The sequence below is a fragment of the Tenrec ecaudatus genome, chromosome 11 (genome assembly GCF_050624435.1).
Source record: "Tenrec ecaudatus isolate mTenEca1 chromosome 11, mTenEca1.hap1, whole genome shotgun sequence".
NCBI lineage: Eukaryota > Metazoa > Chordata > Mammalia > Afrosoricida > Tenrecidae > Tenrec > Tenrec ecaudatus.
Genome location: NC_134540.1, coordinates 110,916,242 through 110,988,330, shown reverse-complemented (window position 1 = coordinate 110,988,330; position 72,089 = coordinate 110,916,242).

Here is a 72,089-nt window from a genome sequence, read left to right as displayed (position 1 = left end):
TTTTTTTGTATTTATAGCCCTTGTTTTTGAATCAGTTATCTCTACAAGCACCCTTGATTCCTTTTATTGAAAAATGGTGTAAAAATTCAAGGTTTGGTTTCATTGCTAATAAGATCTGTTTCTAGACTGTGGTAGTTACATAATTTCATGTCAATTTGAAGACACTTAAAAGTGTAGGGGTGGACTTTAGCCCATCAATCATGTCACAGCCTGATGGTGACTCCTTGTGGGTGTGACCTTCTCAGAAGCAGGGTCCTGGGAACCTCCCCTTCTCTCTGCCTTCACCTTCCTGCTGGGGGGACCACTCTGAGAACTGATACTTCCACCACCATTGGATCCATATTACTTTGCACCCACCAACCTGTGTTCTTTCTGCATTCTGCACCATTGTTTGTGATGGCATGAGTCTGAAGAGGGACTTATGGACTAATGTTGGACTTATGAACTTGAGTTTGACTGTTCCGAGTTATTTCTTGCTGTAAAACTCTTTCTTATACATATGAGTGTCCCTGAATTTGTTTCTCTGGCCAACAAACAGGCTCTCTCAGGTAACAGGATGATACAATGTAAACGTGTATAGTAATTCAAAGATGCCCAGGTAGTGCAATTGCTAAGTGCTTGTTTGTGATCTGAAAGGTCAACAGTTTGGAACCACCAATTGCTCCATGTAAATATTGTAGCCTCAGAAAACCTGTGATATAATTCTATTTGGTCCTATAGGGGACTGTGAGTTGAAGCCACTCAAAGGCACGCTATAGCAACAGCAGAGTAACCCACGTATGTACACATATCTCGAAATACTTTTATTTTGGCTTTGATTAATTTTTTATTTATTTGATTTATTTTTATTTATTAAAAGATCATTTTATTAGGGGCTCGTAGAACTTATAACTATCCATGCATCAATTGTATCAACCATATTTATACATATGTTGCCATCATTCTTTACTAGATATTTACTTTCTATTGAGCCTTTGGTATCAGATCCTCTGTTTTCCCTCCCTTCCCCCCCTCACCCTTGTGATCCCTTGATAAATTATTATTACTATTTTCATATCTAACACCTACTCTTCTCTCCCTCCCCTATGGTTTCTGGTGTTTGTTCCCCTGGAAGGGGTGGTGGTTGTACGTCAATAATTTTTATCTGTTCTCCCTTCCTCCCCTCCCCTCTCCACTTTCCCCCTACCCTTATGGTATCACTATTCCCATTCTTGATCCTGGATTCCGTGTGCCATGAGCTCTTATCTCTTATCTGTACCTGTGCACATGCTCTGGCCTAACCCGCAGTGAAAGGCAGAACTGGGGTCATGATAGTGGGGGGGGGTGTGAGAAAGTCTCAAGGCATCAGAGGAGTAGTGTGTGTTTCATCGGTGCTATACTGCACCCTGGTTGACTTATCCCTTCCCTGTGACCCCTCTGTGAGGGGATGGCCTATTTTATACAGATGTCTATAGTATAAATACTTGAATATGTAATTATATCCTTAGTAAAACAAACATGAGTCCACACTAATGTCTCCAGCTATAATCCGTCACGAGCCTATTCTCGTTTATCTGTACCTCCCATTTTTAACAGTGATAATTTGGCTCTTATATTGCCAGAAGAATAGATACATTTGAATTATGTTATTGATGAAGATATTGAAAATACTGTGGACTGCCAGAACAAACGAATACTGTCTTGGAAGAAGTACAGCTAGAATGTGCCTTAGAAGTGAGGCTTGCTAGACTTTGTTTCATGTGCTTTTGACATGTTATCAGGAGAGACCAGTCCCTGGAAAAAGACATCATGTTTGATAGAGGGCCAGCGAAGACGAGGAAGGCCCTGAAACAATGGGCTGAAAGATAACAGCATTTGTTATGTTTCAAACAAATGGTACAAGATTGAGCAGCATTTTGTCACTATGAGTTGGAATTGGCTTCATAGCATCTAACACCAATCTGCTATTTGCTTAATTGTTCACCTCCGGTATGCATACATAATTCACTGCCATTGAGTCGATTCTGACCCATATCGACCCTCTAGGACAGAATAGAACTTCCCTTGTTGGTTTTTGAGACTGCCAATCTTTACAGCAGTTGAAAGCCCCATCATCTTCCTCTGAGCAGCTGATGGATTTGAACTGCTGACCTTATGGATAGCAGTCCGACTCACTAAGCTACCAAGGGTCCTCAGTATACGTGGATGGAAGTTTCAAAACGGCTAACCTTTACACTGTGAGAATATAGTTTATCAACTAGAGCACAGGTGTCTATCCAGATCCTTCTGCCTTTTGCCTTGTAGACTTCAGTCATTCCCCAAATTACTTAGGTCAGCACCTTTTCCACCCACTCACTATTCAGTGAGATTGTTTCTTACATTATAATTTACTTAGATTGTTTTGCCATGTTTTGTATTTCCTCCTAGGATCCCCTGAAATCCTAAATATTCTTGAAATTTGAATCCACTAAGGCCCACCCTATGGATTTTGACAAACGCACAATGTCACAAATCCATTATTACAGTGTCCTGGAGAGTAGTTTATATCTATAAAAAAAACCCCACCAGTGTTTCACCTATTTAGTGATCTTACCAGAACCTCAGCAACCATGGTCTATCATTACTGTATTTGTTTTCTTTTCCAAGTGTCATATAATTGAAGTCATACGGTAAGCAGCCTTTGTAGACTGGTTTTTATCATTCGGTGGCATACAAGTATATTTAACATTCATCCATGACTTGATCGTTTTATCTTGGTAGCTTCCAGTTTCGAGTGATTTTGAGAAAAGTTGCTAGAAACATTGGCATACAAATTTCCTCGTGGACATAGGTTTTCAAAGCATTTGAGTTGACATCTAAGATTGTAATTTCTAAGTTGTATATTAAGACTATGTTTAACTTTGTAAACAACTGCCAAACCATCGCCCAAGGTGTCTGTACCTTTATGTACTCTCACTAACACCGAATGGAAGTTCTTTTTATTCTGCATCATTGTCGGCAATTGGTATTGTCAGTGTTCTGAATTTCAGCTAGTGTAAAGGTATATAGTTATATTTTATTGTTTTAACTAAAATTTTCTTAATACAAATGACATTGAACACGTCTTCATTTGCTTTTTGGGCAAGGATCTGTTTTTAATTATCCCAAACTTGCTATCAGATGTACACTGATTTTTCTGCCTTGAAAGCCTATAGACAGTTTTAGAAGTTGGAGATGGGATTTTGTCAATAGAAGTTGGTCTTTCACGCAATTTTAAAGTGAAAGTACTTCTGACATTATTACAAAACCAGGAGGTAGCAAAGAAGCAAATTTGTGACCCAGAAAATGTTATCATTTTTAGAGTTTAGTGTGGTTTTTTCGTGGTTACCCACAATGTTTTATAAAACTCTGCTTCATCTCTGCCTACCCTTTCCCCCGATTCAAGAGGACTGCACCTTTGCAAGGAGCATCTCGTCCAATTCCTCATAGCTTCTGGCTTTAATATTCTGCGTTAGCTTCACTGAGCTCTTCTACAGATGCTCAGCATTCAATCCTGAAGGCTCCACTCCATCATCAGGTAATTAGTATTTTCATTAACTTGCTTATTGTCAAGGAAAATGAGCCTTGATCATCTAATTTTTCCTCAATGAGTTGAATATTGTAATATATCTATAATTAATGTGCTTTATGCCACAAACGTGTAATGGAGTGGAAATCTGAGGCTGCTCCCAGCAGTCACTGTCAGTAAATGTTTGATGAATAAACAGAGACTTTCTAATGGGAAATGGTGGCGACTTTTATAAGCAGACACAATAAAGACTTTATTAACATACTTAAGAAGCATTCTGGGAAATAGAATGAATGCATTATTACTGTAGGCTCCTTTTGTGAAAAGTAAATTTTACTGTCCCAATAACAAATGTTTACTTGTTTGATGTAAGTTGTAGTATCAGTGTTTTATGGTGCATTCTATAATTTAATACAATGAAGCTTAATTTAGCTACATATTCCTTACAGATTTGAGATCCAATGGGAAGAAATTCCTGTGTTTTTATCTCTTAATCAGTTACATATCCGTTTTTATGGAAGGGAAGAGCCCATTGACAAATATCAAGATATTTATGCTCCCAAACCAAACCTACAGGCATCCAGTCAATTCTGATTCATAGCAAGTAGAACTGCCTCAGAGATTTCAGGATTTTTGTAAATCTTTATAAAAACAGAAAGATGACAGCTCATCCTTTTCTTTTTCTTTCTTTCTTTCTTTCTTTCTTTCTTTCTTTCTTTCTTTCTTTCTTTCTTTCTTTCTTTCAAAAGCTAGTCTTCTTGTTCTCCTAGCAAGTGAGGGAAAAGGCTTCCGGTTAGAGTGGGGAAACTAGTCTGCTCCTACCAAGTGAGATAACAGGTTTCTGGTTAGTGTGGGGAAGCTAGTTTTCTCCCTGCTCTCCTAGCAAGGGAGGGAATAGGCTTTCTGGTTAGAATGGGCAAGCTAGCCTTCTCCGTGTTCTTGTTTTCGTAGCAAGTGAGGGAACAGGCTTCCAGTTACAGTTAGCTCATCTTTTTCTTGAGGAGCAACTGGTGGGTTTGATCTGCTAATCTTTCTGTTAGCAGCCCAATGCTTAACCTACTGAGAAGGACTCCGGTATTTTTGCCTCAGGGTAACAAGTACAAGAAGTAGACAGGGCTTTGCGTTTGCTTCCATATAAAGAATCAAGTTTATATGGTAGGTTTTAAAGAAAGGCAAAAAGATTAATTTTTCCTTCTTTTAAATTGTGGTGAGTATATCTCAGATGAAAACCAAAGTCCCTGCCATCAACTTGTGTCTAACACATAAAGACCCTGTATGTTTCCAAGAGCCTGTGAGTTTCCAAGAATGTTTATCTTTACCAGAGTAGAAAGCTGCACCTGTATCCCAAGGAGCAGCAGATGATTTCAAATGGCTGACCTAGTGATTAGTATCCTGATTAGTAGATCATGATGTCACAAGACAATAGAAAACATCAGTCATTTCTACCATCCTTACATGTTCAGTGCGGTGGCATTGTGTTCATCTTGTTCAACCACTGGCATTAACCGTTCTCTACTCTCCCCCCCCCCCACCCCCCGCATTTACCCTTAAGAAGCCCAGAGTCCTGTAAGCATGTGTTTTCCTTTCACTTCCTCTTCTATTCACTCCTGTTAACCAGTAATAAACTTCAATCTTTGCATATGTGACAAAACACACATGTCGGTAAGCTTTCATGCAGAATCTAGAGATCTAGATTTCGTTGTGTCTACATATTTCTTTTTTACCTATGGAAACGTACAGGGAAGTTCCTTTCTCTGTTTCTTGATAAATAGATGTAGAAAGAAACAAGGGTGTTTATAAGTTTGCCTCTCTGTTCTTAGTTCTCTCCACACCCACCACCTTGGGCAGAGCCCCAGGGGCAACTCCGAAAGCACAGCCAGTCTCTTCCTCCACAGGGCCTTTCCATGGTGCTTTCCCAGCATTCTTGTCATTCTCCAGGATCCAGTTCAAACGCCCACCTGGGGAAGTGTGCCCTTGAACAGCTGACTTTCTTATTTGTGTTAGATTTGTGAGTTGCTCTCCTTCCTAGGACATTCAATCTCAGTCTTGCGGCTAAGTTAGGTCTGTTTCCTCTCATTTACTTGTAAGTGTTGGAGATGGAATTAATTCTGGGTTGGTTTTCTTTTTTGCTACTAACAATAGTATTCCTCAAGGTTACTTGATAGCACAGTCAGTTAACTGTTGAGCTGCTATCTGAAGAATTGGTAGTTTGAACCAACCAGTCACTTCAAGGATAAAAAAAACGAGGCAGTCTATTTCTGTAAGTATTTACAGTCTTGGATACAGTTCTACTCTGTCCTTTAGGGTTCCTAAGTCAGAGATGATTTTAATTAATTTTATTCCCAGGTACTTATAGAATGTCTTACACATACTCAAAATAAAACTCACTGCTATTGAGTCAACTCACCAATAGGAATCCTGTGTTGGGCTGCTAAACACAAGGTCAGCAGTTTGAAGCCATAAGCTTCTCTGAGGAAGAAAGATAAGTCTTTCTACTCTTGCAAATAGCTACAGTCTCTGAAACCCACAGGAGAAGTCCTACCCTGTCCTATAGGATCTCTATGAATATGACACATATGAGGCACTCAGAAACACAACTTTCCAATTAATCTAGTCCTTCAGAGCAGTCTTACTTGTGGTTGAGCTGATTCTAATTCATGGCAATCCCACAGACATTAGAGTGGAACATGTTTCACTGGCTGCTTTTTGAAGTAGACTTCCAGGTCTTTTTTTCTGAGGCACTCGTGGGTAGATTTGAACTGCCAACCTTTCGATTAGTACTCCAGTACTTAACTGATTACACCACCCTGGGATTCTTTGAGGACTCAGAGATCTATTATTTACACACGTTGTTGTTGTTGTTCTCATTGTGAGGTGCTATCGAGTCAGTTCCTTCTTATAGCAAACCAAGTAGCCAAAGGAAACACTGTCTGGTCGCATGCCATTCCTTCAGTAGGAGGCATGTTGAGACCATTATTGCAGTCACTGCGTCAATCCATCTCACTGAAGGTTTTCCTCTTTTTTGATCTCTCTCTACCAATTATGATGTCATTATTCAGGAAATTTTTGAAGTATGTCTATTTCTCTTAGAGATAGTAAGTTAACTTGCAAAGATATTTATGGCATTTAGTCCATAGCAAATGTATAGAACTTATACGGAAATTCTAATTTCACCAGTAACATGGATATGGTACAGCGAATTACTTGTTTCCTACAAAATGACTGAGACTGTGCAAATAAAGTGTACAGAAATCTAAAATAGAGATGAATAAATTTGTCGATTTGTTAGGTTTAAAATGAGACAGCTCAGAAGTAGAAATAAGAGAACTCATTACAATCAGTAAAGAAGAAGTGGGGTATGTCCTTTGGATCCTGAGATTTGATTCTTGCACAATGAAACACCTTAATCCAGGGACAGGAAGACATGACACTAGATAATGGCAGAGGAGTGACAGGAGCAGCACTAAGATCCAGAGTATGAGACAGAGCGTATTAGGCTGGGTTGACTAGAGAAACAAATCCAGTGACACTCGTAGGTGTATAAGAATGGACTTTATAGCAAGAAGTAGTTATATATCAAGAAAGTGTCCCAGTCTAGTCTAACTCAAGTCCATAAGTCCTATACTAGTCCATAAATCCCTCTCCAGACTCATGCAGCCACATGCATTGATGAGAATGCAGGAAGATCACAGGCTGTGTGGATCTGAGGTCAGTGAAAACATGGAAGGGTTCCAGCAGCTCTCCAGGGTGGCCAGTAAGCAGTAAGGGGAAGGAAGAGAGAAAAGGAGGGTGGGCCTCAGGGCTCTGCTTATAAGAAGACAATACCTCCAAGGATTCAGCATCAGGCTGTGTAGTAGTTACATAATCTGTTGTCAACTTGCGATTTAAGAGTGAAGGGGTGGAGTTTAGCCTGTCAGTCAGGTTGCAGATTGTTGATCTCATTTGGAGGCATCAAGAAGATAAATAGTTTGCTAGAGGCAGGACACATGCTCACTCCCTGCTAGACATTTCCAATAACAAGATACATGGAGCTACTCTAGAGCTCTGGAGCTGGAGGAGCCACATGCCAGTGCTGAGATGTTCTACCACCACTGGATCTATAAGACTTTCACCCAGAGGCCTGTGATCTTCCAGCATTTGGCGTCATTGCATGTGTTTCATGAGTCTGAAGAGGACTTTATAGATTGGTATTGGACATATGGGTTCGTATTGGACTCATGGAGTTCATCTGGACTAGACTGGGATGTTTTCTCAATATACAATTGCTCTTGTATATAAAGCTCTTTCTTTTTCTTGGTGTGTTTATTTATTTATAAATTAAATACTTTTATTGGGAGCTCTTACATCTCTTATCACAATCCATACATTCATCCAATGTGTCGAGCGCATTTGCAGATATGCTGCCATCATCATTTTCAAGGCATTCTCTTCCCATTTGAGCCACTAATATCACCGCCCTATTTCATCCTCTTCCCTCCCCCATCTGCCCTTCCTCATGAACCTTTGATAAGTTATAGACTATTGTTTTCATATCTTACATCGTCCTCTGTCGCCCCTCACCCGCTTTTCTGTTGTTTGTCTCCCTAGGAGGAGGTTATATGCTGATGCTTGTGATGGATTCCCCTTTTCTCCCCCCACCCTCCATGAATCCTCCTGGTATCTCGACTCTCATTTTTGGCCCTGGGGGAGGGGGATTATCTAGCCTGGATTCGCTGTGCTGTGGGCTCTTATCTGTAGCAGTGTGCCTGCTCTGGTCTAATCCGTCGTGATAGTGGGGGGGAGGAAGCACCAAACAACTAGAGGAAAGTTGTGTGTTGCATCAGTGCTATAGTGCGCCCTGACTGGCTCATCTCTTCCCTGTGACCCCTCTGTGAGGGGATGGCCAATTGTCTACAGATGGGCATTGGGTCTCCACTCCATGCCCCTACCCCCACTCCATTCACATTGGGTATGATTTTGTTCTGGGTCTTAGATGCCTGAAACCTGATCCCATTGACACCTCATGATCACACAGACTGGCATGGTTTTTTCCATGTGGGCTTTGTTGCTTCTCAGCTAGATGGCTGCTTGTTTATCTTCAATCCTTTAAGACCCCAGATGGTATATCTTTTGCTATCTGGGCACCTTCAGCTTTCTTCACCACATTTACACAGGCACCCTTTTGTCTTCAGTGATCGTGTCGGGTTTCCCTGGGCCATGTCCGTATGTTGTATTCATGTTGTGGCACATCGGGTTGATGCCTTGAGATATTCCCCCCCTACCCATGTCTTTTTTGCCCCCTTTATTTCCCCCTCTTATTTAGTTGGTTTCTGTATGTATCCCGGATTGGGTTTGGCCCCTGCCATAGTTGCTGGACCTCACCCCAGGGATATATGTATATAGAAATTTTCCCCTATGCCTCCCTTTATTTTTTTTAGCTGACCTCAGTGGACTCATGTTGTACTTGTCCTTTTGCCCTTGACTTACTTCAGAAACACATGAAAAAATGCTCAACACCACTAGCCATCTGGGAAATTCAAATCCAAACAATGATGAGATATCAACTTATATTTACATTGATAGCCCGATTCAAAAGAATAGAGAGTAACAAATACTGGAGGGGCTAGAATCCTGCTGGTAGGCTTGTAAATAGGTAAAAACATCATGGAACGTGATGGGGTGCTACTCAAAACAACTTGGAATAGAAATACCCTAGGACCCAGTATGTTAGTCTGGGTAGACTAGAGAAACAAAGTCATGGACACACATATGTGTATAAGAAAGAGATTTATATACAAGAGCAATTGAACATTGAGAAAACATCTCAGCCCAGGCCAGATCAAATCCATAAGTTTGATATTAGTCCATATGTCTGATATCAATCTATTAAGTCCTCTTCAGACTCACGGAACACATGCAATGATGCCAAATATAGGATGATCACAGGCCAGTGGGTAGAAAGTCTTTGGATCAGTGGTGTTGTAAGCATCTCAGTGCTGGCAGGGGTCTCTGCATGGCTTCTCTGACTTCAGACGTCTGGTTGCATCAGGGTAGGTCCACCTGGCTTCTCCAACGTAGGGCACTAGAGTAGTTCCATGTGTCTTGTCAGCTGCAATGTCTCCCAGGGAGTAGCAGAGAGAGAGAGAGAGAGAGAGAGAGAGAGAGAGAGAGAGAGAGAGAGAGAGAAGTGTCTCCGCCTCCAAGGAGGAAGTACCCGATTTCTCAGAATTCTCAAGAGAAGGCCATGCCCACACAGAGGTCTCATTGGCTATGATCTGATTGACAAGCTAGACTCCACTCCTACACTCTTAATCTTCAAATTGACAAATGATTATACATCTATTACACCCAGCAATACCCTTGCTGAGCATTTACCTCACAGAAATAAGAGACAAAGTTGAACAGATGTATGCTCGCCCATGTTCATTGCAACACAGTTCACCATAGCAAGAAGATGACAACAGCCCACCAAGAGAAGAACAGATAAAGAAATGATGGTGAAGGGAAAGAAAAAAAACCAAAACCTAGTACATGTGCACAATGGAATTCTATACATCTGTGAAAAAGAGGGATGAAACACCTCATGACATGAATGGACTTGGAAACCATTGTACTGAGTGCAGCTAATCAATCAAAAAGGGCAAATATTATATGCGGCCACTATCAAAAGGATAAGCACCAAACCGAAGGCAGGCTTCTGCTCCCAGCGCATGTCATTTTAATATCCGGTCTTCCAAGCAGTGAGGTAGAGAGCATTCCTAGTGCTCATGAGCCACATATCACCTCCTTCATATGTACATATTAAAAACTACCTAGACAGAGGAAACTGGCCTTAGCTGGGGTCAGTTTTTCAAGATGCGGGGAAAGGGAGAAGGCCATTCAGTTGCTGTCATGCCACATTGGGCTAAGGTTACCCCAAATCAACTGATGAGAATGATAAGCAAACCTTACTGAAAAGTCAAGTCAAGATGGGGGCAGAGCGGCAGGAGGGCAGTAGAGCATGTGTGTCTGGGAAAAGGCAGTTACATTTCGCTTGGTTGGTAAACTGGGTGGAGCAACCTCCTTTCACACTCGCACAAAATGCTTGACAACACCTATTTTATTAGATTGAGGTCTCTATCTTGTTTAATGGCCATTGTTAATGGATCCTTGCTTGGTGTCTGCCCTAGCCTTGCAGAGTTTTCTGTATAGGGAAACTAGGATTGAAGAAATAGGAAGACAGTAATGATTACCAGGGTACAGAGGGAAAGGAATAGGGAAGTGGGAAATCAACAACAATGTGTAAGAATAAAAGAAAAATAGTCTGAAAGTTGATGTGACAATGATTGCCCAGCCCTTCTGGATATGATTGAGCCATTGAATTGCATGATATGCTAATTGTAACTCAAGAATAATAATCAAGCCTATCTTGAGGACTCAAGCAAATTCCTGTCCAGAGGGCTGAGAGATTTCCTGCAGAGGTTTGGCTTTACACCTTTCAGGGGTTACTTGTAACACAGTGTTGCTTCAACAGTTTTCCTATTGTTGGCCTAATTCTGACAGGGGCCTATGATCATCACGAAGCTTCAGGTTACGAGTTTGACCAGTAAACCCAGACAAGAAAGTCCCTGGAGGGAAAGAACAAGTGTAATGACTTCCGCTGATGACCTGCCTCCCGAGAGAGAGAAGCACCTGGCTCATGCCTCTCAGTGACAAAGAATGGGCATGGTATTTTGGAAAGCATCACCAAGACAATGTGTTTCTTTCAGAAGATGCTAAAAGAGATATTGTTGGGCTCTAGGGGACTGGTTCACCTCAAATCTGTTCCTGTTATTCACTGTTTACCTTCTTTAAATAATAATAAGGGCTATTGATTGTCAATACTTTGTAATAATCCTTTGTAAGTGACCAAATCAGATTGGACAGTAAAAACTTCCCAATGTCTCATATTTGCCTGGGATTTAGAGAACAATCTCTGTGTTCATGCACATAGTTTAGGAGAACATTATGAAGCCCTGAAAGGTTGTGGTGACAGTCATGAACATCCTCCCAGGTGAGGCCTTGTGGATTTGAACCAGACAGTGAATCATTTCATTCATGCTGCCACTTTTGCATACCAGGAAACTTTTCTGAATCATCACTTTCTTAAATGAAAAATGAGACTAGTGACAATTTCTTGGAGTATTAGAGATAATTTCTATAAAGTATCTACCACACACTTGCTTTTGAATAAATAAAATAGTATGCTACTGATGGAATTTTGTCCCCTCAAAAGGTATGTTGAGTGCCTAATCTCTCTACCTATAAAGATGACCTTGTTTGGGGACAATGTAACTGAGAGGAATTCCTGAAACCCAAATGAAGGCTGAACATGATAGTGGGACAAGAGGAAAGTACAAAGAAATAGAGGAAATAACTAGGAGGCAAAGGGCATTTATAGAGATCTAAATACAGGCATATACAGATGTAAATATATTTATATATGATGAGGGGGAAATAGATCTATTTCTATGTACATATATTTATAGGTTTAGTATTAAGGAAACAGATGGATAGTGGGCCCCTACTCAAGTACTCCCTCAACACAAGAATACTTGGTTCTAACAATTTGGCAGTCTGAGATGCTCACCTTCCTGACACGATCACTAAAGACAACGGGTGCATAAGTAAATGTGGTGAAGAAAGCTGATGGTGCCTGGCTATCAAAAGATATGGCGTTTGAGGTCTTGAAGGCCTGAAGATAAACAAGCAGCCATCTAGCCGAGAAACAACAAAACCCACATGGAAGAAGCTCACCAGCCTGTTCCAACACAATCACTGAAGACAAAGTGGGTGTTATGGTGCCTGGCTATAAAAATATATAGAATTTGGGATCTTATAGGCTTGAAGATAAACAAGTGGCCATCTAACCGAGAAAAAAACCCACATGGAAGAAGCACACCAGCCTGTGAGATCACGAGGTCTTCAAGGGATCAGGTATCAGGCATCAAAGAACAAAAACATAATATCATTGTGAATGAGGGAGAGTGCGGAGTGGGCACCCAGGGCCCATCTGTGGGCAATTGGACATCCCCTTGCAGAAGGGTCACGGGGAGGAGACGAGCCAGTCAGGGTGCAGTGTAATAATGATGAAACATACAATTTTCCTCTAGTTCTTGAATGCTTCCCCAACCCCTCCCCCACTATCATGATCCCAATTCTACCTTACAAATATGGTTAGACCAAAGGATGTTTACTGGCACAGATAGGAACTGGAAACACAGGGAATCCAGGACAGATGAACCCCTCGGGACAAGTGGTGAGAGTGACAATACCGGGAGGGTGGAAGGAAGGTGAGGGAGAAAGGGGGAACAGATTAGGAGGATCTACATATAACTTCTTCCCAGGGGGATGGACAGCAGAGAAGGGGGTGAAGGGAGATGACTGATGGTGTAAGATATGACAAAATAATAATAATTTATAAATTATCAAGGGTTCATGGGGGAAGGGAGTGGGAAGGGAGGGGAAAAATGAGGAGCTGATACTAAGGACTCAAGTAGAAAGCAAATGTCTTGAGAATGAGGAAGGAAACAAATGTACAAAAGCGCTTGACATTATGGATGTATGTATGGATTGTGATAAGAGTTGTACAAGCCCTCAATAAAATTATTTTTTTAAATGACCTTGTTTGGAAGTAGTTTTTTGTTATGTTAATAAAGACTTACCAGAATAGTATAGGTCCTAAACCTAAGTGGTATCTTATGAAAAATAAACACAGACATGGAGACACAAGCACAGATGCCACATGAAGTTATACTGTACCAAGGAACACTAAGATGTCTGAGTCCACAAAAGCTGAAAGAGAAAAAGGTCTGCCATGAGAAAGAGGGGTGAGGGGTGAGAGAGCAAGAGAGAGACAGAGAGCCTCACCATGCTGCTGTCCTGAATTCAAATTCCTAGTCTTCCAAACTGTGAGGCAATACATTATTGTCTGTGAAGCCACTCACATGTGGTCGATTTTGTCTGGTAGTACAAGATCATTAAGGAAAATGTGTTGTTATATTTTCCTTAAAATTTTTGAGCAAGAAAACCAGGAGCAAGTAGGCACTGAAATTAATCAAGCAACTTTTAAAAACTTCAATTAAAAAAATCCACAGGCATGTTAAGTAATTTTAAAAGTAAGTTAAAGTTATTGAATGACAACAAAGAGAGGTTGGCCCAAATATATGTTGATTGTATGTCTTGTGTACAATGTGGTGCTGGAAAAAACAAATGATAAAGCGAGACATCACTATAATGGAATCGAAAGGAGTGAAATGGAAGTGAAAAGGGAAAAAGTGATATTTTTGTATATTTACCTACTGGGAGATGTGGTTTTTGCTTTCCAAAATGAAAAGTAGGAGATAAAGTTCAGTGAGTTTATTCACTGTTTTGACTATAAGATTATTGATATTCCCCTTACACTGTTCATCTCACTGAAAATATCCTTTTAAACACACAGACATTATTTTACTTTCATAGAACAATATGTGAATAGATTACCAATTGTTCTGTCCTAAGATTGAGTTCATCAATGCACACAGAAAATGCAAATGAAAGTCTTGAAATGGAAAAGGCAAAGTGCTTTCCCTTAAAAAATTATTTAAACTAATTTAGTGGCAGGAACAGAATCCTTTGAGAGAATAATACTGGTGAGAGCGATCCCAACTTAAAATAGAAAATTAATGAGTTGAAATATCTAAATTAGAAGCACAAGTTATGTGGTTCTTTATTTTAGTGGATGGAGATAGAGGGGAGAGTAATATGGGCAAGGTAGTCCCATGAAGTTGTTTGTGTCCCAAGCATCCTGACACTTCCTAATGGTCTACAGTGCACATAACAATAATTCATCATGTGGAGAAGAAATTGCTAAGGTTAGAACTGAGATCTCGGGTTTTTAAAGGAAATATACTGTGCTTGAACTAAAAGAACTTTCCTAGTTCAAGCATGAGGACATCTGCCATATTTAACTCAGGGTAGTTCAGGAAAATATCAGCTAGAGTTCAGTGCTTTTATTTCTTAGGGTATTAAAACTATATATAATCAGGGAGATAGGAAAGCTGATGTGCGGAAATACTCAGCAGCAGCAGTGGAACATCAAAGAGGTAAAACTTAGAATTTCTGAAATTTTCAGAAAAAAATCCGCCCTCCTGAAACTTCTCCATTATAGCAATTTCTTTTTGAAAAGTCTTTTTGTTGTTGCTGTTGCTGCTGCTGCTGCTTTATGCATACTTCTGAAGACAGTGAAGTGAACAATAAGCAAATGCATGAGGAAAAACATAAATGGGACCAGAAGAGGAAGACCTAATGTGTTTCATTATTTAATTTAACGAAATAAGTTTAATATACTTATTTGTGTCTGGGTCCTGGAGAAAGTGTAGACAGGTTAAAGTGAACTCTCCTGGGGAGCAGCTGATTGATAAATTGGGTGGCTTCTTTCTGCGTGATTATTTGTGGGCCAGCACATCTTCCAAAGGACCGGGCGAGGCTGGAAGGCGGAGATGTGGCGAGGCTAGAAGGTGGACAGGACCCCAGTTGACTTTGACTCCTACTGATTCTCTGTACTAAAATAGAACTGCCCCATAGGGTGCTCTTTCTGGGGCAGATCTCAAGGTCTTTCTAGATCTGGGGCCAGCAAACTGTGGCACTTGAATCATTAAGTGGGTCTTTCGGTATATGCACGTGGCTCTGAAGTAAAATTGAAAAAAAATTAAAAGATATTATTCAGATAATGATGACTTAATTTGTTTGTAAAAATACCTTTATGGCTCTGAACAATTTTTAAATTCTTTGAAGGACAAGATTGGTTCTTCTGCCTCAAAAGATTGCTGATCCTTGTTCTTGATAAATGGGTGGGCCCCACCAAACTTCCATTAGCAGACAAGTGCTGTCATCACCCAAGAGTTCTTTCAGTTATTGATGTGCTATTTCCTGGGAGTGGTTTGTATACTCAGAGAATTTTGCTCAATAAGCAGGATTCTTTGTAGAAAAGGCCAAAATTGGCATCAATTTAGGGCCACTGGTTGTTTAAGGCCTTGGTCCTGGAGACTTACAGAGGAGCTTGTATAACTTCTACTTAGCATAGACGTTATAAAATATGATGAAAATGATACCTGACTTTGTGTACAGCACTTCCGAATTTAAAAAGTAGATTTCTTGCTCTGCCTAATTTAAAAAGAAATAAATTTTGTTGTGTTTTCAGCGAAAGTTTACACAACAAATTAGGTTTTCATACAACAGTTTCTATATAACTCACTCAATGACATTCATTACAGATTTTTCAATCTAAAACAAAGCAAAAAATAATTTGAAAAACAGAACAAATTAAGACTGAGTTAAAAGTACAATAAATGATAAGATGTTAACTTTAACTTACCTATATCGGGAGTCCTAGTGGCGTATGGTTACACGTTGGGCTGCTAATCACACGGTCAGCAATTTGAGACCACCATCCCACAGGAGAACGATGCGTGCCTGTCTGTCATGAAGGGTTACAGTCTTGAAAACTCACAGGGCAGTTCTACCCTTTCCTATAGGGACGCTATGAGTCAGAATTGAAAAGTTGACACTGAGTGTGTGTATGTGTGTGCTATCTGTATTATTTCACTTTCAGATGTACTTTCTGAGGGCAGGGTTTTCACATTCTTAGTCAATCATTCAAGGGTAATCAATGAAGGATTACTGATATTCCCTTTGGGTCTCTGCAAATGAATTTTGGGCTTTGACAGTTGTACAAAGCCTTGAGTACACAGAATTTAAGCTCTACTGCATTTACTTCCTCGCACCTTGTATTTTGTATTTTGTTGGATTTTGTTATTTACTGAATCACACAGGGTTATGTACTGTTTCCATATGGTCTTAGTTGACACCTCACTTTGATGCATATTTGTTTTAAGACCCCAGACACTTTTCTTTATGATAGCTAGACACCATCTGACTTCCACAGTTTGTTAAAACTAAATCAAACTCACTGCATTAAAGTCAATGCCAATTCATAGCAACTCTATAGGAGAGGGCAGAACTGCCACTATGAGTATCTGAGACCGTACCTCTTTACAGGAGTAGAAAGCCCCATCTTTCTCCTGCAGAGTGGTTGTTGATTTCAAACTGCTGACTTTGCTGCTAGTAGCCCAATGAGCATCCACTATGCCACCAGGGCTCCACACTTCGTGAGAGCACCCCTATTTTCAGTGATCCCTTCATGAGGCTAAGTATTGAATAGTGCTGCATATTATGTTAGGACTTACAGTTAAATGTGAGCTCAAAGTCGATTCCTATATCTAAGGTGTTCCATTTTAGTGCACATGCTTACTTTTTAATCTTATAAATACCAGGATGATGATAGGAAGATCTGCAGACTGACCTGCCCAGAATCATTTTGCTCATCGATGATGCTTTCCTTTCTTCAACAGGAACATTTTTGCATGGTGACTTTGTCACCTTCTTCTCAAGAAAGCAAAGTATAAAAAGGAAGATAAATCAAGCAATGTGATAACAAAATATCTGGGAGGAAGGAGGGCAATGGCATGGTACTTAAGTTAGTTGTGGTTGAGTAGCTTCTGACTCATGGCAACCACACAAACAACAGCCAAAAACTGTTGCCCAGTGATGCACCGTCGTAAGAGTTGTCAGTTTGCCATGTGCTTCGAGTGCCTTCCAACCTAGTAGTCATCTTCCAGCACGATACCAAATAGTATTCTGTTGTGATCCATAGGATTTTCACTGACTACTTTTTAGAAGTAGATCACTACTCCTTTTTTAGTTTGGAAACTCTGCAAAAACCTGTTCACCATTGACTGCTGGTATATATATCTGCTAATATATATATAATAGCTTTCAACAGCATAGCAGTATATATATATACACACAAACCCCAATAGTATACCTTTCAACAGCATAGCAATACATACACACACACACCAATAACATAGCTTTCAACAGCATAGCAATATATATATATACACACACACTAATAGTATAGCTTTCAACAGCATAGCAATACACACACACACACACACACACACACACACACACACACACCAACAGCATAGCTTTCAACAGCACAACAAAATGCAAGCCAGCACAGCATCACACAATGACAGATGTGGTGGTGGTGGGGGGGGGTAGGTAGTACTAAAGTAAGTGGTGACTCTAGTTTTCTACAAACCTGTTTTTCAGAATTGTCTGTATTTGGGGGGGGGCTTGTGTGTTCCTTTCCTTATGGCTGTATTATGCCGTGGATTCTACTCCCTCTGGTTTGAAATTATTGATGGTTATCATGGAAGAGTGGTTCTTCTCAGAAACAAATGCATACAGAGAACTCTGCGAGTTTTTCAAATACGTTACTTTGATTTATAGAAATAGAAAGCCCCAAAGGGCAATCAATTCTCCCAGCCAGTAAGCACTCTGCTGTGACGGCTCTGTGACTCATAACAGTCTCCTTTGCTTGGTGGAGAGATTACGTCTTAATAGGCTGTAAGAGCTGGAGAGAGATGTTTGAGTGAATTGTGAAGAGACACTGGAGGATTTGCCTGGGCTAAAAAGGCCAGCTCTTTGAAATATTCTGGGTTTTCCAAAGCATCAATTAGCTAAGATAAAAATGCAAATCAAAGAAAATCTTTCTCAATCTTTTAAAATATAAATCCCTAGCAGTTTTCCAACCCATCTTTTTGGTACCCCCCACTCCACTTTCCCTGTGAGCATGATGATGGTTTTTAAGTTTTTAGAGCATACTTATTATTTGAGAAGTGAATATTTTCAAGAAAGAATAGGAAAAAGTACTATGATTTAAAGTACACATGTACCTAGAAATATTTGGGTTTTTTTTTTAACGAGTCTTTCTCTCTGAATCTCCTTTTCCTCATCTGTGAAATAGGATTGTGGTGGAACCTGTTTCTTAGTCTAAGTAGAGGAGCAAATAAGAGAAGACTTTGCAATGTGAGCATGCTTTCAGGCACATGAAAACATTTTGTAAAACGTTGTTTCCTTTCATAACTAATGTTGCTATTATTATTTTTATTTTCCAGCTCTGTTTTATTTTTTCTTATACTCTAGAATTTTCTGTTTATGGTTTAAGGAGTACATTGACATGAATTGGTAACAGGTGTACCTGGTTCAGTTTTATTTCAATCCTTCTGTGATCCACGATGAATACTTTCATACATCGCTGCTCTGTAACTTACAAATTGTTCAAGTAAGTGTAAGGTCTATAGAACTCGTCACACACGCCCCCACACACGAAAACATAAACACACAGATATTTAAATTTGATCAACTAGCTCTTTCTTGTTCTCTCAAGTTCTTTTTTTTTTAAAAAACAACGTTTGTTTCTTTTGACTAAGAGTTTGCTCATAGTTTCATGAGGTCTATAATGAATATTTCATTGCTTCACCCTCCTTTCATCTGAATTCCATTAATTAAACTCGTATATGTTTCCGTTTTCCCCTGTGTTTCTAAGCCTTCTTTTAACTTGTAGCTATTTTCCATTTAAAACGCGACTTGAGTTTCCTCGTCTTCCTCTTTCCTAGCGCTTTCCTGCCTGCATCTTCCCTGGGCCCCGAAGAAAGCGGTGAAAGCTTCTCACTGGGCTGCAGTCCATCTGGCTGCTCCAGGACGCACTGACATCATGACAGTCAATTGGCAGAGCCTTGTCCTAGCACAGTTGTACCCCTTGTAATCCCTTCACGTTCTGCGAGCATACCAAGTACATTCTTTGCCTTCCTCGGAGACATAATGACTTCTCCTCGTGAGGCAGAGCTTCCTGGAGGACGACCAGAGAACTGCTGTGCTTGACGGCTGGATGATGAACGCCTGCCGGCAGTCTCTTTCTATGAGGCGATTATCTTGGAGGAAAGGTTTTGCGGCCCATGCACTGCTTTAAAAATGCCAGGTTCGAATTCTGACTCAGCCATTTATCCCCCTGTAATGTTTTCATACTCATAGCAACCCTAAAGGGCAGGGACAGGGTTTCCTAGACTGTAGCTCTTTACAGGAGTAGAAAACCTTGGTTTTTCTCCCAACGAGTGGTTAGCGATTTCAAACTGCTGACCCTGAGATTAGTAGACCAACATGTAACTACTATGCTCCTGGGGGTCCTTTGGGATTGACTGGATGGCAGTGAGTTTACATTTGGGGGATAGCATTTGAATATGCTTGTGTGGTTGTGTGTAGTGAGGGGTGTGCTTAGTCAGAACACTGCTGAAGCTCTATTTCCAAGGATCTCAGAGCCTGTATTTCTACATCCCACTTATGTTATTCCTGTATCATGGACATAATAACTGGTTGTATTTTTCTCCCTGAAGTGAAATCATATCCGTGGCATTTCAGAACTTTATGTGTTAGGGGAAATCCTTTGCCTTTTTTCCTGCTTTTTCTTCAGTGGAACATGGGGTTAAGGACATTTTTAACAGTCCCTAAAGGATAGGCCGATGGCTAGAAAGTACCTTATGTTTGGTAGAGGGCTGGTGAAAACGAGGGAAACCCTCCAGACAGTGGATTGACACTCACTGACTGCAGCAATGAACGCAAACATTTCAAACGATGGACTCAGACATAGCAAACATTATAAACATAATGTAGGATGAGGCCAGTTTTTACTATACTTATCTGGGGTCTCCCTGAGGTGGAGCCAACTCCATGATAATTAAAATAGCAACAAAGGAAGTTGAAGAGGTGCCTTTGTGGCGGTTGGGGGTGGGGTGGGGGCTCGCCATGGAGCGGATGCTAACTCCCGGAAATCCTTGCGTCTCTAGGTAGAACTGTATTCCATAGGGCTTTCAATAGCGGAATTTTTGGAAACAGGTCACCTGGCACTTCTAAGGTGCCCCCCAGTTAGCAGCTGAGTGTGTGTTAGCTGTTTGTACCATCCAGGATTCCTGGGGGATCCCTTCAATGTTCCTACAGTTAGTAGGATGTAGAATCAAGAAAATATCATTATAACCACACAGCTGGTAATGTAGATTACTTTTGCAATGTGCCCTTTAATTTTCACATCGCAGTAAATAATTTGCATATATGCCATATTGTGGAAGGTTTAGTTGGACTTGAATGGAGCCTTTCTATGCTCTGGTCTTTGTATGTCCTCGTGCAGCTGCTGGCCTCTTCTTCAGGAGCGTTAGCTCAGCTTCTTAGGGAAGTCCTGTAAATTCCGCTGCCACTCAGTGTTAATCTTAGTAGCGGTCCAGTGGAATTAGAATCAGACAGCCACTCACACAAGCCTGGAAAATGTCCCGGGTTTGTCTAGGATTATACTGCTACTCCAAACCCCGCCCTTTCTAAAGACTCAAACTAATTTTATTTGCATTTTAACCTTTAAGTTAATTAATGGTAATTAATATGTATGTAACAACTTCAGAAATTTCCCATAGGCTCATTATAATTATGTTTAAAAGGAGCAGGGATATATGTACATGTGTGTATATGTATATATATATATAATAAGGCTTTCATTAAATGGCCTTCATTAGGTTATTAATGAAAACATTTTTGCCTGGACAAGTCTAGTTTGACTGCTGGTTTCAGCTTCATGGACTTCAGTCATATTCAATTGACTTATTTGAAGACACATGGTGTGTGTGTGTGTGAGTGTGTATGTGTGTGTGTGTGTGTGTGTGTGTGTTCAGGGGGAGGGTGAAACGAGGGTTCTTGTCCTGAGAAGTACTAAAAGTCATTAGAAAATTACATAATCATAATTTTCTTTCCTTATACAAAAAGTTTCCAATTTAGTCATTTTGGATTATTTACTCATCTGAAACCTCTGCTATTACAAGTTGTAGCAGGGGAAATAGTATTTAGTGCATATAAGAAGAAAAATGAGGATCTGCTTATTTGGCAATTTATATGTTTATTCATGTATGATCACTCCCCAGGTGGCCTGATCAATGATGACAGTAAAGTTTTTATGAAGAACATTGCACTCTCCAACTCTAGTGTCCCCAGGGAACAAGGGCATAGAGGTAATTGTAGTATAAACATGACTAAGTGTTAACTTATGTTCTTTCTAACTATCTTTAAACATAGGCTTATACTGGTTGGCCTCCATGGGCTTTTCCTAGTTTAGAATCACTGTGTGTACAGTAGAAAGAAATCTTAGGGGCACCGACCTCGCATTGCATGAGTTCTATGTACTCTCGCTCTTTTCAACAAAGAATCGTACTGTGTTTATGGTGAAAGTTTACACCGTAACTGGATTCCCATTCAAAGCCTCGCCAGCTTTTGCTGTTTTTTTTTTCTTCTTTGAAACCAAACCATTGTTTCCTTTTTTTGCAGGGGTGAGAAGGCATCTTATTGTCATTTTGATTTTTTTATTTCTAATGGCTAACAATCAACACTTGAATGTCCTTTTTGGTGAAGCGTCTGTTCAAGTCCTTTGGATGTCTAAGAATTGGATTGTTTGTCTTTCGGTTGCTGAATTGTTGAAGTTTTCCATATCTTTTATATTAGCCACATATCAGGCAATTGTTCTTTTGTAAGTTTTTCCTACTCTGTAGGCTATCTTTCTATTTTCTTAATAAAGTTTTTCTGATGAGTATTACTTACATAATTTTAGGAATTCCCAGTCAACTCATTTCCTTCCTGTTTATGTGCTTGTAGTTTAGTTGATCATTAACTTCTGAAAAAAATTTTAATTCCTGTGTTTTTTTCCTTTGTTATTGTGGGAGTTACATAATTTTGAGCCAATTTAAAGTGTGGGGCTGAAGCCTAGCCTGTCAGTCAACTTAGTCTGGTAGTGCCTCTTTGTGGGTGTGACCTCCTCAGAAGGAGAGCCCTGGGAACCTCCACTTCTCTGTCCTCACTTTCACGCCAGCGAGCCATGGCTTAGACCTTCGAGAGCCCTGGGATGCTTCCACCACCATTTGATACGCAAGACTTTTCACCGACTGGCCTGTGATTTTCCTGAATTCCGCATCCTTGCTTCTGGCTGTGTGAGTTCGTAGAGGGATTTATGGACTAGAATCAGACTTATATACTATTATTGGATTTACAGACTTGAAATGGACTGGGCTGGGATGTTTTCCTGATATATAACTACTACTTGCTCTAAAGCTCTTTCTTACACATATGTGAATGTCACCGGATTTGTTTCTCTAGACAACCTGGTCTAATCCATTACCTTCCAGGAATCTAAAAGTTTTACCTTTAACAGATCTTCAACCCATTTTGAGTTACTTCTTGTTTGTGGTGTGTGTTGTGGATCCGTTTTCTTTTTCTGTCAAAGGATATCCAGCTTTGCCATCACCATTTGTGAAGGAGACTATTTCTTCCCCACCTGTGGTCTTCCGGTGTCCTGCTTTGTGGACCCTGCCAGCTATGTGGGTCTGGAAGAATCTCCAGTTTAACATCTGACCCACGGACCTCATTTAGACTGGACTGAAACAGTTCTACAACTGTGTGAGCCACTTTATATTATAAAATTCTTTATGTATGTGTATACTTACACATCACTGGTTTTGCTTCTCATGAGAAGCCAGCCTAACACTGGAAGCGTGAGGCTTTCTAGGTTCTTCTTTTTCAATACTATGTTGGCTCTTCAGGACCTCTTTTCTTTCCAGATAGTGCTTGTGGTTGGCTTTTGCATTTCAGTAAAGAATGTTATTGGAATTTGGTCTGAGATTGTATTGTATCTGTGGTAGTTAGGAATTATGTCAACCTGACACTCCTGCCTAGAGGTGGAGTCAAACCTGTCAATCAACTTGCAGCCTGATGACATTGCCTGGAATGTCAAAAGCTTTCCGTGTAAGAGAGAAGGGTGCTGAGACCTGCTCTTTATCTGCCACGTTACCCTCCTCCTCCCTGGGATTTCTCAGAGACTCTCGTTGGCCCCAAAAGTGACTGTGTGGAACGCCTGACCTTGAGAGCTTTTGGCAGCCTGCCATGTTTCCACTGACCTTGGATACCCATGACTGCACCCAGTGGTCTGCGTCACCATGCTGCATCACCAGCCTGAAGCGCTGTGAATCTGAAGAACATCAGACTTATGGACTGGAGTTAGCCTGGGCTGGCATGCCTTCTTTTGATATAAAATGACTTTTGATATAAAGCTCTTTCTTATGCATATATGAGTGTCACTGGATTTATGTCTCTAGACAACCCGGCCTAACATTATCCATAGATCACTTTGGCTAGTATTTTCACTAAGCTAGTTCTTTCAATCTATGAGTATACACTGTTCTTCCATTTATATAATTCTCTAAGTTTCTTAAGTAATAAACAAGAGTTTCATCTTATAACCCTCTTACAACCTCTGTTAGGGTTATTCCTAGGTATTTTTTTTTTACCATTTTGTCATTTGTGGGGTATTGTAAATGACATTGATTTTTATTGTTATGATTTTTTTCAATAATTTTATTGCCATATGATTCACATATCATACAATTCAGTAGTTCATTTACATCACGAAGAGTTGTATGATTATAGCCACAATCAAATAAGATTTAGAATATTTCTTCATTCTTGTACTCATCCTTATTAGCCCTCCATTTCTCCCAAACTCCCCTGCCATACCTCCAGGGAACCATTAATTCAGTTTATGTCCGATAGACTTGCCTATTCTCAATTTCATATACAGGAAGACACTTGAAAATAACAACAACAGAAAAGTCAACAGATAAACACCTCAATGGAAAGGAAATCATAAAACATAACAACGAGAACAAATTTAGCGAGCTATTTATCTCCTTATTGCCTCCCAATGAGGTAATCAAACTATGACCTGACTGATAGGCTAAACTCCACCCCATTCATTCTTAAATCTCAAACTGACAACAGCTTATGTAACTACCACAGACTATGCCTTGTCAATTTGACACTTTGATATGGCTCTTTAGCCATATATAATTTAAAAATAACAATAATAATATCATATCTGTACCTAATAGGATAAAAGTAAAATGCATAAAATTCAATATGTGCCTCCCTCATTTAAACATAACATTTTATAAGTGAACAGAATAAAAATATTCTATCACTAACAATTGCATTGTAAGTAACACATACACCTTAATCCCATAATCCTATGAATATATTCCCCCACCTATGAAAATTTGTAAGCCAACTACATCATGCCTTTACCCACCCAATTTTTGGTATTCATTTTCTAATCTCCCTACTTACATCAACCCAATGCTCTGCGGAGACAATCATATTCTTTGATGTGAAGAATCTTCATTCCAGTAGAAACCTTGTGAATTCCGCATCTATAAGCAAAGTCAAATCAGGACAGGCCATCCATAAAGTCAGCAGCAATATGCAGCAATTCCCAGGCTCAAATATCTTCTTCATCTGGTCTAGTTTTGGTCAACTCATTGTGGGCTGCCTCACTTAGCCTTACCAGGGTAGTCATTGGTCTCCTTGCCTTTAGACTGTGGCCCCATCACAAATTCTCAACAATCCCAGCTCCCTTGTGCTGGGTCATGAACTCTGACCAGTCAAACCACTCTCATCCTCTCCTCTCGTTCATGTAAACCAGGTCCACAGGTTTCAGTGGCCAGACTCAACCCATTTCTTTATTGCTGCATTTCTCCCGCTTATACTCAACATGTGGATCCAGGTGGTCACCTAGCAAGCATTTCAGCTTGCTTACAGGCTCCCTTTAATGTACAGTGCTAGAAAAGAATTTTCTTCATGGTTCCAGATTTTTTCCAGCTTCTGACAAACCCACTGGTTCAAAAAATTTTTTAAAAATCCAGAGTTCAATTTTTCCCTTTCAATCTGTCAACATCCCCCAGGCAGTCTCTTGGAATACAAATATCCTGAGGACTCCAAAGCACTGGGTGGGGCTTATTTTTTTCAGAGCCTTCTTTGCAGGCGTGTCCTAAATCCATTTAAAGATAAAATTTTAATGGCTGAAGGAAAGTGCGCTTACTAGCTCTCTCTTTTTATACTTCCCAATAATCATTTTTATCGATATTATATCAATAACAATAAGCAGAAGAAATCAGTATAAACAAAGTTGAATCATATACTAAACACAATGCTTAAAACAGTCAAGGTTAATCCTTATATAAATGATCTTAATCATTATTTAAACTATATTATTAATATAAAATATTGAAATCAGCCTCTGACATCACCAAGCCAGAGTCAGGCTTTTTGACCTTCTGTCAGCCATTTTCCCTAAGCAGCTCTGATAAAGTCAAGGGGCAATTTTGTCTCCTGAGCTCAAAATATACAGTAATCACATTATTTTTCACCATTTCATACAGGAATAACTAAAGAATTCAACCTTACAAAATAATAAAAACTGCAACCTCCCATATTCTTTCCAGAAAACAACCCAGTAAACTGCATGGACAGCTCTGACCTCTGGCTAGCCATGGAACAAACACTACCGTGAAGCGGACGTCAAGGAAATATCCACTCGTCATCTTTGTGTTGTTCCTCTAGTCCCTCACTCCCAAGGCACCACAATGTGTTAGTCTGGGTGGACTAGAGAAACAAATTCATAGACACTCGTATGTGTATAAGAATGAATTTTATATAAAGAATAATTGTACATTAAGAAAACATTCCAGCCCAGTCCAGATCAAGTCCATAAGTCTGATATTAGCCCATATATCTGATACCAAACTATAAAGTCCTCTTCAGACTCATGAAACACATGCAATGATGTCGAATGCAGGAAAATCACAGGCCTGTGTGTGGAAGTTCTTGTGCTTCAAGTAGCAGTGTAAGCATCTCAGTGCTGGCACGGGTCTCCATGTGACTCCTTCGGCTCCAGAGCTCTGGATCCATCAGCCTCTCTCCATGTGTCATCTCAACAGGGATGTCTTACAGGGGGTGAGCATGTGTCCTGCCTCTAGTTATCTATTTATCTTCTCAGCACCTTTCATTCTTAAGTCTCAAATTTACAACAGCTTATGTAACTACCACAGCAGCCAATATGGAAATGGATTTGGCGATATGCAAAACAGATGGAAATCGAGCTACCATATGACCCAGCAATGCTCTTACTGGGTAGCTACCCAGAATAGGCAAGAAACAAACTATGGCTAGACATCTGTGTTCCAGTGTTCATTGCAGCACAGTTTACAGTCACAAGGAGTTTGAAATAACCCAAATTTCCATCATTGGGCAAATGGATTAAGAAACTGTGGAACATACATACCATGGAGTACTACGCGTCCCTAAAAAGCAGTGATGAGCGCATGAAGTGCATCACTGCATGGGAAGGATTGGAGGGAATTATGCTCAGCGAAGTAAGCCAAGCACAAAAGGACAAGTAAAACAGGAGTCCATTAAGGTAAGCCTAAAAATCAAAGGAGGTATAGGGGAAAAGCTACTGTATTCATACATTCCTGGGGTGAGGTCCAGGTACTATGGCAGGGGCTAGACTCAATCCAGGGATACATATGGCAGCCAACTGAAAAGGAGGGAAAAAGAAATAGGGGGAAAAAGACATTGGTACTGGGGGAACAGGGCAATAACCCACCCAAGGGAGTGTATTGTTTATATCTCTACAGGAGAGGGAGTGAGGGACCAGACTTCAACCCGGTGCACAAAAACAGACGTGAATGCAACATATGGGCATGACACAGCAAACCAATAGATAGGTTTGCGGGGCCGGTCCCAATCCCAGTTGCCTGAATATCCCCCCACCCCCATCCCCGCCTCAGAAGAATGCAATACAGAGGACAGCACTAAAGCTATAGCTCGGGGAGTGGGGCATGTCTGATCAGAGCACATGGGAGCAGAGTAAGAGAGAAGGAGAGAGAGAGAAAGTGGAACACATCCTGCCACACCAAGTCCTGACTGAGGACGATATTCCTTCTTGAAGCAGCCACTTCACAGAGGGGATCCTAGGGCCAGCACCACCTTGAGAAATGAAGTCCTTTACTGACCCATAGCGCTATGGGGACAACACTGGAGACACAGTGCGGGAATTGTGCTCAATCTGACCCGTCCACACAGGGACAAAACACTAAGGGTGTGTATCAGAGCAGCAAGGGGTGAAAAGCAATGAAGTTCCTGAGGAATACCAAAAATAGACTTTGGTACTAGTGTGTGGCACCCCATCAGGTTTGACAGGGAAAATACTCATAAAGGTCAAAAAACAGACCTGGCTTTTCTTTTTTGTTGTTGGTTTTTATTGTTGTTTTGTTTTGTGTTTGTGATTATTATTGTCTCTGCATGTCTATCTAGATAAGCTAGGCGGGAGAAACCATCCAGTGCAGAAAACAACGGGACTGATGGTTCCGGGGACACAGGAGAGGGTGAGGCGGGAGAAAGGCAGCAGGGTGCCAATAAATCCAGGGACGAGGGAAAAACAAGAGATGGTGAGGAGAGCATAAAATGCCTGGTGGGGTTTGATCAAGTGCAATGTAACCAAGAAGAATTACTGAAAGCCTACTAAAGATCAAACAGGATCGTGGGACAAGAGGAAAGTAAATGGAAATAGAGGAGAGAACTAGGAGGCAAAGGATATTTATAGAGGTCTAAATACAAGCGTATACATATATAAACATATTTATATATAATGAAAGGGAAATAGATCTATGTACATGAATTTATATGTTAAGTATTAAGGTAGCAGACAGATGTTGGACCTCTACTCAAGTACTCTCAACAAAAGAACACTTTGTTCTAATAACTCAGCATTTTGTGAGGCTCACCTCCCTGACATGATCGCTGAAGACAAAATTGGTGCATTACTGTGATAGGTAGGTTTATTGTGCCAATCTGGCCAATGAACACATGTGGGATTAATTGAAGGGCAGAGAGATAAATGACTCAGTGAGCCTTGCCTTTCTTGTCTCTTGCTCTTTGATGATCAGATCAGTGAGAAACTGCCTTAGCTTGTTTTCGGCCGCAATTTTCAAGCTACACTACCTGTGGGAAACTCAACCCATGAACTGTGTCACTGTCGTTTGAGGTTCCTTCAAGACCTGCTTCGCCATGCTACTGTAGTATACATCACTTGAGTTGAGGACTGATGACTGTTGGTGACCTACCTTGCTGTTTGCTGCTTGTGGCCAGATAGCCTGAATTTGCTGTACAGAAGACTAAGCTGTCTGCGTCTTTGACTTGCACCTGGTGGCCCTCAATACTTGAAGGACTTTCAGCATATTACCTGTCTCACGGAAGTGAGTTGCACTGAACCATTTGTACTGCTCTATAATTAGCTGTTTGTTTCTTATGTTATCTATCTATCTATCTATCTATCTATCTATCTATCTATCTATCTAATTATATATAAAATCATAAGTGTCCTGTTTTGTTTTTTTTTCTCTAGAGAATCCTGTCTAACATAATAAGAAAATGTGGTGAAGAAAGCTGATGGTGCCCAGCTATCAAAGGTATAACCTCTGAGGTCTTAAAGGCTTGAAGATAAATAAGCAGCCTTCTAGCTGAGAAGCAACAAAGCCCACATGGAAGAAGACATAGTGCTGTGTGATCAAGAGGTGTCAATGGGATCAAGTATGAGGCATCAAAGATTCAGAACCAAAAATCATACCGATGTGAATGAGGGGGAGTGCAGAGTGAAGCCCCAAAGCCCAACTGTAGCCATTTGGACATCCCCCGATAGAAGGTTCATAAGAAAGAGATGAGCCAGTCAGGGTGCAGTACAGCACCGATGAAACATACAACTATCCTCTAGTTCTTTAATGTTTCCTCCCCCCCACACACACACTATTATGACCCCAATTCTACCTTACAAATCTGGCTGGACTAAAGCATCTACGCTGGTTCAGATGAGCGCTCACAACACAAGGAATCCAGGACAGATAAACCCCTCAGGATCAATAATGAGAGTAGCGTACAAGGAGGGTAAGGGGGGAGATGGGAAAAGAAAGAGGGGACCCTTTACAATGATCAACATATAACCCCTCCCAGGGGGATGAAAAACAGAAAAGCAGATGAAGGGAGACAGCGGTCAGTGTAAGACATGAAAAAAAAAATCAAGTGTCCCTGAGGGAGAGAGGGTGGGTAGTGGGGTGGTGGTGATCTGATAACTAGGGCTCAGGTTGAAAGAAAATGTTTCAAAAATGATGATGACAATATTGACACAATGGTGTATGGATGGATTGGGATAAGAGTGGTACGAGCCTTCAATAATATGATTTTTTTTAATGGCACATCTACGGTTCCTCACATCTAAATCAAAGACCAATCTACTTTCCAGCAAATTAAAAAAAAAAAAAACAGTCTTGCATGAACAAGAGTCTGTGATCTAATACACATGATACTGAGGTGAAGAGGAAGGTCGATTGATGGGTTTGATAAGCATTATATATGACTCTATCCCATTTAATACTCTTGACAATAACTTTTATGTAGAGTTGAAAACATGATTTTCAAGTCTGCATGTTACAATTTTCATGAGGAGAAGCTGGAGTCCTGGAAAAACAACGAGCACTTAGTAACATTGGGTGACTGGAGTGATGTCTGGGTTGAAATGCAAAAGCTGTGGTTTAAACTAGCAAGAGTAGAGAGTGCACCTAGTAGGGTCCAGGGTACACCATACCTGGGAATAGGAAGGGAGGCACTCACTGGTAAATGATTTTTGATGTGTAGATCCTTGTGGTTAGAGAATCCTCATACAATTTTATTGAGAAAGGTGATACAACCTCCTCTTTTTCTTTTTTGGTAATTCTTATGTCCTAAAGCTTTTCCTATATAACTAAGCAATTAGTTCTACAATTCATACTTGTCTTTAGTTATTGAACTCTGTTTTCTCCCATTTTACATTATTTATTCACCCAAATCCCATATATTTCTTACATAACTTTATGCTCATATTTGTATGTGCTAGACATATCACAAGCTCACATGGAATGATACTGAATTTGAGGAATTTAGCTTATTTCACTTTATATAAATTCCCTAAGCATGAACTCATTATCTCTTTGGCTTTGGTTTCCTACAATGTTTTTAGAAATATTTATCTTTTTTTTTCCTTTGTACTTGAGCCAATGGTCTGCCATATTGTCTGAAAACCCTAGGAGCTATCAGCAGGCTGCCACCTTTGGATTCATCTGCCTCTCCAGTTGAAAGCCTGACCTTGGATTCATCCATCTCTGCAGCCTGTGGTGTTGCTGTTGATTCTGGATTCATTAGTTCCAAAGCTAGGCCAGTTAAGAGCAACCTCCAGTTTAATATCAGACCCAGGGACTTTAACTAGCCTGGATTGAACTTCTATGACTGTGGGAGTCATTTTCTTGATAGCAGAAAATATTGAAAGTACCATGGGTTACCAGAACAAACAAATCTATCTTGTAAGGAATGTTCCTCAGAAGTGAGGATGGCAAGACGTTGTCTCATGCGTTTTGGGCAGCTTATCAAAGGGACCAGTTCCTGGAGAAGGACATCATGCTTGGTAAAGCAGAGGGTCAGTGAAAAAGAGGAAGGCCCTCAAGAGCTGGATTGGCACAGTGAAACAACAATGCGATCAAACAGGAAAGATTATGAGGATTGAATAGGACTAAGCAATGCTTTGTTTTGTTGTACACAGGGTTGATATGAATTGCAACTGAATCTACAGCATTTATCAACAGCAACTATAATATATCCTCCTTAACACTTTCTCAGGAAATTATTAGAAGATTTACTACTAAAGATAATGTAAGACAGAAGAGAACTGGAGCCAGTAACAGTAATTTAATATAGAGAAGAATTGGAAAGCCCAAAGTGATGACAAATTTATGTGTACAAGGTTAAAGAGTGACCGATAGGACCAGAGGCTCCAAGAGAGACTTAAATAAAAAGGGATGCTTGATTAATTGAGAGGAGCGAAGTATTTAGAAAACAAAAAACTCAAAAGCTTGAGGGTAAACAAGTGGCCATCTAGCTCAGAAGCAACAGAGCCCACATGGAAGAACACACAAGCCTGTGTGATCACAAGATGCCGAAGGGATCAGTTATCAGGCATAAAAGAATAAAAAATCATATCATTGGGTGCACATCTCCATGAAACGGTCGCTGAGGACAAATGGGTACATAAGCAAATGTGGCGAAGAAAGCTGATGGTGCCTGGCTATCAAAAGGTATAGTGTCTGGGGTTTTAAAGGCTTGAAGGTAAACAAGCAGCCATCTAGCTCAGAAGCAACAAAGCCCACATGCGATCACGAGGTGTCAAAAGGATCAGGTATAAGGCATCATCAGAACAAAAAAATCTTACCATAGTGAATGAAGGGGGGGGGGAGTGCAGAGTGGAGACCCAAAGCCCATTTGTTGACCACTGGTGATCCCCTTGCAGAGGGGTCTAGGGGAGGAGATGAGCTAGTCAAGGTGTGATGTAGTACCGATGAAAAATACAACTTTCCTCTAGTTCTTAAATGCTTTCTCCCCCTCCCCCCCATTCATGATCCGAATTCTACCTTGCAAGTCTGGCTAGACCAGAGGATGTACACTGATACAGACAGGAACTAGAAAAAAAGGGAATCCAGGGCAGATGATACCTTCAGGACCAGGGGTGTGAGTGGCGATACTGGGAGGGTAGAGGGAGAGTGGGTTGGAAAGAGGGAACCGATTACAAGGATCTACATTGACCTCCTCCCTGGGGGATGGACAACAGAAAAGGGGGTGAAGGGAGACGTTGGACAGGGAAAGATATGACAAACTAACAATTTATAAAATATCAAAGGCTCATGAGTGAGGGGGAAGCGGGAAGGGAGAGGGAAATGAGGACCTGATGCCAAGGGCTTAAGTGGAGAGCAAATGTTTTGAGAATGATGATGGCAATGAATGTACAGATGTGCTTTACACAATTGATGTATGTATGGATTGTGATGAGTTGTATGAGCCCCTAATAAAATGATTAAAAATAATAATTAAAAAAAGAGAAGACAAAACTCAAAGAGTATATGAAGTGAATTCATAACAGAAAACTAAGGACACAAAGTAATATTCTTATTTACCAGAAACAATAAAATGTTATTTAAGACAGAAAAGGTAATCACTACTTGACCCATGGCTTCACCCAGGATCATACAAAGAAAAATATATTTCCAACCATGATATTGGAAAGAGGAGGCATGAGAAGGTATGAGATATTTATATGCAGTGTAAGAAATGGAGAAGAGTGGTGGGTGCTCCACTTCCATGTGTGAAGTGAACAGGTAAGCCCTGAAATGGATAAAAGTCAAGAAGTATCAACATAAGTGTCAACATATGTGATTTATAGATATGGAAAAACTAGCAAAATAATGAATTAGAATGCCAAAAGCAATCACCTATGTATGAGAGAAAGTTAAAGGTAGTGGGGGAGAAGGGATCCCAACTATTTACCTAACTTTCAGGTCCGGGTGGTTCTAAGAGAATGTGCCTATATAATTTTAACAAAATAATAAAGCTCACTGATTTTTAAGAAAGTCAACAATCAGAACAATTAATTCTACCAACATACCTAAATCCAAGTATGAAAACAAAGGCTGATATTATACTTAATTTCTGACAATACTACTCCAATATTGATACTACTCGAATTTAGATATTTGTGTCACTAGTTACAGATAAGTAAGCCAAGACTTGGTGATCACAAATACTTCATTCATTCATTTATTTACAAATATTCATAGAGTGTCTTTTGTACCAACCAAAATAGAATTTGGCCACAGATTCTAGAGTGTGTTTATTCCTTTACACATTCCTGTAGCCCATGAAAGCTTACTCCCGTGGACTGAGTCTTTCAAAAACCGTGGTTCCAAGAGGGAAGAGAAGTTTTAAAAATGTAATTCTGTGTAGGGAACTGCATGTCTCCCTACCCTGGATTTAAGCCATGAATTTACTCTCGGTTTCCTGCCATACAAACTGCCCTGAGGTTTTACTGCCCTTTGTCTCAATTCCCGCCAGAGGGTGGCTGCCGTGACCCTTGCTAGGATTGGTGCTCTTTCACTAGCAGCTGCTATGCTCATTGGTCAATACATGACTGATGGCATCTCCCCCCAGGCTCTCCAGGAATGCCCCATTAGCATACTTACCTGTTTGATCAGTTGCCCACCATTTCTTCCTTATTTAGAGATGCACGACTATTGGCTACCTCAGCTGTACCTTATTTTACATGTGACGTAATGGTGCCAGCCCTTCGCTGGCTATTTAAACCTCTGCTCTCAACTCAATAAACGAGGCTTGATCAGATTCCTGTCTTGCCTCCATTTCTCATGCCCTTGCCCATCTTCATTCCCAGTCCCTCTTTCAGATATTCACGTTGTTGATGTCCCGCAGGACGGGACAATTCTGGCTACGCAATTAAGACTCAGTGAAAAGGAAATGATGTTGAAGGTAAAAGTTGCCAAAATAGTTAAAAAAATGAATTCCCTTGTGAGCTCAGATTTCAATATACTAAATGAAACAGAAGGAGCTCATAACTGAAAAACAAAAAGTACAAAATACAGACAAAAATTTGTAAATTTAAGTCAGATTGACTCTGGAGAAAAATTAGAAAAAAAATTTTGTAATGCTAAAGTTCACACACACACACACACACACACACAACTAGAATAAAACTAGGAAAAGAGAGGTTGACCTTGTTGCTCAGAGGTGATTTCATAAGGTTAGCAAATGTTCAAGGACACATCTAACTGCCATTCGATTAGTTTCTATTTCCTTTATTAAGAAAAATGGTTTCTCCTTATACACTGCTGGTGGCCTATAAAAGTGTAAAACCACTCTGGAATTTGGTGTGTTCGACTGGGTTCTTTAGATAAGTAAAATCAGTCAATGTGTACACCTATCTATACTTATAATCTATAGGCCATATTGATATATATATATCAGTCATCTCTCTCTACCTATACAAACCATATATATATATATATATATATATCTCCTTATCATATATAGCTATATCCATACCTATACCTATGTCCACATCTAGAGAGAGAAATTTCTATCAAGAAAATAGCTTATATACTATAGAAATCCAGTCCAGTTTAGTTCAAGCTCATGAGTCCCGATATTAATCCAATCTTTTCTCGACTTGTATAGCTTTAGGGAACACACCCTAGTTCTCAAAGTGATATCTTGAGACGATAGCTATTTAAAAATGCCTTTGTTCTGATTCACACTGTTTTGATGGCTTGACGCTATCCAATATTTCTTAATGAGAAATAATTTAATTCAGAATTTTTCTTTCAAGTTTGGGTGTTGGGAGTAGGATTAAAAAAAAAAAAAGGACCACACTGGCATAGCATCAAGGATAAAGTGATTCAGACTTCTCAGCAATGACTCTCGAAAACCAGAAGACAATGGAGTTTTAAATAAATTAAATTTTATATCATTTTAGATTTATTAGAATGGTGGGTAAAATTAGAGCTATGCATTTAACCCTTGACTTTTACGTGAAAGTTTCGCTATTTGTCTCTTTATATAAGAGAACAAAATGCTACTGGAGTATGAGTACTATTGTCAGAAGAATCCCCGTTACATTCTCACTAAAGCTCATTCTCATGACCTGCCTGAGAAGCCCTGGAACTCAGGGCTTGTAATAAAATGGTGCATAAGAATATAAAAGGCTAACAATATATTCAGATAAAAGATATACTATCTATTGGTTGACAAGAGCATTAGCAGAAAGGCAAAGGCTTCCTAGAAGGGCATGAGCTCCTTTAACACCAAAGAGCAGTCAGAGCATAGAAGGCATTTTCAGCAGTGCGGAGCCGATGCACGGTAGGTTTCTCATTATAGAGTCTCTGTTGACCGTTGGTTATCCTCAATGACAGCTGACCAAAATGGTAGGTGTCTTTGGGGATCCAGGAGGAAGTGTCTGGAGCACAGATGAAAGCCTCTGGGGACTAGCAGCCATTTCAAAGACATTTGAGGAGGTGGGAGAATTGTAAGGAAAGGTGGGAGCAGCGTCATAAACATTTTACTTTGTCATTGTGTTCAGATCCATTGTTTTTGATTTTTCAGTAATACTCTTGACTCTTTAGAAGTCAACAATATTGATAGCTTGTATATTAATTTTAGGTAATATTTTTACTGTGACAGCACAGCATTCTTATGGGATATTTTTATCTAAGGGGATGAGTTCATAATAATATAAATCTAGACCCTGCAAAAGACATGCCTGTGTCTAATATTTTTCCTACTCTTTAATCTCTGCTAGATTATACATTTTCATATCTTTGGATTCCCCATTGCCTTCTTTTTATTGAGGTCTCTGAATTATTTTCAAACTTTTAAAATGTGGCTTACAGTAGAATTTTACAGATATCCTTATAAAACATAGAGATTAATTTCCCCCACAATACTTAATGAGGTTCCAGGAGTACACCAACTAGATTGAATTTACATTTCAGATATTAGCATGTGTTATGAGCCTGAGTGTGTTTTAGAAATGTGTATTTATATAGTTGAGCACAATGGAATGTGTCAAATCTGAGGAAAAAAACCAATCAACTAACTAACCAATCACCCAACCAACCAACCAACCCACCCATAAACACTTGGTGCATATGTAATTTACAAACTTTATAAGAAGTATCTACTAGCCAAATCAATTAGGTGAGTTTTAAAACATGAATAGTGTGTCACAAGTACAGATACCAAGAACTTAAACCTTTGTCTACTTACCATGAGAAAAGCTATTTTTAAAAATTGTAATTCTGTCAATCAGTTTTTTAAAAGGGTTTACAACTTTTACCATGCTTTCCATAGACTATGTTAAACTTATTTATAGTCAGTACATCATATTGAGAGTAAATATATATTTTGGTTAAAATTAATGTATTAACTATTCTTTTGTTTTCGTAGAGAAAACAAGAAAGTTTATTCCAAATTTCTGATTGTATCTAAACTAATATTAATCTTGAAGAAAAAGTACGAGTATCTCTAAACAAAAAGGTTCACTTGTCAAATTTAATTTTAATATTTCTGTAGAAGGGAATTGATTGAGAGGAAGAAGAGGCTGCCTGCTCCTGTAAAGATCTACAGCCTTGGAAGCCCCAATGAGATGTTCTATTCTGTCCTCCATGGTCACTGTGAGTGAGAACCTACTTGGTAGTAGGGTTTTTTATATACCCAACACTGGTAGGCATGAAAGTATAAAGGAGGACATAGTGTACAGGAAATGGAGAACCTTTAGGACAGAGAAGAGCAACTTATAAGTACAGAATTTGTGAGAGAAAGGAAAGTCCATGTGTATTCATAGGAAAATCACCAAACTATAAAGGTAAGTAAAAACTCCCGAACTATTGCTACCAGGATTCCAGTTTATATATGCATGGATTTGTTTCAAACAAAACATCTTTACATATGTGTCTGCACAAGCGAATGGCTGAAGACAAGCTCGTTCAGTCATATATTTGTCTTAGTCTCTTTAGGGTGCCTTCTAGTAGAAATGGTGGCTTGGAGGGGATTTGCTGGACCAGTTAATTCAAGGCAGAGGGTCAGTTCAGATGGTTATAGTGATTTTTTTTTTTGAATTTCAGATAAGTAATTTTGATATATTTGGCGTAAGGACATAGGACATCATGAGGGTTTACTGGGACCTTAAAACAGTGTTGGTGAGACAAAAGCCAGGAAAACTGCACTAAGGAATTCTTTCCATCATGACAATGTACTATTTTTCTTTGAAGGCTGCCCTTGGAGAATTTTGCTGGATAACCTTACCCCATTCACAACGCAGCCCTGGTCTTGACCCTTGAGACTTCTTTTTGTCCCCAAACTTACAGATTTGGAAAAGGAACATGATTTAAATCCCTCGAAGATGGCTTAACTACTATTTTTAGGTGGTATAGGTCAAAGAGGAACTCTGGTGGTGTCGTGGTTATGCCTTGGGTTGAGATGGGCAAGGTCAGCAATTAAAAACTGACGAAAGACTTCTCCAGTTAACAGTCCCAGTCTCAGACACTCCCAGGGGGCAAGTTACCCTGCTCTATAGGGTCATTATGAGTTGAAATTGACTCGATGGCAGCAAATTTGGGTCATGAGTCACAGTGTTCTGAATTCTTCAGGGAAAGATTAGTGAGATAGAAACATTGCCTTCAGAGTGTATAGACCTAGATGGAAAATATGTGGAGAAACAATAGCTTCCTATTTTGATATTTTTGTTCTATAATTTTATATAGCATTTTATGACTTAACCTTTGGACATGAGAGAAAAGTATTTTCTGTATATCCTAAGAAGTTTAGGCAAGTTATTGGTGAAAATCCTGCAGCATTGTGTTCTAGTTAGGTGTTAAGTCAACTTGGATGGGTCAGAGTTTTCAGTGGTTTGGCAGCTGTGTTAGACAGGGTTCTCAAGAGAAACAAGATCAGGACACTTATGATTTTATATATATATATATATATATATATATATATATATATATATATATATATACATACACACACATATATATACATATATATAAAATAAACAACTAATTAGTCTATAGAGCAGTACAGATGGCTCAGCGCAACTCACTTCCATGAGACAGCTAATACACTGGCAGTCCTCAAGTCATGAGGCCACCAGGTGCAAGTCAAGAAAGCAGAAAGCTGAGTCCTCTGTACCACAACGAAGGCAATGCCGCCACAGGCAGCAAACAGAAAGGCAGGTCACCAACAGTCAGCCAGATAACAGGGTCTGACAGTCCCTATGTCAAGCGATGTGCACACCAGTGGAGTGGTGAAGCAGGTCTCAAAGGAATCTCAAATGATAGTGACACAGCCGACAGGTTGGGTGTCCCACAGGTAGTGTAACTTGCAAGGTGAGGCAGAGAACCAGCACACTGCTCTGATCATCAAAGAGTAAGAGACAAGAAAGGCAAGGCTTGTCAAGCCATTTATCTCCCTGACTTCAATTAATCCCACATGTGTTCATTGGCCAGGTTGGCACAATAAACCTACCTATCCCAGTAAGTGATTGCCTGTGATGCTATCAAACACAATGTTATCATTTCCATAATGGGATCTTTATGAGCACTCGATCAGCTGTAAAATTATTAGGGTGAGGTTCATCACTCTTGCTCCGATTATGACCCTGATGCAATTGATTGGCATTTCTTTCGTGAATGCGGTCTTTTTTCCAGTATAAATGGATGCTATGGAAAAACTTATTACTTTTTGTTGGGTCTAGATCTTACATCTGGTTCTTTGGCCACAAGTTCTTTGAACTTGAACTAATACCACATCATATTGCCCGCTGATCCTGGGAGTCATCAGTGGCTAGCCATCTGATCTACTTACCTTGGATTTGTTTATCTCTGCAGCCAATAGTTCATTGTCTATCTGCTAATCTTGAGGTCATCAGCCCCATTGCTACTTGAGTCAGGAGAAGCCCTCAGAATAACATCTGGCCCACGAACTAGAATTTTATCAGGACTTGGGCTTGCCTTGGAGAGAGATTGGACTTTCTACTCCCATAAAGAGTTATCGTCTCAGAAACTCACAGAGGCAGTTAGGGTCACTATGAGTCAGAACTGATTCTATGGCGATGAGTTTGATTCTTTTGGTTCTACAGTTCAGCATTTTTACACTTTACGTCAAATTTTCTATTCCTCTCTTCATATATATCATATACATATATATGGAATCTAAGAAACATTGCATTTTATGAATCAGTTCAAGTATTTATGGATTCCCTCTTCTGAGATTTCACCACCTGACTGTCAGTTGGTTGTACAATGACGGTTTATGTTTTATTTTGATACTGGAAATTAATCCACTGTATTTCAAGTACTAGAGTCACCTATGGTAGAGAGGTTTCAGCAGAGTTTACAGACTAAGAGTGGGAAGAAAAGTCAGGAGACTACTTCTGAAATCCAGCCATTGAAAACATGACAGATTACAAGAGAATATTATCTGGTATAGTGCTGGAAGATGAGTCTCCTAGGTTCGAAGACACTGAAAACATATAGTGACAGCAACAATAGATAGAAACATCCCAACACTCTTGAAGATGGTGCAGGACTAGGAAGTGTTTCAAATATATATATATATGTTTATATATATGAGTTTATATATATATAAACTCTGAACTGCTAGAATGGATTTTAAGAAGAGCTACAGCTTCCTTTTAGGATGTGCTACCAACTACAGAAGTCTGATTGGAATAATTTGAGTCCAGAGTCAAAGGTCACTTGACCTCTTGATTGGGCAGGATGTTCTCCAAGTCTTGTCTCCTCAGGTTATCATTATGGACATCAGCTGACTTTGAAATACAGATTTGCAGAAGTGCCAACTATTAATAGACACAGGAAGGCACAGTTACCGTAAGAGTCTGACAAATATAGATTTGTGATGTCATTATACTCTCAATTTCTCTTCAGCCAACAAAAACATTGCCCTTTCTATTTCTTTCTTAGTCTTCTCAGTGGGACATTAGAACACAAATGGCTAGGTAAAGAGCATGCACACAAATAGTACACAAATTCAAACATAGATTCTGTTATTTTAAGCTCACTTTACATTTTCATTTTATTTACTGTCTTCTTTCTAAAACATTCACGCATTTCTTACTGTCCTTTGCTCTAACAAACTAGAGCATTTGAACTTGCCGTATATACTCGTGTATAAGCCAAGTTTTCCAGCACAAAAAATATGCTGAAAATGGGTTTGGCTTATACACGGGTCAGTGGTACCCCAGCGAGGTGTAACATTTCGCTCTGCTTTGGGATACAGATGATGATGAGGAATCCAGTTTTGAAGGATTTTAACTCTTTACATTTGAGCTTGGTTATTGATTGAGCTCAGGGAATAGTACTGTTAAGGTATCCTCGTTGATACCTTATTGTTTTTGTTGAACCTATTTTCTACTTACTGTGCTGGTTTACTGATGTTAAATTACTTGTCCTTTTATTTATGTTTTTACTTAAAATAAATATTTAAATACATCACCCCACTGATGTCTCAATTTTTAGTAATTTTATTTTCATTTGTTTTTATTTTTGAAACTCACCAATAGCTTCTGCATTTTCCACCCTAGGCTTATATTTGAGTCAATCAGTTTTTCTGGTTTCCCAGGTAATAATTTGGTACCCCTGCTTATATTTGGGCTGGCTTATATTCGAGTATGTTTGAGTATACATGGTAAATTTATCTTTATGCATGATTTGTGATCTTTCTCTTTGGGAAATTGGTCAGAGAGGGGCTGATGGGACCTCTAAGATTATGACCCTAGTCACACACTGGAAAAAAACTTTTTTTGTAGTAATTAACCAGTTAAGAGGAAAAGGGCAACGTTGACCTAAGAACAAATTTCAGAGTGTGGGGAAAGGAGGAATGGAAACGGGAAACATGAAAGATGAGGGATCTGTGATGGTCCACTGAGCAGATTTCACTGGATGAATTGAAACCAAACGTGTGAATTGTTAAACAGTAACATGATGGTTTGTTCTGCACCCATTCACCTAATTCATAATAAAACTCTTATTAAAAGAAAAGACTATATTCTCTGAAAAGTCAGTTATAATCTGGCAAAAATGCAGTGGTGGTTTTATGCCATTACTTGTGAAAATGTTAAGACAGATTTCAGACATATGCTTTAAGGGAAATAGTGTGGAATTTAATTTACACTTGATTATCCCACTGTACATTTTATAATGAATAAGTTTCTCTGCAGTTTTAATGATAGCGTTGGTTTGTACAAATAAAGTAAGCCAGGTGGAATTATTATTTAGGCATTTAAAATATTTTTCTCCTTACAGATCTACTATTTTTGACTGAATTTTCCCCTGTATATTGTTGCACAATATTCTATTTTTGTTTACCTCATGGATCTTGCCATGTGTAGTACTTCATAACACTGTGGTAATATAACCTTCCATGGGTTTGTATTTTTGCCCATTTAACTTAACTTCAGGGCTATTTTTTTCAGCCACGAGTGGCATCAATTTATTTTTCTTTATCAATTTGTGTCATGCCAAGGATTTATTTGAATGTTTGCTTTCATAACAATGAGGGTAGTGAAAATATAAAATGTAACTCATGTTGCAAGTATAAGAAAATTCTTGTCAGAAAAATAATCAGTGAGAAAATAAATGAATCTAAATAAAGAATAAAGAAATAGCAAAATAAAGAATAATTATTTGTTAGTTTAATATGCATGTCTGAGTTCTTACATGACGAAGCCCTGAAAAGTTCATGGAACAAAACCATTATCTTTTAATTGAAATTTTTCATGAACTTTCTGAAGCCACCTAGTATATATGTGTAAAAATATTAAGCAAATATGATTAAGAATCCTAGATAATGTATGATATTTAATGATTGGTGAAGATTTTATATTTCTAAAAATTTGAATAAAAATTACTCTCATTAATGTCATGCAATCAAATACCAGGTATGGAGAATGCTGGATTAGCCAAGAGCAAGGCTGCCAGAATTGACAGAATACCAATTGAAATGTTTCAGTTGGCTGAAGGACCATTGGAAGTACTCGCTCCACTATGTCAGGAAATTTGAAAGACAATTACTTGGCCAACTGACCAGAAGAGAACTATTTTGTGCCCATTCCAAAGAAAGATGACCCAACAGAATGCTCAAATTATAGACCGATATAACTGATATCATACACAAGTAAAATTTGCTGAAGATTATCCAATTGTTGTACCAGTACATTGACAGAGAACTGCCAGAAATTCAGGTTGGATTCAGAAGAGGATATGGACTAAGGAATATCATTCCTGATGTCGGCTGCATCTTGGTTCCAAGTAGGGAACATCAGATAAAAGTTTATTTGTGTTTCACTGACTATGCAAAGGTATTTGACTATGTGGACCATAATAAATTATGGATAACCTTAAGAAGAATGGGAATTCCAGAACACTTCACTGTGCTCATGAGGAACTTATACACTGATCAAGAGGCAGCTGGGCAAATAGAACATGGTAATATTGCATGATTTAAAATCAGGAAGGATGTGTGTATCTTGGTTGTACCTCTCCCCATACTTGTTCAATCTGTATGCTGAGCAGATCACCAGAGAAGCTGGATTATATGAAGAAGAAGAATGTGGGATCAGTATGAGGAAGGCTTTTTAATATCCTGTGATATGCAGATGACACAATCTTGCTTGCTGAAAGTGAGTAAGATTTGAAGCACTTGATGAAGATGACAGTTTCTAGCTTTCAGTGTGGATCACAACTCATTATAAACAAGATCAAAATCTTCAGAACTGGACAAATAAGTAACATCATGATAAATGGAGACAAGGTTGAAGTTGTAAAGGATTTTTTTCTTGCTTGGACCTACAGTTAATGCTCATGGAAGCAACTGTCAAGAGATCAAAAGATGCATTGCCTAGCTAAATCTCTGTGTAAGGCTTATTTAAAGTATTGAAAAGCAAGGATGTTCCCTTGAGGAGTGAGATGAGCCTGACCTAAGCCTTGGTATTTTCCATTGCATCATATGTATGTGAAAGTTGGACATGGAATAACGAAGATCAAAGAATCGATGCATTTGAATCGTGGTGCTGGAGAATATTGGAAGTACCACTGCCTGCTAAAAGGACAAACTGATTAGTCTAGGAATAACTAAGATCAGAGTGCTCCTTGGAGGTAAGGATGGCAAGACTTTATCATACATATTTAGGATATGTTACCAGGAGAGACTAGTTCCTGAGTAAGGACATCATTTTTGGAAACTTGGAAGGGCAGCAAAATAGAGGAAGGTACTCAACAAGATGGATTAATACAGTAGCTGCATCAGTGGGCTCAGGCAGAGGATCAATTGTGAGGATGGCACAGGACCGTGCAGTGTTTTCTTGTGCTGTGTTCTGCTGCTATTGTTGCAGACAACTCTATGGCACTTACCAACAACAGAGGATGCTGAGGCACTGTGGTGATTAAGATAGACTCTCTGGTTAGAAGGGATTGGCATGTGATGGGGGAAAACAAAACAAAACAAAGCAACAACAACAAATAAAACCTACTTCCATCAAGTCAATTCTTATTCATAGTGTTCCTATGCAGGGTCACTGAGGCTGTAAATCTTTACAAGAGAAGAAAGACAGATTTTTCTACCATGGAGTGGCTAGTCGGTTTTAACCTACAATTTTGGTGGATATTTCATCTAGCAATTACTCAACAACTCTAGGTCATCGCAATACTATGGGACGCATTCTATGATGGAGGAATGAGGTAATTAGTGTATTGTGTCAACCTGGCCGATAAACACATGTGGGGTTAATTGAAGGGCAGAGGGATAAACGGTTCCATGAGCCTCACCTTTATTGTTTTCGGGTCTCTTGTCATGTGATGGTCGGACCAGCTGCTTTAGCCAGTTCTCTGCTTCAGCAGGCAAGGTTCACTTCTTACAAGACATCCCTGAGGGACCCACCCTGATGCATCCCTGGGTGATGGAGCGGCTGTGTGTGTGGACCACTGCCAGCGCTGTGATGCTTATACATTCACTGACTCAGATTTCCTCCTTCAGCTGGCATCATTGCTTGTCTTTTGTGAGATGGAGGACTTTGTGGATTGGTGTCGGACATATGGGTTAATGTTGGACTTGTGGGTTTGGGCAGCACTGTGTAGGGATGTTTTCTTGATGTGCACTTAACTTTTATATAAAACTATCTTTTATACATGAGTTTCTGTGGATTTGTTTCTCTAAAGTACCCAGACTAACACAAGGAAGTATAGGGAGGTACATGTGGGAATAATTCAGTGATGGAGATCAGTGAAGAACTCCCAGGGGGCAGGATATTTGTATTGATATACTAGGCATATTTGAGATGACTTCAATGAGTCTTGCCTTTGTATACTTCTCTTTAGGTAGGATTTGTAACTTGTAACTTGCTCCTGTGCATAGACTATGTGAAAGGTAAGGGGATATCACTCCTGAAGTTATGTTATTTAAAAAAGAAAATGTGTAAGGATTTGGCATCTGCAATCAAGGCTCCTGATGAGTTGATTTTAAGTTAAGCAAAAGTTCGGTGATCTTGGGGAGGCCTGACCTACTCAGGTGATTTACTTTAATGAGATTAGGTCTGAAAGAGTCAGCTGTCGTGTTGTGAGCAGACCTGTGAGTGAGCTGTATGACAAAGGATTGGACTGGCTCATTTGAAAGCCAGGTGGGAACCATGAGGAATTGAGTTCTGCCATGTGAGCCTGGAATAGAACTCTAAGATCCAGAGAAGAGTAAAATCCAGCTAATATGTGGACTGCTTTCTCACCAGACTGTAATCACAGAACACAGTTAGACTGCATTTGAATTCCTGTGAGATAATAAATGGATATTGTTTTAGGCAAATAAAATTGTAATTATTATGCAGCAATAAGAAACTAATGTAAGTGGAATGTGAAAGCCAGTACTCAGGAAAAGAATGTTCTGGGATTTTAATCGAGTGGTTGAAAACTGCAAACTTTGCCATGAGGTGGACTTGAGTTCTAATTTAGTTTGGTGACTCTGAGTCACTGAATTTTTCATTTTTCCTCCTGGACATGATCACTTGTTATCATTATTATCCTCGTCCTTGTTTGACTCTTCCTTCTCCTCTGGACCATCGTTATCACGATCATAACTAGTCATCTTCAGTCTCCTAATCATCACCACCATCACCATGATATCTTCGTTTCCTAAGGTTGACGTAACAAAATACCACAAAGTGGGTGTTTTTAAAGAGCAGAAATTTATTGTCTCACAATTCTGGAGGCTAGAAGTCCAAATTATGATATGTTGATTCTTTCTCAGGGTCTTAAAAAAGGAATTAGTTTATGCCTCTCTCCTAGGGTCTTGTGGCTCCTGGCAATTATTAATATTCCTTTATTTATAGATCCGTTCTCACATGGTGTCTTCTTCTAATGTCTGTGTCTTTTCTTCTCATAAGATGCCATTCAGATGGGATTAAAAGCCTCCCAACTCTTGTGTGATCTCATGTTAACCTAACCAACGATAGCGGAAAGATACTATTTCCAAGTAGGGTCACATGTTATAGGTCCTAAAACCCTATGGTCACAGAGTTGCTTTCAACTTATAACAATCTTATAGGATACAATACAACTGTTCCATAGGGTTTTGTAGACTATGAATCTTTATGGGAGCAGACAGCTTCATCGTTTCCCTTCAGATCAGCTAGTGGGTTTGAACTGCTGGACTTTGTGGTTAGCAACCCAACTCATAACCCAATACAATACAGAGGCTCCTTTTGGAGGTCCAGTGGATTAGAAATTCAAAATATCTATTTTTAGGCCACACAAGTTGATTCATAATGCTATCATCATCATCATCATCTTCTTCATTGTTATCGATTCCTCCTAGGGCTATTGTAAAGATTAAATGAGCTAAATTGGTGAGTTATGTTCAAAAGGGAGATGGCATAACATAGACCCAGTATTCTAAGCTTAGTCAGTATGATCTCAAGTTTCCATTCCGTTCCTGAATCCTTTTCTAAACTCTTACATTGTTCTTTGCTAGTTGGGACAGCTTGAGGCTTAACAATTTGAAAGATCTAGATTTTAATACCAGCTTTAATTTGAGCAAATCATTTAATATTTTAAATATCAATGTCTTAATATATAAATGTGAAATAATATATCTATTTTATGTGACTGTAAAGATTAAATATAATAATGTATTTGAAGTATGTAAAAAAGTATACACTTAAGAATTCCTTAGATGATCTAAGAAGTGTTTGCACGTACGTATTATTGTTTGTAGTCTACACCCCATTGCATGTATGATTCACATAAATAGCTCCATCTACACATCTTTCGTAAACTTCTCTGCATAATAAACATTATTGAGGAAAATACTCTCTCTACAGGTCACTGAAACTATTTTAATTGGTCTAGAATGTTTTAGGTCAGGAAAATACTGAAAATTAATTGGTATGTTACATATTCTGACATTATCTTTCCAAGCATTGTGCTTCTTTATTTTAAATATTCTTCACTGTAATTATTTCTTGTGTGTGTGTGTGTGTGTGTAGCTGAACAGATTGAATTATGTCCCTTCGGTCCCTCTTCATTGATTGTATAATTATTTGTCCTTTGATTTCAAGGGCTGAATCATTGCTTTCTATTTATTAGTTTATAGCTACTTTTTTTTTCTTTTCAGTAAGGCATTCTTATATTGTGAATAGGTATTGATCTTAGGTTTTGAATAGATAGTGGTGTCTGGTTAACTGAAGCAAGCGCTTCTGCCTAATGTGACTTGTTATTACTATAATCTTCTGCACTCGGCTACTGCTGCTGCTAGTACAGAGCAAGCTGAAAACCGAGATGCCCGGAGGAATAATGAGGAACGGGCAAGATTTACTTTATTTTCTCATTGTGGTACTGCAGTTCTTTTCTTGGCTGCTTCGCTTGTTTTATTGGCTTCTTCATTCTTCCTGTTTCATTGGGTAGAGACTATGTTTATGTTGCCTTACAAATTATCCTTCCACTTGGCATTTGCTATTGCTAATTGCCTACTATCTTTTCCCCCATTTAGGTAACGAGTGGCTATTTTGTATCTACCTCCACAGGAATATTACGGTTTCTTATCATGATTACACTGCATCTATTTCTCCCTTCTACTCTATTTGATTTATATGTATGTGGTGCCTTCTTAACATGGAGGAAGCAGAGGCATTCATATTCATCATCGGTCTTTGCAAGAGCAAGTTTTAAAAAGCATAGATCCAATGTATTCTGTATAGTGATGTAGATTAGGAAACAGAATTGCAATTAGTTGCATTTTCAATAACTTAGAAAATTGTGTAATTATATAACTCTATCAGAGCCTGCTTATTACTTGTGTCAGGACAGAGAGCTCAGGCGGTACTTACTGATTGAGATACAGGAATGCTTGCTGTGAAGGGACAGTTTTATCTGGGGCCTCTTGACTGGCCACTCATGGTACATCAGCCATTGTGTTCCCGACTAACACAATATCTTTTTTTTTTCAGAGTCATGGACCTTTGAGAACTAGAAAAAAACAATAGAGGGCAGTGTTTTTCTGCTATAAGAAGATGACATGAAACATGGTAAAGCTATTATTCTGTGGCTTATTTAAATAGGCATTTCTAGTCATATTTATCTTATGTCTGGCAGGAGATTCTGTAGGCATCCTCCAGCGAGTAGCTGATGCTTACTGGAATCACTATTGACAACACTGCCAGTTTAAGGCCCTTGTTTAAGGCATCTGTCTCCTGAATTGAAATGATCTCTCAATTCCAGGCTCATCTCTTGAATTCATCCTTTACCCTGCTGTCAAAGTTATCTATTTTCAACAGAAATGCAACCATTTCACCCCATGCCTCGAACCCTTTCCCGTCTCTCTATTTTAAAGAGGTGATCATCTCATTAAAATGTCAAACTTAGGAGCCAAGGAAAGTTGACTGGATAACTGTGAGACATGACACACAAGCCTTTGTTTCTTACCCTAAAAACGGAGCTAATAATACCATGCAGAGGGATTCTGTGATGACCCGTTAACCTTCTGTCAGATGGTTGTACTTTGGTGGGTTGCATGTTGCTAAGATGCTGGGAGTTATGCCACCAGTATTTTAAGTACCAGCAAGATCACCCGTGATGACTAGGTTTTAGCAGAGCTTTTAGTCCACGACAGGCTAAGAAGAAAGACCTGGTAACTTACTTCTGAATATCAGTCTATGTAAATTCTCTAAGTCTCAGAATATTGTCTGAGAGTTCGCCTGCTTATTTTGGATGCCTCATCAGGAGGGACTAATGATACAGACATCATATTTGACAAAATGGGACTCCAACAATGACAAGTAAACCTGTCACTGTGATGGACTGATGCATGGGTTGCAACAGTGGATTCTCACATACAATGAACATAAAACCAGAACAGGACTGGACAATGTTTCATTCTGCTATACATGGAAGAGGGTGCCCTGAGTCAGAGAGCTGGGGGTTCTGAGTCAGAGTGGACTTGACAGCAACGGGCAAATGTGAGCATTGTGCATAATCTGGGCTTTTAAAACATTTACTTTTAGTTATTAAAAAATAGGTATGATATAGATTTAAAGTCAGATATATTTTCAGAAAAAAGGAACACATTAGAAAAGACAGGGGATGTAATTTGATTTTTTTCCCCCAATTGATGAAAATCTATTGTGATTCTATTGTAAAGCAACTGCAACTCACTGCTCCATTTTTCCTGGTGCCTGGTTAGTTTATGTTCATGTGATCATGATTATTTAAGAATATTTCATTTTAGAATCTGGTATTATAAATTTGACAGAAATGTCAACATGACATGGTCAAAAGAGAAACACAAAAGTAACTGGATAAAAGTAACTCAGCCAAAAGAGGATCCTATTCAGAGCAAAAGAGTGAAAACTAAGTGTGTTGAAGAAAGCAGATGGTGCCCGGCTATCAATCAAAATAGTGACTGGGGTCTTAAAAGCTTGCAATGAAGCAAGCAGCCATCTAAGTGAGGAGTCAACTAAATCCACACAGAAGAGGCACACCAGCTTGTGTGATCGTAGGATGACAATTACATTTGAGTACAGTGAAAAGTATCAGAACTAAAATGATGAACATCCAACTTGGAGAAGGCTATTGAGGACAGTAGGAGCCCCAAACCCATCTGCAGAGCATCTACTCAGACCAATCCACTGACAAATCCACTGTAGCCAAAGGCAGGGGTCCTAAAGAGCCAAACTATCAAGCAGAAATCATTATACTCTATTGAATTCAATACTTGGCCAGTTGGCCTCCCTATCGACATGACCTGAATTTCTACTGTGTGCAAGTATCTCTTAGTTGTTCCATGGCAGAAATTTCTTCCCACTGATACACCATTTGTATTTTTGTCTTTATACGAATAGAATCTTATCCTTGCCACCTTAAAAAAACAAAAATGATGAAGGCCTTTAATAAGATGGATTGATACATGACAATATCAGTAGGCTCAAACATAAAAAAATAATTGTGAGGATAGCAAAAAAAAGAGTAAAAAATATTTAGAGGCAATGAAGGAGATTAATAACAAATTAAATATTATCAGTATGAATATTTTTATCTGGAATGAAAGGATTTATGGGTTCAAAGTCTCTTTTGAATGCATTCAGCTACACTTCATAACTTTGTCTTTGTGGGCATTCCACCTGAGATGAACGTCGGACATACCACACTTTTTCTTTTCAGTTACAACCTTGCTTGTTTCATAGTCCCTTCCTGGTCCTTTTTTGGCCATTCCCTTCAAAGGAGATTCCCTTAGTTCCATCTTCCTCTATGCTTGTTATTATCTTAAAATAGGAAATACATGTGTATCACCTGTCCCCTGCCCCCACTTGAATTTAAACCATCCAAAACAAGGGAATTTGGATTATTCAGTTATATGTCTGGTCTCTGAAGTAGAGACTGACTAATGTCATAGGAAAAGAACAAAGCCTACTGCCTTCAAGTCATTTTGATGCCTAATGACAGTACAAAACCAAATAACACGGCTCCATATTGCTTGTTTGAGGTTGTACATCATTACAAAAGCAGACTCAATAAATACTTGTTAGATGAATAAGTAGTATGCTGAAACTCCAAATCTCCAAGAAGCAATGCTCAAAAGGCCTTCTCTTTCTTTGTAAATTGTACTGATTTCTTATGGAAGTCTTCCCAAGAAGCCTCCCAGTGTTACAGAAGTCTCATGCAATTGGCTCAGTGGAGTTACTAGCATATAGTAAGAACTTCGTGTAATCCCCATGTCCTGCAAACAATTAAAATTCTTGAGCCATTTAAGTCCATCTGGGGGCACCTTGGAAATCTACTTCTGAAAAATTAGCCACTAAAACCCTTAGAGCACTGTTATGCGATGACACATACAAGGTTGTCATAAGACTCTTCATTGTGATTTGGATTAAAGTTTTCACAGCTAATAGGTTTTCCATTCAGTAGTTCCTGAACATTTTATATCATAATACTGATTGCAAGCCCCACAATGTAATAGCACTTTCCCCAGTTCTTCCCTGTTTTCCATTTGTTCCTTTCTTGACTGTTGAGCTTTATCCCTGGGAAAATGCTATCCGTTTTATCTTGCATGGTTGATTGTTCTAAGGAGCGGGCACCACCTCGGTATTACTGTTCACCTTACAGGCCTGTCAATGGTTTGGCTGAAAGTGAGCCATGGGTATGGGTTGGAATTTTAAGTACTAATTACTACTACAAGTATAAGAGATTAATACAAAAAAGGTTTGTTTTTTTTTAATAAAAGAATACAGCCTGCATGATTACAGTGTAAGTCTTCTGCTCAAAAAGATGTCTCTGACACTTACCCTCAGTCAGGCTTGCGTTACAGATCTTTGCTGTCATTGCTGTAGAAAATGAGAGTGGATGAAGAGAAAGAATTGGAGAACTTGTGTGAGCTATGAGAGACCCGGCTTTCGTATCAACAGCAGTTGTATCAACAGTTTAGTATCAACAGCTTTAGTATCAACAGCTCTAGTATCAACAGCAGTTGTATCAACAGTTTAGTATCAACAGCAGTATCAACAGCTTTAGTATCAACTACCCTACTGGATGGTTCTGCTCCATCCTTTAGACAAGTCAGGATTGACTTGGTGGAATGGGTTTGTTTCGTTTTTTATTCTTCTAGTTGCTCAATTTCCTTATGCCAATGCAGGAATAATGTTGTGTACATCTATTGTACCTCAGTGGGATATTCTGAGCAGAAAATGAATGATAGCATGAGCACATATTGACATGACTTAAAAACAAGAGGTAACATTTAGCACAGTATATTAGCACCCACTCTTGTATCAAAAATAGAAGCAAAGAACTAAAATTATTTTTAAAAAGAACTAAAATTGTAAAAAAAAGACAGTCCCAACTTTACCCTACGTTAAGTTTGAGGTTTTTCCCACAGTTTTCAAACTTTCATTTTTATCTATTTTACAAGTGTAACTATGAATGAAAGATTTCAAAAGAAAGAAGAACTTAGACCAAAACAAGAAACGCAAGAGGCTCAGCAAACATACATGTTCTAGTTCTGCTGTACTCTGGAAAAAATGGCCAAATAGCATTAAGTTTTCTAAGACGTTTTAGCTTCTTTTCCATCCGATCTTCTTCTCTGATTCTCTACAGATTTGCTGCTCTTTGCAAGGACCCTTTTTGCGCGTGAAACTTGAGTTGGCTTCAAAGAGGGACACAACAGCACTGCTAACACACCTTATTCAATGGAGGACGCACGCGACCTCCTTCACACACGTGATCACTGTTGCAGAAACCTCCTATTTAAATACACACTTATCTGAGCTGAAACGATTGGGGTCAAGGCTTCCAAGAGAGGGGCTGAATACACCTCTACTGAAGCAATGCCCACAGTGGCCTGACTTCAATTGAAAATCACCTACCCTCATTAAAGAGCAACTAAGAAACCATATGCCCGTTTTAGTGACTCGTCATGAGAGTAGGTACTTATTCTCCTTGTTATATTTTCAGATAAATGCCTAAGGGACCTGTCAAATATCAACAATGGCTCATATAAGAGTGCCAATTAGTCACCTTGCTACTCAGGGCTTGGGAACAATGCACGGTGCTCTGGAAGCCCCTTGAATACAAGCCTCTTTGCCTCTTAATCCAAATGAATAATTAATGATAATTATCGTGCTGCAGTTATCATCTGTGATAATAATATATATGTAAGCTGAATAAATTCAATCTGCTACTATGCTAAAATGGCAACTTATAACATTCTTAAGAAATACAGCCATAATTGTCAATATTAATGGTCAAGGAAAAAAGGACAATTTTATATCAGGAATTACAGCAAAAAGGCCTAAAACCTTTTGTTCTCAAGTGGGTTCTGACTTATAGTGACACTCTAGGACAGAGAGGAACAACCCTATAGGATTTAAAAGGTTATAATCTTTATGGGAGTAAATTGTTTCTCCTATGGAACAGCTGGGGTTTTTGAACCACTGACATTGCTTAGCACTTAACTCCTGTACCACCAGGACTTCTTTAAAGAATGAAAGTGGAAATGAATCATTTTGATTATATTTGCTCCACATCCATCACTGATGGGATCCTGCTGTGGGGATGCTGGGGATCCTACACTTGTGGGAAGCACAAACTATAGAAAAAGCTTTACTATACATGTGTACCCCATAATCTGCCTGAAACACTGTTACATAGCAAAACATCAAACCAAACAAACATGACATGCCTTGGTAGAGAGGTAGGCAGTGCTGATTCATGGCAGTTGTGGGGGAAGGTTTTCCTTTTAAAACAGCCCAAATGGCATAGAATCACCTAGTGAAATTGGTAACCTAATACTTTCTCCCAGTTGTTTCATTGTCACTTGATGGCCAGGCGCTGCACTTCCTTTGTTCTCTGTCACTGTCTTTATTTATCTCTGTATCTGTATATATCTGCATGGTGCAAATTAGTTGCTAACTAAAAGGTTGGAAGTTTAAGTTCACCCCAGAGCTGCCTCAGAAAAATGCCTAGGCATCTACTTCATAATAAATGCCTAATCCATCAAAGAACAAAAAATCATATCATTGGCTGCACACCTCCATGATAGGATCACTGAAGCCAAATGGGTGCATAAGCAAATGTGGCGAAGAAAGCTGATGATGCCGGCTATCAAAAGAGATAGTGTCTGGGGTCTTAAAGGCTTGAAGGTGAACAAGTGGCCATCTAGCTCAGAAGCAACAAAGCCCACATGGAAGAAGCACACCAGTCAGTGCAATCACGAGGTGCCAAAGGGACCAGGTATAAGGCATCATGCAAAAAAAAAAAGATATATATGTATATATATAAATATATATATATATCATATTGAATGAAGGGGGAAGTGCAGAGTGGAGACCCAAGGCCCAAGTGTCGGCCACTGGAGATCCCCTCATAGAGGGGTTTAGGAGAGGAGATGGGTCAGTCAGGGTGCGAGGTAGTACCGATGAAGAACACAGCTTTCCCCCAGATCCTGGATGCTTCCTTCCCCCAACGACCATGATCCGAATTCTACCTTGCAGGACTGGATAGAGCAGAGGTTGTACACTGGTACATATGGGGGCTGGAGGCACAGGGAATCCAGGGTGGATGATACCTTCAGGACCAAGGGTGTGAGGGGTGATGCTGGGAGAGTGTAGGGTGAGTGGGTTGGAAAGGGTAACTGATTACAAGGATCCACATGTGACCTCCTCCATGGTAGATGGATGGCAGAGAATGGGGGGAAGGGAGACTCCAGATAGGGCAAGATATGACAAAATAACAATCTATAAATTACCAAGGGCACATGAGGGAGGGGGGAGCTGGGAGGGAGGGGAGAAAAAAAGAGAACCTGATGCAAAGGGCTTAAGTGGAGAGCAAATGCTTTGAGAATGATTGGGGCAGGGAATGTGCGGATGTGCTTTATACAACTGATGTATGTATATGTATGGATTGTGATAAGAGTTGTATGAGCCCCTAATAAGATGCTTTAAAAAATAAAGCTCTGTTTTCCATAAAAAAAAGAAATGCCCAATCATCTACTTCATAAGAAATGCCTAGGCATCTACTTCAGAAAAATTATCCACTGAAAATTACATGGAGCACAGTTTTACTCAGATATATGAAAGTTGATGTAAGGTGGAATGTACTTGACATTAACTAGTATATCTCGATCTCTCCCTATATCTATGCTTTCACTTTTGAGCGTTCAGGTTGACTATTTTACCTGATAGGTGGCCAATTGTTTGTTTAACTTTAAGCTATTAAAACCCAAGAAGCTACTGTATATACTCGAGTATAAGCTGACCCGAATATCAGTCGAGGCACCCAATTTTACCACAAAAACTGCAGAAAAAAAACTGTGCTGAAAAACTCGGCTTATACATGAGTGTATACAGTGTATCTTTTAATAACTGGGCACCATCAGCTTTCTTCACCACATTCTCTGTGCACCCATTTTGTCAACCAGTGATCGTGTTGGGAAGGTGAGTATGACGCATTGCCACATTATTAGAATAAACCATTCCTGTACTGAGGTAAGATTTAAATAGAGGCCCAAAGTCCATCTGCTTACTTGCTTTATATATATATATATATCTCACATAGACAAATATACCGTATATACTCAAGTATAAGCAAACTCTCACTTTTGAGAGTTCAGGTTGACTACAGCACATTATGGTCCCATATGATTTTCTCGGCTATAAAAAACGCCGATTGTTAGGTCTTTCTCCCAAAGAGCTGCTGGATGGATTCAAACCAGTGACCTTTTGGTTAGCAGTTGATCATTGTTTCACCAAGGCTCCACCAGGCCTCCTTCCTCTACTTAAACCAAAATATAATGAGTCCTATGGTACTCTGGGCTAGATGCTAATTAGGGTGCAAACAACAAGGATGACAATTCAAACCCTCTGACTGCTTAGTGAGAGATAGATGAGGCCGTTTGCTCTTTTGAAGATTTATAGTCTTGGAAACTCTATTTATAGTTGCTATGAGTAGAAAAAGAAACCCTTGTGTTATTGTTGGTTACCACCCAGTTGGCAGTTCAAACCCACCAGCCACTAGAAGAGAGAAATAAGAGGCTTTCTGCTTTTACAAAGACTTACAACCTTGGAGACCCAAGGGAGCAGACTTATTTTGCCAGATAGCATCACTATGAGTTGAAATGGACACAATGGCAGCAGGTATATGATTTAAAATTAACTTGATGGAAATGTTTCTTTTTTCTTTTGTGTGGGGAGAGTGGGTTGACTAAGGAGCCCTCATGGCAGAGTGGTTAAGCGCTCAGCTGATAATTGAAAGGTTGGTAGTTCCAATCTACCAGTTGTTCTGTGTGAGAATTATGTATCACTTTGCTTCCATAAAGAATACTATTTTAGAAAACTTTTGGGGATTGTTCTAAGAGAGTCCCTATGAGTCATAATTGACTTCACAATGCACAACAACAATATAATCATTCCTTTTCTGTGGTGGGGTCAAATTTCTTAGAATGGCTTTTTTATCCATGTTTTTGTAACTAACTCCCACCAATTGATTGGGTGGGACTATGCTAATAAGGCATGTAAAAGACTATAGAGAGGATTGGTCAGAAATTCTGGGGACATTAGTGTCTGTCAAAGAACAAAAGCTCTTAATTGCATTGGGTTTGTCTAAATTTAGCAGATCAAGCAAAGTGGAGAAAGTTTGCAAGTTCAGATTCTTTTTCTTGTCAAATAAATTACTGTTATTTATGGAGCACTAAGTATATCTAAAGTTCCAAGCTAAATCTAGAGAAGCTTACAAACAACTATTTAAGAAAATAAAAGTAATGCTAATTTGTATAATCTTGTTAAATGCCATCCATTACTGCTCTATTTTATCTTTATAGGCACAGATGAATATTTTTTACTTAAGAACAACATTTTAGGGCAGAATATGATATAAAATTATAAAGTGGTTTCATTTTATTAAAATATAAATTTATTTGAATTCTGTCATTTGAAATCGTTATATCCTCGAGATTTATAAGAAGAAAATGTTACTGGTTACTTGGTATGCTTAATGGGTTAGCCAGTTAACTGGAGATACAAATCCAGTGACATGCATATATGCATAAGAAAGAGTGTTATATCAAGAAAGCTTCCCAGCTTACTCCAATTCAAGACAACACTAGTCCCTAAGTCCCATAGCCATGTGCAGTGATGCAGACGGTGGGAACATCACAGGCAGAGTCACGGAGATCCAAGTTTGGTGGAAACATGGCAGGGCTCTGGCAGCTCACAGGGTCAGAGATCCAGGTGTCCCAGCAGGCAGGAAGGTGAAGCAGAAGAAAGAGAGTGCCGTTTCTGGATCCTTCTTTTAAGCAGGCCACCCCTCCAAGAAGACAGCATCAGGCTGTGGCTGACGGATTTGATTCCACCTCTAGCCAGGATTGTCAAGTTGACATAAAATCATCTAACCATCACAATATTATCATTAGAAAACTAACATTTTGTTTGAATTGGGTGAAATAAGCCTTTAAAATAATCTTTTATTTGACACTGATAGTATAAATTTCAAGTATTAGAAAAATATGATAGGCAATTCCAGTGAATGCTTAACAGCTAGGTTTTAAAACCATTGTCCAATTCACTGTAGCTGTCAATGAACTCCAAACTACAAAATAATTTTCAAATGTATACTTATAAATCCCTCATTTTCATGGAAAATTATTAAATGAGCTTCCTCATTCTTGATGAGTTAAGCAGTGGGAAAACAAACAGGTATATTATTTATAACAACTTTTGAAAAAAATTTTTTTTAACTTTTCTCACTTTTCTCCTTTTGGTGCATCTAAATCCTTTTGTATTTGGGTTTTCCTTGGCTCTTTTTCCTTAGTGATTCCAAAGGTAATATGGTTTTCTACTTCCAGGAAAAAAAATTTATCTCCATAGAATCTAGATTGACTTCATCAATTTTCTTTTTAAGCTATTTTCATATCATATATACATATATACTTAATAATAATTAAAATGTCTTGGAGACAAACATAAATTTAACATGGGAAAGGATAATATAATATCCCTTATAGATATCCTGATCAATTACAGACATCCTATTTTTATGTCTTTTGAGGGAAAATTATCCCACGGTAGGAATGCTTATTCGAGATGTTGAGGGTAAGAATAGCCAGAGAGCATAGTAGCTCATTTTCATTGAGAGCTTTTATGCAGAAAATGGGAGAAACACTCTACAGCAAAAGATTGCAGTGTGACATATAGTTCATGCCCATATAAAACACTTTTTTTGGGGGTAGCTGTGCCCTCTGTGTGCCATTATGAAATTTTTCTACTCACTGGCTTAAAGAGACTCAGCAGGAGTTTAGAGAGTGAAACATTTTATTTGAATCAGAACCCCTTGGCTTTAACTGTGCTTCTTTAGACAAGTATATATTACCTTAGTTCCAGGCCTATCTTAAGTTTTCACTGGGTCTAACAGAATTAGAAGCTATTTCAGGCTTGTTGGTAACGATCTCGACGTTATGATACTTTTCGATTGTAGAGCCCCAAATCAAGATCTAGACATGGTAGTAGATGCCTTATTCTTAAATATCAGCTTCACAGGGAAAAATATGTTTCTCCAAATTATTTGAATTACTGACAAATCTGTATGGAATCAGAGATAACCAGGGATTAACCAAACTAGGCAAACTCAGAGACCAGTTTATCAATTCCTTTCTTAGTTTCAAAGAAAGGAAAAATTATCTTATTTTGAAACATCTAAAACAGTGAGTCTTTGGTTCAATCCACTGTTTGCTTTGGGAATCAATAGTGTTCAAAGCCAATATGTCCTTAAGTCTGATAGCAATGCCTTATACTTCAATTCTATTCTTCCATGAGCACCGTACTGTGTGTGGGACCTGCCCGCACACTTGAAGACCTGGAGCCTTCCCTCAGGAACACTGATGGTGCTGGGAGGTAGGCATTGGACAGCTAACTGTAAGATCAGTGTTTCAAACCCACCAGTCATTCCCTATTTTAACTTTGACAGAGAAATGAAGCTCTCTGCTCCTGGGAACATTTAGTCTCAGGAACCCTGTGGAGAGTGTCTTGGAATTCACTCAATGGCCATGACAGTGGGATGAGCCATTACCAACGTGATTACAGTGAGTTTGGTTTTGGGTTTCGAGCATTCCCCAATACTTCAGTCATTGGTGGTAGTATTCAGTATCTACACAGAATCTCCCATTGCTTTCTTAATAGACACAGATACAAAGCAGTGCATCTTGTTTTTAGCAAAGTTGTCAGACTTATAAATACGAATAAAACAATTGCATTGTGTATCCTACTCTATGGTAAAATAATAGCAATAATAATAACCTCCAACTTGTTTCTTACTCACTGAGTCTCTGGTCCTTTGTCACTGCTTTGACTTGGTCATCATCTGTGATTTCACTGTAAAACTCCTTGTTCCTGTTGTCCTCATTACTCAATGTGATCACTCAGAGGAGGGATCATATCTTTGGCAGGATGAAAGGACTAGGTGAGTTTGGTTGAGTTCTACTTTTAGAATTTGTAATTTTCTGTTATTTGAAAACATATTAAGTGCACTAAAAAGCAAATGAGTCCTGAAAAGTTGCAGAAACCAGGGAAAGGCACTGAGAATGCTGAGATGGAATCAGTGCCCAGAAGTCCAGACTGCTAGGAGACAGAGTAGACAAATCAATGAAAACTTGATGCTGTTTGTAATGGAGGGATTTGGGATTGTGAACGGTCAGCGCAGTGAGACTAAGGGAGATAGACTAATGTTTTACCCATGGTATCAATTGCCACTTTATACTCCTTTATATGTAGTAAATTGTAATTTGTGTGATAAAAAGTTAATTATAGTTTGAATTCCTGACATAGGTCTGGGAAGAACATATTCAATGAGTAAATATTAAGAGTAAATGATATTTATCTGGAATGTAAAACTATATAGATTTCTTAATATTTATTTCTTTTTGTATATATCCCAAAATGTATTTCATATGATACCTCTCTTTGCTTGAGAAGGGAGTTTTCTGAATATTTGTAGAAGCTGGTTTGTGTGGAGCTAAATGTTCTGTCCCCCTCCTCCCCTACACATACCTAGGTGTTTTCATAATCTGATCTACTCAAACTCCGATAGGAGAGGGACAGCTGGGCAAAGGTCGAGATTATACTTTTCAGTAATAATAATCTACAGTTTTCTGTTTTGAATTCTAGATTTTCTCTGATGTATTTGTGTTCTTGGAACCATGGTGGTGCAGTGGTTAAGCACTTAGCTGCTTACTGAAAGATCAGCACTTTGAACCCACCAGCAAATGCTGTGGGAGAAAGATGTTGCCGTCTACTTACCTAAAGATCTGCAGTTTAATAAACCCCGTGGGACAATTCTACTCTGCCCCATAGAGTCATTATGAGTCAGAACTGACTTTATGGCACTGACTAATGGCACACTTGTCCTCTCGTATCTGAGAGAGAGTCCAAATGAGCCTCTAAGGTGACCAAAATGAATGGAGCAGTTGGAGATGTGAAATAAATGAAGGGCATGGGAATGGAATTTAGAAGTTTACCGAATGCTTTCGGGAATTTGGAATTCCTCTGGCAGATTTTCTGATGTGCCATTTGTTTGTTTATGAGGACCCCTTAGTTTTCCGTGCCATCAAGTCAACCCCGACTCGCAGCGGCCCCATCACACAGAATAGGAGTGTCCCGTAGCATTTTCTAGGTTCCAGATATTTAAGGCAGCAGCTTGCCAAGTCTTTTCTCTTGGTGGGGACTAGAGGGCTTAGACCACCGACGTTTTGGCTAGCAGCTGAGTGCTTAACCACGACTCGTTGGCAAACCCTAGGACCACATTTAGGAGCCCTGGTTGCACAATGCTTGACTGCTAACAAAAAAGTGGAGGGGGTTGGGTGGGCTGTACTCACTAGTGGCTCTATAAGAAAATAAACCTAGGGCTCTATTTCAGTGAAGATTTACATCTCAGGAAACCCAATGGGGTCGTTTTACTCTGGGTGATAGGCTCACTCTGCTTAGGAATTCACTCCACAACAGGGCCACGTTCATGATGCATAGTGTAGTAAAAGGGGATGGCCTGATGTATAGCACTGTAGCACATACCAGGTAGATTCAGAAAATTTGTGGGGAAATGGAACTGAAAGATATTGGAAAATTTCCCATGAACTTTATGAAGCCCCCTCAAATTCAAAGAGCTAGTCCATATTGTTTGTGTACAATGGCCTCGAATGGAGTGATCTTTTTATCTTCACCTAACTCTCCTGGGTTAAAACAGTGAGACAAGAGAATTTATATTTAGATCTTTCCATCTTCTTTTTCATCCTAGTTCTTATGGTCCTCAGTCCACCAATGTTCTGAAGCTATTTACTGATGATGTATTATCCTTGACTAAAACATCACCACTGAGCCTGTCCTCCATCCCAGGGCCCCATTCAACCTCTTTCATTTTGCCGTATCAAAATGGGTCTGTCCTGTGCCCCATTATCAGCATTAATAGCTTGTGGGAGCTAAACTCAGCTAGGAAAAGTGAGCCACCAAGTATCAAGCATCAAAGAACAACAAATCATATTGTGAATGAGGGGGAGTGCGGTGTGGGGACCCAAAGCCCATCTGTAGGCAACTGGACATCCCCTTACAGAAGGGTCGCGGGGAGGAGATGAGCCAGTCAGGGTGCAGCATAGCAATGGCGAAACATACAACACTCCTCTAGTTTCTAAATGCTTCCCCCCCCCCCACTATCATAATCCAATTCTACCTTACAAATCTGGCTAGACCAGAGGATGTACACTGGTACAAATAGGAACTGGAAACAGAGGGAATCCTGGACAGATGATCCCTTCAGAACCAGTGCTGAGAGTGGCGAGATCGGGAGGGTGGAGGTAAGGTGGGGTAGGGGGCACCGATTCCAGGGATCTGCATATAACCTCCTACCTGGGGGACAGACAACCGAAAAGTGGGTGAAGGGAGACGTCGGACAGTGTAAGATATGTCAAAAATAATAGTTTATAATTATCAAGGGTTCATGAGGGAGGAGGGAGGGGGGAGGAAGAGAAAAATGAGGAGCTGATGCTGGCGGCTAAAGTGGAACGCAAATGTGTTGAGAATGATGATGGCAACCAAAGTATAAATGTGCTTGACACAATGGATGTATGTATGGATTGTGATAAGAGTTGTATGAGCCCCCAATAAAATGATTTTTAAAAAAGTGATCCACCAAGTTCTTCCCTTGGAGTGATCAGAAGAGTTTCAGACACTCTTGCAGGGTGGACGGGAGAGATATTTGAGGGGTTAGAGGGTGTGGGATTTACTCCCATGTGCCTGTATGTCCGAATAGTTCACTGACCCATTTGGGGAACTCTGGAGTCCGGTAGGAAGAACCATACTCTACCCGAGCATCAGGAGTTCCTTCTTCCATCGGGTGCTTTTCTAAGTATTTTCAGTGCAAATCGTTGACAAGGTCAATGTTGATATTAGGGCAAAAAGACTTAGAGAAAGCAGAGCGATAGCAAGTATATGAGACTAAGGAAATGAAGTTAGCAAACTGTACAGGGCGAATGTTTTTGTTTGTCCACCAATCAGCGGAGTCCACCCTAGTTTGATTCCACCCCAGAGCTGGCTTCTCTTGGTTCTAAAACCTGGCTCTGTCTCTGGAGTCTGTTGATTTGGGAAGTCTTTGTGATCTCTGGAACACTTCCTCTGGAATTTGTCAGCTCCAGGAGAAAAGAAATGCACTGATTAGGAAAGCTTATGTGGATAACAGTATCGGTTGTCGCTGTGACTCTGACTCGTGGAAACTGCATGTGTGTCAGAGTAAACTGCGCAGATGGTGTGCAGTGTTTGGCTCTTAAAGGGATCGACTAGCATGCCTTTCCTTTGAGGTGTCTCGGGTGGACTGGGTGGGAGCCGCATCAGATTTCCAGGCTTCAATCTTCGTGGAAGCAGACGGCTTGATCTTTCTCTGGGTGAGTGTCTGCTGGGTTTGAACTGCTGACCTTTTGAACTCTTAGGTGTTGTGCCCTGTGGTAGTCACCTAATGTGGTGTCATTTTAAGGATTAAGAGGGTGGGGGTGGAGTGTAGGCTGTCAATCTGGAGATAGCCATTGAGACTTCTGTGAGCATGGCCATCCCCTGAGAATTCTGAGAAATCTGGGGTTTTACTCCTGGGAGGAGAGAGACTCGCTGATACTCCCTGAGAGACATTGCAGAAGACAAGCCACATGGACGCAACCAGACCTCTGAAGCCGGAGAAGCTGCAGAGAGACCCCTGCCAGCACTGAGATGCTTACAACGCCACTGGATCCAAAGGGTTTCTACCCACTGGCTTGTGATCCTTCTTCATTTGGCTTCATTGCATGTGTTTTGTGAGTCTGAAGAGGACTTCATAGACTGGTATTGGACATATGGGCTAATATCAAACTTATGACTTTGGACTGGACTGGGTTGGGATGTTTTTTTCTGTGTTCAATTCCTCTGGTATATAAACCTCTCCCTAATATACATATGTGTGTTTATGAATTTGTTTCTCTAGTCTGCCCAGACTAACACATGCCCCAACACCTAAAACAAACTAAACCCATTGCCATTAAGTCATTTCCAACTTACAGCAATCCTTTGGGGTGTCTGAGGCTGGACGTCTTTATGGGAGCAGAGAGTTTCATATTTTGGGGGGACATCTGGTGGTTTTGACCTCCAGGTTCCCAAAGTCTTACCTTTGGTGTTTTTTGTTAGCATCTAAGCACAGTGACTGTGTGCCCTGCCCGGGGACGTCTCACTTTCAATGCACGTGTGATCTGGCAGATTTTGTTTTCTGTTAGTGTAATACAAGAGGGACACACACAAACATTCTCAGCTTGCTAAGGAACCATGATTTTACACAGAAAAAGAGCGTCTCTGGGTAAATCTAGATCACTTAACAAATCTGAATTAGTGTCTGTCGTGCCAAGGCCTGAAGCCAGAAGGGAACAAAAGAGGCATACATGTTGAGGAGCTCACACTCAATAGTAAGTAGACATTTCGTAAAATTTAAATCATATAAACCAAACCCACTGTTGTTGAGTTGAGGCTGATCTGTGGTGACCCTACAGGCCAGGGTGGAACTTTCACATGGGGTTTCCAAGGCTTTAATTTTCACTAGAAGCAAAAGGACTCATCTCTCTCCTCGTGAGTGCTTGGTGGGTTTGGACTGCGGAACTTGTGAGCTTGGAACCATTGCCCCCCATATCAAAACCAAACCAAGTCCTTTGCTGTTGAGTCGTTGCCAAAGCCTAGGATTTCTGGGGCTGTCGATCTTTATGGGAACAGAGAGCTTCCGCTTTCTCTTAAGCTCTGCTGGTGAGTTCGAAACATAGGTTCCCAAGCATATTGGACCTACTGCCCCTTTGTCAGAAAACCAAAATCATTACTTAGCACCTCTAGCAATGAAAGACCTTAGTATCAGAGTCCATAAGCCAGGAAAAAGTATAGGTAGGTATCTGCTTTTACAGCACACCTGGGTCGGGCTCAGATCTCAACCTCCCAGAGAATGATCTTGTCCACTTTGGCACACACAGGGACTCTGTCCAATGCCCTGAGAGTACCTCTATGGCTCTTTTAAGTCACTGTATTTATTAGATACTTGCTATAAATGATTATAACCATATATCCAGCAACTATTTGATAATTACCTGCAATATTCTAAGTACTATCCTCGGTGATGGGAATACTAGTGGATATTACCAACAGACACCAAGCTCGTTGCCATTGAGTCAATTCTGGCTCATGGCGTCCCTCTAGGGAAGAGTAGAACTGCCTTTTTGGGGTTTCTGAGGTTGTACGTTTTATCTTTCTTTTGCTGAGCACTGGGGGTTCAAACTGCTGCCCTGTGATTAGGAGCCCGGCGTGTAATTCACTGAACCCCTGTGGCTCCTGGAGAACATAAAGTGCAGTACAAACATCTTTGTCCTGGAGTTTAGATCTGGCGTAGTTAGATATAGCCAAGATGTCAAGAATTACGTTTTCTGAAAGAGGCTGAGCACTTTGTGCTACTCACTCATGCGCTCCCTCATTGCGTCATCCAGATGATTCCGACTCACCGTGACCCTGAAGGACAAGGTGACCTGTCTCTGCGGGTTTCTAAGAATGCAAATCTGTACAGAAACACAAAACCTCCTCTTTCTCATGTGGGGCAGCTGATGGCTTCAGATAGCTAGCTTTGGTATTAACTGGCCCAACTCGTAAGCCACTTACACGAATACATAAAATGCTCTGGAAAGACGGACAAGAGCATTGTTAACCACATGCTAACCCCAGCAAGGACAGGGTGTTTGATTTAGATTTGAAGGATGAAAAAGAATCTGGTGGCATTGAAGAAAGATTGAGTAAAAAATAACTAGATAGTTTGGGTAAAGTTGGGGGAAAATATCGAGGTATTGAGAATGGTACGAATTCATTCATCTGCAAGGGTAGGTAAGAATAAACGCACATCAGATGAACCCAGCGACATGGTTTGTAAATCAGTGCTATGGATTTGATTCCAAATCATGGTGACCCTGTGTGTCAGGGCAGAACTGTGCACTACAAGGACTTTTGTTTGTTTTGTTAACTATTTAGAAACCGTTTTATTGAGGTATAATTCATATATCATACACTTCCATAGTTGAGTTGTATGGAAAAGAATGGTATAATCAACACTGCAATCAGTTCTAGAACATTTCCTTGCTTCTTGTACTCATTATTGGCCCGCACTTCCCTCCAGTTATTGCTTCTATAGATGTAGCTATTGTAAATTTCATACACTGGAAAATGTACCACAAAAGAAAGAACAAAGAGAATAAAGTACCAAAACAACATAAAAATAAACCAGAGGAAAAAACCTCAGTTGAGAAAAAAGCAGGAGATATTGATAACGAGACACATTTAAAATGGGTCAAAAGGGAGATCAAGTGATAAGGTATTACATTTTAACCTAATAACATCTGGAGATGCTGTGTCCTTGTAAGAACGGGTCTAAGATCACAGTAGTTTATACCATAGCCTGTATCACCAAGGGCTGGATTGAAACTAGATCAAAAGTGTCTAATTAGGAACCCAGTACTGGATCTATTCTCCCCTTGGGTTCTATATAAGTATTGTTTGTTTTTTTCCTCATGGGAAGTTGCTCCTTCCCATTGACCCACTAACAGAAGTGGAAACACCTCCTCTGGGACATCATGCTCCCCTCCCCTCATCTTTACGTGACTTTCTAGTACAGTGTCTTTATCACTCGTGTAGGAGTGTCTGCTGAATTGACTTGATCTTATCACCATGTTGTATGGCAGCAAAGAAATGATCTTCTCTCTTTCCTCCTTCTTGAAGGAGTGACCCCAGTGGCGGTGATAGAAAGTGCATGTCAAGGGGAAGATCTGTGGTCCACGAATGCTAGGCAGGCTCTCTGCCTCATTAGGTTGCTAATGGCTGATTTTTCTTGGAAATAGATTACCAGACCTTTCTGGAAGTAAAGTCGCTTCTGGGTGGAGTGGGGCTGTTAATCTACTGCTTACAGGTCAACTGTGATACCCATTTGCACCATTCAGGGAATCCTAGCACTATTTAATTCTGTTCAAAGTAACACAGGCAACAGGCCAGGTCTCTTCTTTTATACCTGCCTTTAGTTTGGAAATAATATGTTTTCCTTCACCAATAGCTTGCCTATTTTATTTATCAGTCTAATAATAATATTTTTGCATCTGCACATAAACATATTTCTTTCTAAATTACAGATCAACTGTAATACAGCAATAATTTAAACTAAACATGTAGTATGTAATCAATAAGTTAAAAATATTTATATTAATATAATATGAAATTATTTCTTTAGAAGGTACATGTCATTACCTAGTGTTTTCACAATGTACTCCCTCAACTCACTGTGTTGATTCCAACTTATAGTAACCAAATAGGACAGAGTATAACTGCCTTTGTGGGTTTCCAAGCCTGTAACTCTTTACAGGAGTAGAAAGATTTGTCTTTCTCTGGAAGAGCAGCTGGTGGTTTCAAACTGCTGACCTTGCATTAGCTGCTCAACATGCAACCCACTATGCCATGAGGGCTCCTTTCAAAATGGCCTAGGTACATCAGTACTTACATGCCTTAAGTCTTACAGCTTTATCTCTATTACCCTTTTTAGACACAGGTGAAAACTTCAACTTTATTTGCTCTACACTTCTTCCTAGAAACCCAAGGGCACACGGGGCTCAGATGCCCAGGAATCCCGTATATTGGTATTTTTACACTCCATCCAGCAAACTGGCCTGAAGACTGCTCTCTTCTTAAAATATATGCGGCTCCATCGATTTCAGAGAAGGTCCTGTTTTCTTGGGTCACCAGATGTGAGTTCAAGTTCTAGTAGTGCAATGCCTGCAGAAATTTGGAATTTATTTTTCTTAAAATCATTTTATTGGGAGCTTGTCCAACTCTGATCACAATCCATACATCCATCCATTGTGTCAAGCACATTTGTATATTTGTTGCCATCATCATTCTCAAAACATTTTCTTTCTATTATATAAAAACATTTATTTCTAGCCATTGTTATCAGCTCATTTTTCCCTTCTCTCCCAACCCTTTCTCCCTTACAAACTCTTGATAATTTATAAATTATTGTTATTTTTTAATGTCTTACACTGTCTGATGTCTCCCTTTACCTACTTTTCTATTGTTAGGCCCCCAGGGAGGGGGTTATATGTAGATCCCATTCCCCTCCTGGTATTGCTGCTCTCATTATTGGTCCTGAGGGGTTTATCTGTCTTGGATTTCCTGGGTTTCCAACTCTTATCTGTACCCATGTACATGCTTTGGTCTAGCTGGATTTGTAAGGTAGAACTGGGATCCTGATAGTGGGGGAGGGGAGGGGGAAGGAAACATTAAAGAACTAGAGGAAAGTTGAATGTTTCATCGGTGCTGCACTGCACCCTGACTGACTCATCTCCTCCCCATGACCTTTCTATAAGGTGATATCCAGTTGCCTACAGATGGGCTTTGGGATTTTACTCCACACACCCTGTCATTCACAATGATATGATTTTTTTTTGTTCTTTGATGCCTCAGACCTGATCCTATAACTACCTCGTGATCACACAGACTGACGTGCTTCTTCTATGTGGGCTTTGTTGCTTATGAGCTAGATGGTCGCTTGTTTATCTTCAAGCCTTTAAGATCCCAGACACTATATCTTTTGATAGCCAGGCACCATCAACTTTCTTCACCACATTTGCTTATGCACACGTTTGTCTTCAGTGATCATTTCGGGATGAGCATCATGGATGCCAGTTTAACAGAACAACGTGTTCTTGCATTGAGGGAGTACTTGAGTAGAGGCCCAATGTCCTGAGTGTCACACTTCCCTTTAGAGAAAAATAATTTAAAAAACAACAATAATATTGCCATTCAAAACCTGTAAAATTCAGATCTTTTGTACTTGGTACAATAGGAGTTTCCATCTCTCCTCATAAGCTCCAATCTCTATCCTTCATTTCTTCAAAGTCACAATCTCTCTTCATCTTTTTCCATTTCTTCACAACAAACCATTTCAGGATTCCTTTACCTACAATTTAGCCCAAAAGATCTTGTAATCTCTCGTTGTGCATATTTTCCCCTTCCCCCCCTTTATAGATCTGAAATCCTCTGCTTTCTCACTACCCAGTAATTAGCATGTTTCCATAGTAACAGACAATTGCAGAGTAGGGAATCACTCTCAGTACCAGTTACTGCTGAGTAACCACTGTGCCTAGCAAGGAAGGGTCTTGACTTGAGTAACATAGGAAGACTTTTATTGGTAGAAGAGGATACATATATTTGAGAGAAGTCCCTCTTTTCTTGGGGGAGAATATGAGTCATTTTGGTTGAAAAGGACTGCATACTTAGATAATAAAAGATTTTAAAAGATTTAGGAAAAGTATATAATACTGGCTCTCCCTCGACCTAGTTTGTAAAGATTTATAGTGTTTTGATCTGGAGATGTTATAAAGAACCTGGTAGCAAATAGTTGATAACATGTACCTTCTAATTTTACATGCATGATTTAATAGGTGTGCCTCATGGGGCAGATAGAGAATACTCTAGCTTTATGAGATTCATTTATTATTTTTAATTTTATGTTTGTTTCTAACTAAATATGAGCCCACAATCAAGATATACTTACTAAGAAGCTTTAATGGAATTAGTTACTATAGGAGTTCACTTCTTTTTTTTCTGTTTTGTTTTTTTTTTAAGTAAGCTCTTTGGGTTCATCCTGAGTCAGAATTCATCCAATGACAATTAATAATAATGAGGATAGTAAAATATGTTCTAAGATAGTGGGACAAGAGGAAAGTAGAAGGAAATAGAGGAAGGAAGTAGGAGGAAAAAGGCATGCATAGAGGCCTAAAAACAGGTGTGTACATATATAAATGTATTTATATATGATGATGGAGAAATAGATCTATGTGGATATATTAAATAGGTTAAGTATTAAAGTAGCAGATGGATATTGGGCCTCCACCCAAGTACTCCCTCAATACAAGGACACTTTGCTCAATTAAACAGACACTATGATGCTCACCTTCCTGACATGATCACTGAAGACAAATGTGTGCATAGCAAATGTGGTGAAGAAAGCTGATGGTGCCTGGCTATCAAAAGATATAGTGTCTGGGGTCTTAAAGACTTGAAGGTAAACAAGTAGCCATCTAGCTCAGAAGCAACAAAGCCCACATGGAAGAAGCACACCAACCTGTGAGATCATGAGGTGTTGAAGGGATCAGGTTGCAGACACCAAAGAACAAAAATTATCATTGTGTGCTCACCTTCCCCATACAAACACTGAAGAGAAAGTGGGTACATAAGCAAGTGTGGTGAAGAAGGCTGATGGTGCCCAGATATCGAGAGACATAGCATATGGGTTCTTAAAGGCTTGAAAGTAAACAAGCGGCTATCTAGCCCAGAAGTAACAAAGCCCACATGGAAGATGCACACTAGCCTGTGTGATCACAAGCTTTCGAGGGGATCAGGTATCAAGACCAGGTGACCAGATGTCCTGCTTTTGGCGGGACAGTCCCACTTTTGAACAATTTTTTCCCATGTCCCGCAGTGTTTTAAAAAAGTCCCATTTTTGGAAAAAAATGCACGATAAGCTAGGGTATACAGTTTTCGGCTGCCATGCAGTTATTTTGCCAGGATATGAGTTTTATCAATGGTGTCCCACTTTACCAATGTTAAAATCTGGTCACCGTATCATCGAGAATGAGGGGGAGTGCGGGGTGGTGACCCAAGGCCCATCTGTAAGCAACTGGATATCTCGTTGCAGAGGGGTAGTGGGGAGGAGATGAGTCACTCAGGGTGCAGTGTAGCATCAACAAAACACACAACTTTCTTCAAATTCTTAAATGCTTCCTCCCTACCACTATCAGGATCCCAATTCTGCCTTACAAATCCAGCTAGACCAGAGGAAGTACACTGGTACAGATAAGAGTTGGAAACACAGGGAGTTCAGGACAGATGAACCCCTCAGGACAGGTGATGAGAGTGGCGATACCGGGAGGGTGGAGGGAAGGTGGGATAGAATGGGGAACCGATTACAAGGATCTACATATAACCTCCTCCCTGCGGGATGGACAACAGCAAAGTAGGTGAAGAGAGATGTCGGACAGTGTAAGATATGATAAAATAATAATAATTTATAAATTATCAAGGGTTCATGAGGGAGGGGGGATCAGAGAGGGAGGGGAAAATACTGAGGAGCTGATTCCAAGGACTCAAGTGGAAAGCAGGTGTTCTGAGAATGATGAAGGCAACAAATGTGCAAGTGTGCTTGACACAATGTATGTAAGAGTAGTATGAGCCCCCAATAAAAAGATTTGAACATAAAAAAAACCAAGGAAGGTGTTCCAAGAATATTTTGGGGAGGTACATTTCTCTCTGGTTAAGCAACAAGAAAGATAGCAATTTTCATCTATTAACAACCTTTTAGGCCCTATGCTAGACATTTAGCAATATATTATCTCTCATGAAACTACTAGCTGGCTTTTCAAGCTATCATTTCTGTTTTGCATGTGAATAAAGTGATATTCACAAAGGTTAAATAATTTACCCAAGGTAAAAAAATCTAGTAAGAACCTGACACAAGAATTCTAGGTGTCTCAAAACAAATCTGTATACAAATGTGCATTATCTCTACGTCCCTAAAATGTTTGCCTGGGTATTAGAAAGCTACGTAGACACAAAAGTGGAGACCCTTGTTTCATAGGAAAACCTTGACCAATAAAAGGATGAAATTGTAAGCCTTCTGCACTGGAAGAGAAAGCAGCTTAAAGGATGAGTACCGGAAGCGGAAGGTGGTTTTGCTGGAATGACCTGTTTTCGCAGCATGCTGGACATGGAAGAGTGAGAATGCATCGTTTGTAAGCATGTTGGTGATAATCTAAGCCTGTGTGAACTGTCGGAAAATGTTGTCCCCAGCTCTGTATCGCCATCCAAGCATGGAATAGCTGTTTTGATCATTTTGATTTGGAGGGTGATTGGGGATGGAAAACTGTGATTGCTAGAAGAACATTGACCTTTCATCTTCACCTCCTCTGAACATTTATGATGTAAAACGCTCTTTCTGAATGAATCTGAATGAGGTGCTACTGATGCACACACTGAATTCCATAAATTGAAGGTCAACGTATAGTTCATATTTGGTCAAAACCATGAGGACTATATTCTCCATTTAGCATATGAACAAACTTACTTTTACATGCCATCTACACAGCGAAGTGCTCTTCATATTACCAGGTGTGGTTTTGAAAACAGCATCTTTCAGATTTCTTTCCTCAGGGAGTGCAGTGGACTGACCCTGGCTACTATGCCCTGAAGTCCATCTCTGCATTTGCATATTTCCAGTGGGCTGCTGCCAGTCCGTGACTAAACACAGCAAGGATGCTCCAGCATTTTGTTCTAGGGAGAGAAGGAATTCTCTGATGAGTGACTTGGGAATTCTCACGAGTCTCGCTAAACTATCTTAAAACTACTTTGCAAGACTCTTCTACCCACTCTTTCTTATTTCCTGACCCCTCTAATTCACAGGAACCAAACCTGCATGGTCTGCTGGCTCGCTCAACTCCCACCAACCCCTTACCTATTTACCCCACAAGCGCTTCTCCTAGTAACACTCTTGTTTGGTGCTATCGAATTGGCACAGTGCTCTTATGCACATCGGAATGAAACAGCATCTGTTCCTCCACCTGCCTCACAATGATTGTGTCTGAACCCATTGTTGCAGCCACGGTGCCAATCTGTCTTGGGGAGGGTCATGCACGGTTTCACTTCCCCTCTACTCTAAGTATCAAGTCCTTTTTCCAGGGATTGGTCTCTCGTTATAAAATGCCCAAAGTGGATCACACCGAGTCTCATCATCTTTGCGTGTATTCAGGAGCATTCAGGTTGTACTTCTCCCAGGACAGATTTGTGTGCTCTTTGGGTAGTTCATGGTCATTTCAATATTCTTCACCAGCATCATCACTCCAATGCATTGATTCTTCTTTGGTCTGTCCACCTTTCACATGCATATGAGACAATTGAAGACATGGTTTGGGTCAGGCTCATTTTAGTCTTCTCAGTAACACCCTTGCTTTTCAACACTTTAAAGAGGTCTTGTGCAGCAGATTTACCCATGCCAGGTGTTGTTGAGCTCCTGACTGCTGCTCCCATGAGGATTGTTTGTGGATCCAAGCAAGATGGTATCCTGACAACTTCAGTTTGTTTTCTCTGCTTACCATGATATGAACAGTTGGTTCACATGAATCTTCTCTTACTGTCTTCTTGAAAGCACGATCGTCTATTGAGCTTCAGAGAGTTTCCTGTACTCACTTAGCCACACCACTGAGAAGTGGCAAGATTCACATACAGACGGCCTGACCTCCTGGCTCTTCCCGCTGGTCCATACTGCTTGTTGTTGCTAGGTGCTCTCGAGTTGATTTCCAACTCATAAGGACCAAACGTGACATAGTAAAAATGCCTCGTGGAGTTCTCTAGGCTGTAATGCATATGGGAGAAGATGTTAAGATTTTTTTTTCTTATGTGAAGATACGGGGTAAGTTTGAACCAGAAGTCATTTAGTTTAGTTAACAGCCAAGTCCTAAAACATCGCATCACCAGGGCCCTTCCACAGTGCCTAGGATGATACATACATACATCACACACACACACACACACACACACACATATATATATACATCATACACACACCACTATTTTACCAGCGATTTGGCTTCTGACAAGTTCTGTGATACAAAAGGTATTCTCAAATTCCCTGAACTGATTTGGAAGGCAAGTCATTAATATAAAATGTTCACTTTTTTTTTCTCAGAACAA